The sequence below is a fragment of the Mustela erminea genome, chromosome 1, assembly GCF_009829155.1.
Source record: "Mustela erminea isolate mMusErm1 chromosome 1, mMusErm1.Pri, whole genome shotgun sequence".
NCBI classification, from domain to species: Eukaryota; Metazoa; Chordata; class Mammalia; order Carnivora; family Mustelidae; genus Mustela; species Mustela erminea.
The window spans coordinates 50,826,526-50,887,473 of NC_045614.1; the positions used below are offsets into that span (position 1 = coordinate 50,826,526).

General features: G+C 48.8%; 1 protein-coding gene and 1 pseudogene across 1 annotated transcript; one reads left to right on the forward strand and one right to left on the reverse strand.

Moving 5' to 3' along the window:
- Positions 1-16,160: 16,160 nt before the first annotated feature.
- Positions 16,161-26,781, reverse strand: LOC116600664 (annotated as a pseudogene).
- A 21,791-nt stretch (positions 26,782-48,572) lies between these two features.
- CAV3 (caveolin 3) lies at positions 48,573-60,733 on the forward strand. The gene is made up of 2 exons (XM_032326073.1): positions 48,573-48,832; positions 60,015-60,733. The coding sequence occupies exons 1-2, from the start codon at positions 48,719-48,721 to the stop codon at positions 60,354-60,356; spliced, it is 456 nt and encodes a 151-aa protein (XP_032181964.1). The 5' UTR covers positions 48,573-48,718; the 3' UTR covers positions 60,357-60,733.
- The last annotated feature ends 215 nt before the right edge of the window (positions 60,734-60,948 follow it).

Here is a 60,948-nt window from a genome sequence, read left to right on the forward strand (position 1 = left end):
TGTGTTGTCCCTTGCCACTTTGGTCTGACCTCTCCTTCTCTCTTTCACCGCCTCCAGGCTTCTGCTCCTTTTTTCCTCCCCCTTCCCCCTGCGGATGTTATTGAGGTGGGCCTGTCGGGGACATTGAAGTCTCTAGAACCAGGCAGACTCACTTCACAGAACTCAGCTGGGGAAATATGGAACACAAAAGAAACATAACCTGGATCATGGGCACATCACCGCTCCCAGATTCCACCAGTCTTGACTCCCCAGGGAACCCCAAACTCACCAACTTTCTGAACAGACCCTGGCCTGCTACCATCTTATAAGGGCCTGCACACTTCGTGCAGAGGGTGCTTCAAGGGGCGGGCGCCAGGTTGCACCCCCCAGGGTTCCCCAAGGACCTAGCTCAGATAGCACTGACTACTCAAGGCCTAAAGCTGGGACCTTCTCCAGGTCGCCGCTGAAGGGCCACCTGGCTCCCAAGCTGCTCCTGGCATTGGCTGAGGCCTCTGTTGGGACTGCCCTGCAGCTTGACTTTCCCTCATACAGCTTGATCCCAAGAGCACCCCACTGACCTCCCACATGCAAATCTTCCCCAGAAGCAGCCTAGACAGGCTTCCTCACCATGTCACCCTGTGGGTCCCACAGCCCCTGTGGGTCATGAAGATGGCAGCAATGCTGAATCCCTTCACAGCCCCTGTGGGTCATGAAGATGGCAGCAATGCTGAATCCCTTCACACCACAGCCGTACCTGGGGAGACAACCTCTACAGCATCCTGAACTCCAGACCCTCTGCCCCACGAGGGTGTCTAAACGGATCCACTCGGGTGTCTGACAGACGTCTCAAAGCCCACATGTCCAACACTGAACTCCTAATGCCCATCCCTTGATTCTTCTCTTTTCCTCACCCCCTCCCCCACAACCCTGCTGCATCAACAGGACACATCCGTTGTCTCAGCAACATGACTCTCTGATGGCTCGCTCCCACTGATGCCCGAGCCCCCTCTCCTCTCATCTGGGTCATGGCAGGGGCTTCCTCTGTGGTTCTTCCTGTTGCCCTCTCCTCCCCTAAACCCCAGAGCCCGTGTCAACAGAGCCCTCAGACTGATGCATTAATAACAGCCAGTCACGGAACAGCTCTCCTCTTTCAATACCCTCCCTGGCTGCCATGTCTCGGGTACTGAAAACCAAGCCGTTGCCAGGGTCTGTGAGGGGCAACCTCTCCCTACCACTGTCACTGCCCTGCTCCCTCATCACCCCTACTCCAGCCTCACCAGCCTCCTTTCTGCTGGGAGCACACCAAGCACACTCCCACCTCAGGGCCTTTGCACTGGCTGTTCCCGCTACCTGGAATTCCCTTCCAGATCTCCATACAATTCACTCCCTTGCCTCTCCTGTCCTTTGCTCAAATGTCACCTTCCCAATAAGGCCATCCCTGGCCCTCAATTTAAAATCGAACACCTCTCTCTCTCTCTCTCTCTCTCTCTCTGACACACATACACACACACACACACACACACACACACACATATGCACACACCATCACCACCAGCAAATCTCTACCTTTCCATTCCCAGTTCCTGGTTTGTTTCTCTTCATAGCACTTATGACTATCCAACACATCAACCGTCTTACTATTTACTCTGTTTAACATCTCTCTAATCACCCTAAGATCAGGGTGTAGGCTCCGTGAAGACAGATTTTTGTCCATTTTGTTCCCTGCTGCCTGCTTAGCACCCTGAATGGGCGCTGGCAAATACCAGGTGCTTCAGAAATACGTGATGATCATAATTCACAGTCTACATTCTCACGCAGGGACTTCATCAGCCTGATCCTGGACTTTTACGCAGACTTCTCCAAAGATGAGTTTGTTCCATCTGTGAAGAGAAAGAGGGAGGCAGAGACAGAGAGAAAGACCAACAGTAATTTTTAAAAATCCATTTGTTTCTGTTTCTCGACTTTGACGATTTCAAGAACAGAGGAACCCAGTCTTTACGTGCCTCATTAGAGGGACAGCAGGAGGGAATCCACCATGACCCTGAGGCTCTCATGCTGAGCTAAGGGTGCTTCCTCAGAAGCGGGCAACAAGGGGGAGCTCTGTCCCCAAAGGGTCAGAAAATTGACGGGTAACAGCTGAGGGTCCAGCCCCCGGTCACGACCCTGGAAGGCACACTTCACAGAGTTCCCAAGCAGGTCCAAGGTGATGCCCACCCCCAAGTACATCAGGTTCAACAACAAGGACCATTTCTGTGATCTGGCTGCTGGCCTCTCTGGGCTAAAACCTGGGGGAGGTTTTCTTTCCTGGCTCCTGGAGGGCAAGTAGGACAAAACTGTGTTTCCAGCAACAGTCAGAGATGCTAATCTCCCAAGGAGCAAGGCTGCCCGCCAGCAAGTCCGCGTGTGTCGAGTCATTCCTCCATTTCTTCCTCTCTTCCGGCTAATCCAATCCATTGGTCTCCAAACCCAATTTGGAACTTGAAAAGGCCAGTCTATCTGGCCACTGCAATTTTCAGACATAAATTCGATTTGCTTTGCAAGGCACGGTCAGCCTTCCCAGGCCTCGGGACAGCACTAACCCCTAGCCCTGGGACACAGAGGGGTGCTCGATCATCAGCCTGTGCCCCCCTCCGCCACCCAGCAAGGAAGGCAAGCAGCCAGAAGAGTGTCATCATCTCTGGTGACGAACACGTGCCGGCACCTCAGAAATCCCTTTGTCCTACGGCCACACTGTACACCTGGGGAAACCAAGGCCAAACTAAGGGAAGGGACAAGCCCACAGTCACACGGCAGTGAGTAGCAAGCCCCAGTCTAGGATTTCTTCCACGACAGACATGCTTCACACTTGGCACCGAGGATCCCAGATGTGAAGTAATTAATTGGGCCTTCGTTGAGTCGCACTGGCAAGCTCTGGACCGGGAACGTGCAGGACTTCACCGGCTCTCCATTTCTCCACATAAAACATCCACAAGACTGGCAAACCTTTCTGCCTGCCGCCTCTCACAACATAATCCTGATGATTTACAATGTCTACGAAGACTGTCCTTTATTGCTACTGGTCGGAGGCTCCCTCTCTAGAAGGAAGGTGAGAGAGAGAAAAGAAAAGCTCCCTCCTTCAGTGTGCATAAATCTCCTGCTTCAAATCATCTATGGCTCCTTATTACCATCACAATGAAGTCCAAATCTCCAGTCTGGCTCCAAACAGCTTTTCCGGCCTTAACCGTCACACTTTCCCCTGATCCACCCATGAGTTCTCAGCAATCCTACGCTCCTACATGACCCCAACATCTAAGCCATCATGACTCCAAACCCTTGTGTGCACTTCCCTCCCTTTGGAACATTCCCTTCCTCTGTTCTCTGCCTGTCAAACTTCTACTCGGTCCTCCAAGGACCACCTCAGATGCCCCCTCTTGTGGGAAGTCCTCCCTGATTTCCCTGGGCAGAACCAAATGTTCTCTCCCCCATGTCTCCAAACCACTCTTCTGACAGCCATTATTTATGGATATGAGCATGTGAACAGCATCTCTCTGAGGTAGGAATTGCTCCCTGAAGGGCCATCCCGAGGCATGTCCATTATACCTTGCTTCCAGGTCTCCATCTTGACTTGGCGAAAGCATCCACAACAAACACCTAAAAAAAGAGCCACAGGAATGGACAAAGCTGAATGCCTTTGTGGATCTAAATAAAAAACCACAAATAGAGATTCAGTGCCATACAAGTCAAACCTGGCCATCAATATTGTTGGACCCATGGGCGTTCAATGTTAATCACAGACCCCAGAGCAGGACGAGGGGATCTTAGACATCATCTGCTCCAAACCCTTCGTTTCCTCTCACCCTTTTAATTCTCTCCAATGATCTTTTTTAATATTTAAAAAAGAAATACCTTAATACTATGAAAAAAATCAAACCCACAAAAGATAAAAGTGAAAAATTAATGCCTCCCCACCTAAATGTCCCCAGATTTACATAGAGATATGCGTATTCATGTACAAACACTGAGAATTTTTAAAACCGCATATGAGATCATATAATACCACTATAAATATCACTCAACACCTTTTATTCAGCACAAAACATATCATGGATAACTTTCTGTGTCAGCATATATAGTTTTATTAGGTTCACTTTTATAAATTTTGTAGCAAATTTTACTCTTAGTGTATATGTAAAGGACTTGAGTCCAGGTACTGGTCTGGACACCCATAAGAGAAAAATGACTGAAATATTGTTCATGAGCCTTTGTTTTTTATTGATAATCATTGTTTTTTATTTGAATGGGTTCTTTTCATTTCATAAATTTTCTTGAAGTATAACACATATCATAAAAATGCACCAATCTCAAGCATGAATGATAAGTTTTCACAAAGAAAAGGTACTCCTGTGATAGCGGTAAGATCAAGGATAGAATGTGACTAGACCCTGAAGCCCTCTTGTGCCTCTTTCCAGTACCCACCCACTGCCCCTGCTCCCACCCTAAGAGCAACCACTCCCGTAACTGGTCCAGGGGTCAGTTTTGTTTGTTGATGAACTTGATATACTTGGAAGCTGTTGAACTTCATAGACTAGGTACTTACGTTAGTCAGCTCGGGCTGGCCTAACAAGAAGCTGGTGGCTTAAATAAGAGAAAGTTCCAGAGGCTGGAAGCCCAGGATCAAAGTGCCAGTATAGTGGGCTCTGGTGAGAGGCTCTCCCTGGCATGCAGACAGCCACCTACTTGCTGTGTCTTCACGAGGAGAGGAGAGAAGGCAGGGATTGAGCTCCAGGGAGCTCTCTGGTTTTATAAGGGTACTAATCTAATCGTGGGGGCCCCACCCTCAAGATCTCATTTAGCACAGTCACCTCCTCAAGGTAATACCTCCCAATACCATCACACCATGGTTAGGGCTTCAGGGGATGGATTTGGGGGGCTATAACGTAACGCACAGCTGCCTTTCTTGTGCTTGGCTTCTTTGATTCGATATTACATTTATGGGAATTGTCCCCCATATCCCAGCCCCACCCCTTCCAATATGTCACGGCATCCCATGGTAGGAAGGTGCCGTGACACATTCAACTATGCTCCTTTTGATGGACTCCCAGATTGTTTCCTATTTTTTGTAATTACAAAAAGCATTGTGATTTTAAAAAAGAATTTCCTTGTGCATATGCCTGCAGGTGTGTGCGTGTCTCTCCAGGGTAGATTCAGAAAAACAGGACTGCCATAACTGCCTCATTTTACAGACAGATGCCGGGGCTCAGAGGGAGATGTGAGCACCTCACTGTTTCAGCGCATGACTTGCCCACGTTCACAGAGGCTGACATGAATGAGTTGTCTCCGCAGGTCTCCGACCTTGTCACTCCAAGGTCACACTGAGTGGTCTCTGCAAGTTACAGTGAAGGGTCTGAAGGTCACTGGGTGACGGCTTTATAAGGTCACAGGCACTGAATGGGCTTCCCAAGGTCACATTAACTGAATGCTCTTCCCAAGGTCACACTGAGTGTCCTCCTCAAGGTCACAGTGAGTGGGGAGCAGAAGCAGCACCAGCAACATGCTTTCCTGAGTTGCCCTGCCGGCCGCATGAGTCCACACTCCCTCTATCTACCTTGAAAATAGTCCCTTGGAATTAGTTACGCACACAAACTCCTTGGAATCCCAAACAAGCCTCAGGCCAGTTTCCTGACTGCCCCCTCACGCTGAGTGTGCAGAGAGACAACAGGGCCGGCTGGCCCCTTCTTTGTTGAAAGCAAATCAGGCGGCCTAATGATGCAGCCGCAGCCCCATACAGCGTCTGTCGGAGGTCACACTTGATGGTTTCTGAAGCCCAAAACTTGGATCACTGGCTCATGGTGGGGGCAGCGCAGGCAGACAGACACAGACCAAGATTTTGAAAGCCCTTCTCTGTTCTGTTCCAAGTTCAAGACGCTGGGGAACGTTTCAGATTTTTCCACTTTTTTCCTTCCCCTTGCACCACTGTGGAGCAGGGGAAATCAAATTTCAAAGGAATTTCTTCCTAACTAAATATAAGCTTGTGCTCCTATGAAAGCAAGGTTTTGTTTTTGTTTTTAATAATCCATGTCCCACTTCAACAATGACCAAGGAAATAAGAATTGAAGAGAGAAAAAGACGGGGTTAGTGCAAATCTCAAACAGAGCACACAACTTAAAAGGCTTCATATTTAGGCTCAGAATTGAGAAACGAAAATCTCTTGGCAACACACCCTCCCTCTTCTTTATCTCCTACTAAACAGCTACTTTTCCCACCAGTAAGTCTGCAGGAAAGGGAACAAAAGGTCTGGCACAGGACAGATTGTAGTATTTGTAGTCCCACAACACGTGAGGAATGAGACCTCTTGCAGCGGGGTGTGCAGGCCGGGGGAGGAGGGTCCTTTGGAAAATGGGAAGGTCGGGGATGCAGCCAGGCCCCATGCCATCTTCATCAGGAGAGCCAAAGCAATCAGTTGAACTAAGATTTGGATCCAAACTTGAAACGTGACCTGGCTGGTTCTGTTCCCTTTCTCTGGCCTTCAGTTTCTCTGCTCAAGAGACGAGGCTGGGGGCTGGTCCCAGGAAAGGAGACCCCAAGAAACTGCCTCGAGAAACATATAGAAACTGTATGCCCCCATACAGACCAGAGGTGAGAGAGAAATGGAAAAGGTCAACTGATTGGAAGTTTGATGCAGAGCCCATTTAGGACCAAAGTGGCACAAACCTGATCATTTCAGCTCCCAGGCTCTCCGCTCTCCATGACCAGCAAGAGACACCCAGGGATGCAGAAAGGGTCATTCCAGAGTCATCCGGCCACCGCCGTGTCCCTGCCCGAGTAGGAGAGCTGTGACAGAAAGGGGAAAGTGCCGAGTGCCTGACACACACCATCTCATCTACTGCTCACTACGACCTTGTAGGAGGGATTATGACTGTCTCCGTTTTATAGATGTGGAAGCTGAGGCACACAGGGAGGGAAGTGACTTGACCAAGCTCCCACAGCTGGGAAATGGCAGAGCCATGACTCGAATGTGGGTTTCTTGGCCTCCCCAAACCTTTCTACCTCCTCTTTCCCCGGATGTACCACTCTGTAGGACTATAACTGCTTCCCCCCTAAGCTAAGACACCTCCATATGTGCTGAGTGGGTGGGTGGACGGACCCTGGAGCCCGTGTGCAGGGGAGTGATGCAAAGTGATGTAAAGAAGCACAAGGCTCCACCCCCACCCTCAAGCAGCTTCCGACCCAGTTGGGTAGACTCAGCATGGACACTCGGAATGTCTTCTAACACTGAGGTGCCACTTCTGCTGAGGGGCCCCATATTTACAGACAGAACGAGGGAGACAGGAGGTCAGACGAGAGGCATCCCACGTGCGTGGCTCTGGGCAGCAAAGGAAGTCATGGAAAGCTGCTTGGAGGAGGAGGTTCTGGAGCTGGACACAAGGATGAGGAGAGTTAGGTGGATGGAGAGGAGGAGGGAACAAAGAATGACTCCAAAGACCAAGCTCTTTCTGCTATATCCTACCAAGAGGTGAATACAGAAGGAAGAGAGGGAGAAAGGAAGGAGAGAGACAGAGACGGACAAAAAGAGAGACAGAGGGAGGAGGGTGGGAGAGTGGGAAGGTGGGAACACAAGCTTCCTCTAAGGTGACTTATGGAGGATTCAGCTCTGCACGATCCTGATCCCCAGCCTCCCCCTTGCTCCAGGGAGAACTGGCATGATGACACACTCAGCCTTGAGTATGTGGGCATTACCGGCTGGCATGAACATGCTGTTGGGGCTCTCCAAATCTCTTTCCATCCTCCCTGATCTCACAGGCCTGCATGGCCAAGGGCACAGGCATGATTTCCCCCCCAGGAACTCCAAGGCTTGAAGGAGCCACAGATTTGCTGTCCAAGTCAGAGGGAAGACCAAGACTCCCTGACTCCCCCCGTTCTTGTTCCACTGTGCGGACAGGCAAGGGGCGTGGTGAGCGGTGGATCTACTCTGCAACCAGTAAGCTTGAGATCCAAAGCACTTCCCAGCTGGTTAACCCTGAGCAAGTCACTTAACCTCCCTGAGCCTCAGTTTCCACATCTGGAAAATGGGGCCGTTCCTCATGGAGATACGACAAGAGCTGGTGTATGTAAAGAAATCAACACAGTGCTCAATACCTGATCGAGTCTCAGAAAGCGGAAGTCATTCCTATTAGCCACAGTATTGCTTTCAGTCAGATTATATTAGAGGATAAAACTAAACCCTATAACTTCCTGTCTGACGACCTCAGAAACTCTCTGAGTGAGAATTCTGGTCTCCTACTTCCCAGCTGAGAGAAGAAGGCAGGGGCGGGGCGCTCCAGGACTTTCTGGGACACCTGGCCTGCCTGCCATGGAAGCTGGTCCCCAAGGGGCCCAGCTGTTGGCTTCCCAGTGCCACCTACAGGAGACCGCCCTTTGCCTGCAACTGGCTCCGGCCGCCGCGCCGGGTGGGGCTGCATTCTTGGGCCCCCCAAGGTAAAAATAGTTCTGCTTTGTTAGGCTGGGCGGTGACACACTCCTTGGCCTGGCAGTCTGCCCACTGGAAAGGCAAATGCCAGACTATTTCAGGCTGTAAAAACAAGCCCCGCCAGGCCCCAGAGTCAAGCCCCCAGAGACCGATATTAATATTCCACTATCTCAGGCTTTCGGGCCAGAAAAAAGAGAGAAGAAGAAGAAGAAACAAGAAAAAAAGCTCTGTGGCTGCAAGATTGTCCTTCTGTTACCCACAAACACAGCTGGCAAAACCACCGCAGACAATGTACATGACCCTCAAGGCCAAATTCTCGCAAACAAAACAAAACCCAAAAGGCTGCCATAGGAATACTAATTAATAGTAACAATAGTAATAGAGTGTTTACCACCCACAAAGCAGTGTGATAAGCAGGTTGCTTTCATCTGGTCATTCGCAGCAGCCCTAGGAGCTGCCTATTACAAGCCTCATTTTCTAGAAAAAGAAACTGAGGCTCAGAGAGGTGAAGTACTTTGTCCAAGCTCACACAGCTAGCCATCAGGGAGGTCAGGGTTCAATCCCAGGTCTACCTGACTCTGAAATCTATGCTCTTTCTTCCAGAATCTTCTCCTAATGTGTTACTTAAAAAAAAAAAAAAAAAAAAAAAAAAAGCACGACCTTTCATTGGTTTTCCTTGCTTTGTTTTAAGAAACCCCACTGGGGCCATTTCAATGGTGTTCTGGGGCCTTCAAGATAAATTATGAACTCCTGAGCATGACCTTCAAATTCAAAGCCTCTTGAAGTCTAGATCTCCCTACCTTATTTTCATCCCCCCACAAAATCCCCAGTTCAAAATCCTAACCCCCAACATGATGGTGTTAGATGATGGGGCCTTTGGGAGGTGATTAGGTCATGGGATTCATGCCTTTATAAGAGACAACACAACTTCCTCTCTCTGCCATATGAGGACACAGGCAGGAGGAAGGCCTCACAAGACACCAGGTCTGCCAGTGCCTTGAACTTGGACTTCCCACCTTCCAGAACTGTGAGAAATAAATATTGTTTAAGCCACCCAGTCTATGTTATTGGTTTAGCAGCCTGAGCAAACTGAGGCACCATTTTTTGGTGCCCAGCTCTACCTTGCCTCTTCCAGGCAGCCTTCCGTGATCTCCCTGTCCAAAGCAGAATGAGCTCCTTCCTGCTGCATATCACACCCACTGTCTTGGGCCCGGGGTACCTCTGCAGAAGTGGCCTTTTGGGATTGGAGATGTCCCCTGTCCATGTTGTATTTTCCCACGTGGGTTAGAAGCTGCTGGAAGGCAGGGTCTCCATCTGTGCTTCTGCCTGTTCTCATCAGTCCCTAGTCCCCAAATCTTCAATGGCATGGGATCACCTTCATCCCTCTATCCAGGCATCACCCATCCCTATTTTGATCCACTCATCCAATGTTACTGTGTGCAACATAAGAGATACAGAAGTCAGTTAGAGACCCCCAGTCAGAGGGGTGCGACACAGGGAAGGAGACACGTGAAATAAGGCACTCAGTGCTGTGGAAGGGAAGGCTCAGAGGTCCCGGGAGTCTTGCCAGGTAAGGGGACACCTGAGTTGGACCTCAAAGGAAGAACGGAGGCTCAGTGGATACACTCAACCAGTCTCACAGGCTTTAGGCACTCCCTCCACGGGCTGACCTGACATCTCGGCCCCCATCGACCACTGTATCATTTGGGTCCCCAGAGGGAAGGCTGGCTCACTCAAGTCAGGATCTCACACAAGAAGCGTTTCTTTTCATGGGAACAGTTACACAGAAAGGGACCACATGGGTCAGTGTGGTCACCTGGCTAGTGGTATCGGAGCTGTCACCACCCCCTAGGCCTGAGAGGGTGAGGAAGGGAGAGTCCAGAAAAGATCTGGAAGCAGAGACTTGGGTCAAGGCCCGGAAGAGGAAGAGTGACTTTGCTGAGCAGTGACAGGCAGCCCAAGGTCACTGCACAGGCAGGGAGCCAAGAGGAGCTGCCCCTGACCTCACTCTCCTCCCACTCACTGATCTCCTGCTGTACCTCCTGCTGTACCTCCCGCTGGCCAACCCAGCCAGAACAAACAGCAGGGTGGGGAAGGGTTCAGGGGATTCCAGCGGGGCAGACAAAGTGCCCAGCCCAGCCAGCCTGCATCTCTGGCTCCAGCCATGCAACCCTCGCTCCAGCACACTTGGAATGATTGCTATCCCCGGAACCACCCTTGACCTTCACACCTCTGTGCCTTTGCTCATTCTGTTCCCTCTGCCTGGAACTCCTAGCTCAGCTTCTGACCTCATTAAAATCCAATGCCGCCTTCAAGCCACACTCACAGGCTGCGTCCCAGACAGTGTTTTCCTTATCTACTCAGAAACGGTTTGCCTTTTAGCACCTGCGTCATTCTCCCATGTGTCTTTTCCCTCTACCCCTTAAAGGGCAGGGCTTGTGGCTGATTCATTTTTAAAACCCTATATCTTTGCCTCCTCTGCATCATGAACCTGAAATCTTGCAAGAACTGTGAAGGGTACCCTAGCTACAAGTTCATGAGGTAGCCCTCCAGTTTCATGGATGCTGGCAGAAGACACAAGATTCCTAGATCAGAGACAAAAGACTCTGTTACTCACAGGAATAGTGGTAACCAGACAATCAGCATTTTTGCCCCAGTTCCCAGAACCCCAATTCCCACAGGACCACATAAAGAGAACCAAGTAAACCCTATTCATGCACTGGGTTGCATTACTGGAGAGCAATGCTGAGCTTAGGAAACCCAAACGTTGTATAGTGGGCAGTAAGCTCTTTGTTCCCGAGAAAGACACCATCTCTGCCTCCCAAGGAAGTCCACTGCACCAGCATCCTGGGAAAGACAATCCAGAATAAAGCACAGACAGGGCCTCTGCTGGCAAAGCATGAGGAAACACTGGAGGCCCAAGGAGAATCTCCCCACAGTGGAACCTGGGGGGTGCCCACTGAATGTGACACAAGCATCACTCTGCCCTCCTGCTAAAAAACATCAGGGTTGAGTATCCAGTCGGAGTCCTGACCCAGTCCTTCCTGGGGGCTCCCTTCCAGTGGGTGCTCGGACTCACAGTCATACTTTGATACTGGGTGGGGGGGGGTTGGGGAGTTGATGGGTAATAAAGAATCTGACTGGTTCCCCCAAATCCAGGGGGCTCTCAGCCATGCATGGGGGGTAGAGACAGAATCAAACAAAGGCAGTAGACCGTGGAGGACCCAGAGAAGCCTGCCCTGGTCCAATCTTACCTCTTACCAGCTGGCTGCCTACGGCAAGTCATGGAATTCACTTCTGAGCCTCACTTTCCCCATCTTAAAAGGGGCACAGTAACAGTAACTAGCTCATGGGACAGTTGGGAGAGTGAAATGAATTCATTCATGTGAGCTACTTGGGCTGACACACCGTCAGCACTCTCTTTGTTAGCGAAAAAGAAGGAAGGAAAGAGGAACAGATGTGCAGAAGAAGGGCAAGGCTGAGCGGGTGGGTTGGAATGGTCTGCCCTGCTCCTGAATAGGGAGCAGAACCTTGGCGGTGAAAGGAGACAACATCATTACCCACCGCCCTTCCTATCCCCCCCGCCTCCGCCCGGCTCTGACTGCGCACTCAGGCGATGTGATTTCCTACACCATTGACTCTGGTCTCCGGCCGGCCTCTTCATCCACAGATGGGACTTGATGATATCCACATGGCGGAGGGTGGCCCCAGGCTCTGGAGAGAGCTGGTTTGGGACCGATTATTACCCACTAAAAAATAGATATAAACAAATCATTTTCGAATCTTTCCAAATGCAAAATAAGTACTGGGACAACATTCACGCTCTTATATTAGCAGCTCTCACTTAGAAACTGATTGGCTCCTTTCAGCAGCCATCCCATGGACCAAACCTTGGGAAGATCACAATGGTATTAATGAAGATAGCCACTGAGAGTGCAAGTTAAGTGCCAGGCCCTGAGCCAGGCCTCTGCAAAGATGCTCCTATTTGAAAATGAAACAAGATGGGATCAGGAAGGAGACAAACCATAAGAGACTCTTAATGTCACAAAACAAACTGAGGGTGTCTGGGGGGAGGGGGGAGGGAGAGGGTGGTGGGGTTATGGACATTGGGGAGGGTATGTGCTATGATGAGTGCTGTGAAGTGTGTAAACCTGGCGATTCACAGACCTGTACCCTTGGGGCTAACAACACATTACATGTTTATTAAAAAATTTTTTTTAATTATTTAAAAAAAAAGATGCTCCTATTTGAAAGTCACCTGAACTCCAGGGACTGCCATTATCATCAGCCCCAATTAACAGATCAGAAGCTAAAGGTCATGGAGCCAAAGGAACTTGCCTCAAGTGTCAAGCTCTGCTGCAAACCCAGACCAGCCAGACCATGAAGCCCAAGCTTCAGCACAGGCACCACACTGCTACAAGGAGCCTTGGAAATCACCTTCCCCCTCACGTTTGGCAGACGGAAGAACGGAGGCCCTCAGAATAGCAATGGCACATGCAGAGTCCTAGAAAGTGCCTTCACTGAGCACTAATTCCAGGTCCAGACCTCTGTACTCCGATCCTTTGTTCTCTGCTAGCATCACCGTGACTTTGTGAGAAACACACACAGAAAAGAACATAAAGTCAAGAGAAAATTAAGAAAATTAAGCAGAGGGTTGCCTGGGAGGCTCAGTGGTTTAAAGCCTCTGCCTTCGGCTCAGGTCATGATCTCAGGGTCCTGGGATCAAGCCCCGCATCGAGCTCTCTGCTCAGCAGGGAGTCTGCTTTCTCCTCTCTCTCAGCCTGCCTCTCTGCCTACTTGTGATCTCTTCTCTCTCTCTGTCAAATAAATAAATAAAAATTTTAAAAAATTAAAAAAAAAAAAGAAAGAAAATTAAGCAGAGAAAATGAAGACGGTGGTTGTGGAGCGAGAACCATGGCCATGTGGCAGGGAAGGCTACAACTCCAATTCAGCTGAATCCAAGATATTCCTGTCAACTAGAGAAGCAACTTCCACGAGGGGGCGCTACGAATTTGTTAACCGGTCACCTAATCCTTGATCCAAAATTCCCCAGGAAGCCCTTACTCTAGGAGGGTTTCCCAGACAGTGGCTCCCATGGGTACCCCTGGGGACGCGTGAGGTAATCTATACAAGACACACAGATGAACTTATAGGAAATTTAATAATTGTGTATCTTCTGAGAAAATTTAGCTTTCTTGTAAATGTATTTGGCCAAAAAAAGGGGGGAGGATTTGCTTTCTGACTAAGCTGTCACTATTTTCCTTGGTTGGAAAGTAAGGGAGGGACTCTTTAACTTCTAAAATGTAGCTTCTAACAGAAGGAACTGAGGAGTCAGATTATTTCATAAGCTCTTCTGGCCCGTATCAATGCAAAGTTTGTGTTCATCGAGCTGTCCTGTCACGGAGCCCCATGGCTGCTGCTAAACGAGAAAGCATTCATGAGCCTGTTTCTGTAAGGTGAGAGAGATGAAGAGCTCAGGTGGGTGGTTCTGTAGCACCTAGAAAAGGAAACTAGTCAGAGGGGCATAAAGGGTGTTATATTTTCTACGAGTCTCACCTTCCTGACAACTTCAGGTCACCGAAATCTCGTCCACTGGGAGCAGGCCATCATGTTGCCCAACTACAGGGACCCGATTCCCGTCGTAGTCTTCACGAGCAGTGGCCCTCTTCCCTTGGAGTTGCGTATAGTACAGCCACACTTGGGGTCCCTGAGTGTGAGCATTCATTCATTCAGCAATATTTTCAAGCAATTCCTTTTTTTCAGATCCAATGGTAGGCCCTGCTTTTGAAAAACACAAGCCAAGAGCACTAGTGATGGAGAGACAGTTTTCAATTGAGAAAATGCATCCCATTTTGAGAAACCCAACCTTCCCATTTCACAGATCAGGAAACTGAGAGCTTCAGAAGCTATTTACACACTGATGATGACAAACTAAGAAAATAGCAGAGCTGGGACTAAGGCCCAAGTGTTCTGGCTCCTGGCACAGTCTTCACCATGTTGCCCTCCAAAGGGCAACATGGTGAAGACCCTCATAATATCTCTGACCTGAGGAAAGGAGCCAAGACCACTGTTCCCATTTCACAGAACAGCAAATTACGGCCTCCAGAAGAAAACCTAGACAAGTTGTCAGATGACCACTCATTTGACTTTTTAACATTTCTCAAGAAAGACATATCTTCTGATTCCTGCAAGTCCTCTCTAGATGCCAATCACAAAAACACTGAGCTTGTACTCTCTGTAGCATCTAGCACCTATGACCCCACCCTTACAAGCGCCTTCCTTAGGAGCAGCCCTCACACATTGTCCCTGCCTCTACAGCCACCCCACTCCCCACCACTCACCCATGGATATTCTGATTCACATCCAACTGAGGGCTGAGGGGGTGGGGGCGGTGTTTTAAGTCAATGCTCTGGAACATTTCTTGTCAAAAAGGGAAGAAGCTGGCTGCAATGTCTTCAGCTTGGGTGCGTTTCAGTTGCCACAACAGAAAGGGGGGGAAATGAGTAAGAAAGAAAAATAAATCATAAAGGAAAAGCCACTGAAAGAGAGGGAAGAGGAAGAGAAGAAATGGGGAGAAGGAAAAGGGAGAGAAGGGAGGATCGAGGGCAGAGCAGGGAGGAAAAGGAGGCAGGGAGAATGGGTTGCTAACAAGGACCACACTCATCTACTTAGTTTCCCATCCGAGGGATCCAGAAGAGCCAACGAGGACAGTGTTTGTTGGTAACGTCTGCTGAGACAGGAGGGTTTTCACTCTGTAGTCTCTTACCCTCCATGTTGGGGACTGAAACCAAACTCTAATGGAACTTCCACAACATCCCTTAACTGGGGAAAAGGGGATTCTGCTTCAGAGACAAATCTTAGCTAAAAGAAAAGAAAATCTTATGATCAAAGGACACCAGAGATGGGCAAGACCACAGAGATGCCTACAAGAGCTCTCACAACCTTCAGTGCTCATCTTCAAGCCATTAACCAAAACGAAACAAACCAAAAACACCAGCTTCCTCTAATGTCACCTGGAATATATAAACAGATTATACATCAGCAAAAACAAAGCAAGACTATGGCCTTGTAGATGAAAATAATTTGGTTTTCCCCTTGCAAGGGAAATTGAATCTTCATTTTATTCACATGGTATCAATCCACTTGCCTACCCCAGTTTTTCCCTCTTGGGTCAAGAATGACATCAAAACAAATCCAAGATCACTTGCAACATCAAGGCTGTCTTTTTTTTTTTTTTTTTTAATGAAAATGGAAAATAATTTACCAAAAATGCTTACTTGCTTTTAGTAAATGAGAGAGATAATTTGTTCCCACAAATCTTTAAAGTCCATTTGATGTAACTGATGGACTTGGCCACAAAGTCAAACTTGACTTCCAAAAACACCTTTGGAGATCTGGCAAATACTGAGCACTAGGGAGGAAAGTTTCAAGTGTGCTTTTTAACCACAATATCAGGAAAAAAAAATTGTGTATATCCTGAGTTTACCAGCAAACACATTAGATGCAATATTGTTTTTCTTCCAAAGCAAGAATATTACCTCAAACACTAAATAATAATTCAGACACTGAAAACGGAAATTTTAACACCAATATAATGTATCTATAGATAAATTTTGGCTCTATCTTTTTTAAGGGATGGGGAGGGGCAGAGGGAGAGGGACAGAGAGTATCTTTTTTTTTTCCCCCCTAGGCAAAGAACTTTATTAACCTGTTTCAAACTTTATTCCCAGGTTTCTTGAGCTTAATTAGCTGTAAAGAATGAATTGTGTATAAGCAAAAACTGAAAAGAGCTGCAGTGTCCAAAGGGCTTGGGCTTAAAAATATTAGAGATCTAGATTTTATTAGATCCATGAACAAAATTTTAAAAAGCAATCATAATATAGAATAGCAGCTCCCAGTAACTTCTTCAAGTTTTATCTTCTTCAGAAGTTGACTCAATTCAGTTTGCTTCATTCTTGGAAGCTTCATCAAAATTCTCCACAAGACCTAGAACTTCATCCTCCTCCTCCTCCTACTCTCTGGTAGCAAGTGGTGCTTTTCCATACGCAGATTGTGTGGGCAGAGCTTCAACCAGTCTTCTTCAACTAGTCAGACTGTCTGCACCAAGTTGGTTTAAGATACTGGGTAGCATTTCAGTCAGCTGCTTTGTCTCAGCATGGCCTGTAATGGTGAAAGTGTTTGCTGCCAGCAATGCCTGAACTTCAGGGTTGTTGAAGTAGATCACTGTTCCTTGGTTTGTGAACATATTCACTTCTTCAAAACCAGAGATACTGTTTACACCTGACTTCTTTAAGGAGAACTGAAGTGTTTTATCATCTGCTGTAGCAGTTCTGTGAACCACCTTCATCTTCAGGCGAGCAGCTCCTTTCCCACCAATGCACACCTGTGCTTGCAGTTTGGCGAATTTCTCCTGGTTCGTGATAGTTTCTTTCATCTTGTTGGGGAGGAAAAGGGACCGTGTGGGGGACTAGGCTTGACATTCAGGGGGTCTCAGGTGGACCAGCTGAGATTAGGTGCAAGATGGCAGCTCAGACAGAGAGAATCTTTTCTTTTAAAAAAAAAAAAAAAGATTTTATTTATTTATTCGACAGACAAAGATCACAAGCAGACAGAGAGAGAGGAAGGGAAGCAGGCTCCCCGCTGAGCAGAGAGCCAGACAGGGCCGGATCCCAGGACTCTGAGATCATGACCCGAGCCAAAGGCAGAGGCTTTAATCCACTGAGCCACCCAGGTGCCCTGGAAAGAGAGAATCTTAAGCGGGCTCCACTCCAACACAGAGCCAGATGCAGGGCTCAATCTCAGGACCCTTGAGATCGTGACCTGAGTGGAATTCAAGAGTTAAACACTTAAGAGAATGAATCACCCAGGTGCTCCTTGGCTTATAATTTCTTGACATACAAAATACTGACAAATGAGGTAGGTGCTTATTTCTTTGAGTTGCATGATCAATGTAGTCAACGCTTCAAATGTCTCTGCCAAGTATGCCAGGCATCTTAGGTCAGGGTCCCAAGAAGACCCTAGGAGAGGACGTGTGTTCAAGGGAGTTATTAAGGAGAAACCTGTAATGCAATGAGGCAAGCAGGAGAGGCAAAGGGGCCTTTCAAGCAGTTTCCAACCATGGCCTTGTCTTCTGGGGACCTCTGAAGAAAGAATCACACACCAGAATCGGCCCCCACACCAACACAAGGGAGAAAGACTTTTACACCCAGCCCTACAGTCACTGGCTACTACCACCCAAGTACTACAAACTCCCAGAGATACCTACGCTCTCTGCTCCTGTAGGCAGAAGGCCACAGTGACTCAAGGGTGGTCCTGGAAGAAAGGAACAGGTACAAAGAACAAAGAAGTCATGGCATGAGTGTTTCAAACCTAGAACAGATACCCAAGCACTCCAGGAGGCACTGAGAGTGTCTGCTATAACCAAAGTATGTGGAAAGTTAACATTTTTGAAACTGAAAAGGGTTTTCTCCAGGTATTCCAAAAACACAGCAACTGAGCCCTTCATTGATCCTGGCCAGGTTAATTTCCCTACAAAGCTCAATATTCTAGGATCGGCTCTCAAATCTTCACACAAAAAAGAGAAATGACCTGATGCTTTAACATACTATTTTCCACAACTTGGCTATCCTGATATCTAGACCGAGTTGCCCTCACAGAATTGTCCAATCCAATGGTTGGCAGTGATAAGACATCCTTGAAATGTTCATCTTCTCTTGGATTTTCACCCCAAATGTTGATCCTAAACCAGACATTGCTGAAATATCATCAGTAGGCACCCAATATATTTTTTTCCTAAGTAAGCTCATTAGCTCGAAGAATTTTGACAATGCTTCAAAGACATCATCAGCCTAAAAGTGTCCTTTTCCGGGCTCTTCAATGCAGCATGGGTAAAGAAATAATGAACACAGTTTCCCTTTACTGATGAAGAATTAACCTTGAAATTGATTTTCCCAGCTCAGTCATCTTTTTGGCCTTTGACTATAAGAATCAGACAAAAAATAGCCTGCAATTTATTTGTAATTTTCTAAGTGAAGTTTTGGCAACACTCAGAACTCTTCAACATGAAATTCCTGTCATTTCTTTGTGATTTTTTTTTTAAATCCTCTTTCAGATGTTTATAACCTAGATAGATTCCTGATTTTCTATTCTAGGACCATCTAGCCTCATATGCCAAAGAGAATGTCACCTTATGATCCAAAAGGAAGAAAAACTCCACCATCTGTTAAAGGTCTGTGTGTGTAACTCCAGGAAAGTCAAGCTGCCTCATGGCTAGTCTTTGCATCCTCTCCCATTCGAATAAATATCAGTTCAAGAGAAGAAAAAGCAGGGGAAATCAACATTAATTATTTGTACTTCCTTGTACTGTTTAAATGATAAAAGTCACACATCATGTCAAAAGGACACAAGCGCCACCCTGAAAGAGCTCCCACTAGCCAAAGCTGGGACAATTTGGGCAATAAAATCAGTAGCTGTAATATTTTACTACAACTCCCCAAAATAAAGAAATTAAATTAAGTAAACATGAATTAACTATTTAAAGAAATATCCATAAACCCATACTGATTTTTTTTTAAAGATTAAGTACATAAATAGGGTGAAGTGAGAACCTTTCCCTACAGGAGAATTCCTAGCAAACAGAAAAAGAAGGAGGGGAAAGAGAACACCATCATCCAAGCCCTTGTATGATGATAACTGCTGTCAGATCCACCAGGGAATACTCAGATTCATGGGTGATAGTATTCAAGGAGAAACAAGATATTAGATAACTTCAAAGAATCCCCTCTCCCAAATATTTATTAATTGCAAAAGGGGAACTGACAGCTTTCTGGTGGAAAAAGCCAGCAGACTGACACGACGAAGGTTAACATCAGCAGTAAGAGACTCAGTCCACAGAATTGTGAGAAAACATCATACAAAACCAAGTTGGGGGAAATTCTACAAAATACCTGACCGGTACTCTTCAAAACCATCAAGGTCATAAAAGACAAGTAAGACTGGGAAACTGTCCCACACTGGACAAGACAGAGGAGACAGGATGGCTGAATGTAATGTGGGGCCCTGGAACCAATAAGGGCATTAGTGGGGAAATCCAAATAAAGTCTGAGTCTGGAGTCTACTTAATCATCTTGTGCCAGTATCCATTCTTATTTAGGAAGAAACGCACCATGTTAACATTATGGGAAGCTGAGTGAAGGGTATCCAGGAATTCTCCTTGCAACTCTCTTGTAAGTCTACAATTATTAGAGAAAAAAAAATTTTAAGTAGTATGTGTTTATTGTAACAAGCCAAAGAGAAAAGGAGATAAAAAGAAAAACTTTAAGGGCTCTTGGATGGCTTTGTCAGTTAAGTGTCTGACTTTTGGTCTCGGCTCAGGTCATGATCTCAGGGTCATGAGATCGAGCCCTGCTTCAGGCTCCACGCTCAGCACAGAAGATGTTTAAGGTTCTCTCTCTCCTTCCCTCTGTCCCTCCCCTCCACCTCTTCCTCACTCGGGGGCTCTCCTTCTCCCTCAGAAAGAAAGAAAGAAAGAGAGAGAGAAAAACAGACAGACAGACTTCCCCCTCTCCCCTCCCTATCCATCTCACTCCTTGAACTGACCAGTTTAGTGTTAACTTTATGGCTCTTTTTGCTCAAAAAAATTCATATGAAAAATATAAAATATATGTATTGAGGTTTTCCCTTTGTTTTTTTATACAACTGTTTTTAAAAAATGGGTTGTTGTGAGGAACAAGGTAAATATTTACTGATTTAACCTTTACAGAAATCTCTTTAAAAGGCTCCAAAAGGACACTCTGTTGTAGGATGTCCAACAAAACATATGGGGATGTTTCTTCACCCCTGATTTATTTCTGGGGCTCTCCCTGCCTAAAAACCTTTCCCCTGTCTTTCCACTGTATTCCAGCCTCTAAATCAACTCACTTTTCTCCCTCCCATGTGGCTACTTTCCTCCCTTTCCAATGGAAACCAATTCAACCTTGCTGGCTCCTGCTAATGCCCCAGTCCATTTGGTAGCCTGAGCTCCATCGCCAGAGCCCAAAGCGAGTAACAGGGGATCCTTCGAGACGGCGGGGAAGAAGCAGATCTATCAGTATCCTTGTTCCTGACACACTATATCTGGCTCAATGGTTTTTCAAGCCGAGAGGGCTATATGGTGGCATTACTCAGTGTTTTTAGACATAACCCATCCCGAAGAAATTTTATCCAATTCTTTGCAATGAACATGCATCTGTACTTCAGAAGAGCCATAGGCATTTAGAGGAAAGGGGTGTCTGCAGCCATAGTCAGCAAGCAGCACCCCAAGAAAAGAGGGGAGGGACCTAACAATGAGAAGAACTGGTTGCACTTTGAGGGTGACAAATGGTGTTGGTGATGATCCGTGGGGGGCAGAGCAGTCCCAGGAGCTCAGCTATCCTTAGGACCAGTTCTTGTTTGTCTCCTTACACAAGGACAGTGGCAGCCTGTGATTCCATCTCACCTTTCGATAGAGCTTAAGGGCAGATCTGTGTGCCCTTACCCTGACTTCTTCTGGACAAAGGTAGAGCATATTCTAACTTAGTGTATGATGTCATCCAAATAATTGTTTTTGCTACTTTATTGTGGCAAATAGACAAAATCTACATTTGTCTGGCACCAGTTGGTTACTGACACATCTCGGTCTTCCCACTTAGCTGCTGTGTGACACAGAGAAAATTACCTCCACTCTCTGAGCCTAGCTTCCTCCTGTGTAAAAGGTAATAATATTACCCATCTTACATGGTTCTTGTGAGGGTTACAGAGCTAATATATATGAAGTGCCTACAGCAGACCTTAACATTTAAAAATCCTCTATCTTAAAAAATGAATTACACAAACCATTTGTTGACAAATAGAGATACAGACATAGACATCGATACATTTGGTTATCTGACCAGATCATTTATATGGGAGTGCTAACCTGCCCAATTATGCTAGAAAAACAAGTAGAAACTACATGTGTTAAAAAGAAGAACCTCTCAAAGTTTCTCAGGGGCCAAGCAGTGGCTGCAGAAAGCAGCAGGTGGGACTAGATTGTTCTCAGGGTTCACCTGGAGCAATTTTCCAAAGCAGCATATGGGCTGGATTTTACTTCCCATTTGCAAACCATCTCAGGAGAATGAGCTTCCTCTCCTTAAGAAACCAAGAAAGGAAAAAATTACCTATTTCGAATAGTAAAAAGGGGGAAATTAGATATTTTGATTAAGTAATTTATTCTGTTCATGCCATCCATTCAGTCTCCTTGAATTACTGGGAACAGGTTCAAATTAAACCTGAAACTCACCCCAGAACTGAATGCGAAGTGCTGTTTATCTGATTCTGTTCTCCAGGTTACTTAGATTACCTGAATTAATCCTCACAAGGACATTTTGAGAAAAGGAATATCATTCTCCCCTTTGTGAATGAGGAATTCGGCTCAAGAAGGTATAATGCCTACGAAGTGCTTCATAGAGCATTAGTGCACGGCAAGCGTGCCCTGTGTCACAGTTAGAGATACAATCAGGCTGTCACTGCTAGTTCATGGCCGGGCCAGGCCATTTTAAATACATTTGACTCCTAGAGCCGCGTGCTTCCCATACTTTGCAGAGACTTCCCACCTCTTCTCCTTCCTCTTTGCCTACATTGATATGAGCACCTACTTCATCTTATCCCCAGCAGCATCTAACTAGCCTCAAGCTTGGGAAGGTTCTGGGAGTTGCCCAGAATTCTTAGACACCTTTCCCTCAACACTCACCTGCTTGCATGCACAATCACACATGGTTAGGTTCAGCACTTTTTGTCTTGAATTATTGAAATACCATGTGCTGATTTATAAAACTGGAAAACTACTAAAGCTGTGACAAAGAAAAATGAAAATGTCCAGGAAGCATCCTCCTCAGAGACAGTTCGAGTCAACATCTTGGCATACTTTGAAGGTGATGGATGGTTGGACCAAAGCCAAGGCCAAATCACCAAAATTTGTATTTGGCCCAGACAGTGTTTTATTTATTTATTTTTGAAGATTTATCTATTTATTTTAGAGAGGAGGGGGGAGGGGGAGAGGGAGAGAGAGAATCTGGAGCAGACCCCCACCATGCCGCTGAGCATGGAGTCAACATGGGGCTCCAATCCGAGACCCCAAGATCGTGACCTGAGTTAAAACCAAGAGTCAGACACTTTACTGAATCACCCAGATGCCCCTAAAACAGTGCTTTTAAAGTATAAGTTAGTTGTTAACATTTAAAATTTGGGAGACTCGCATATAAATACCATGATTTCCAGCTTTCCTTTCAAAATTTAAGGCACTGGGGCACCTTTGCTACTTTATTGTGGCAAATTCACAAGGTTAGGTGGCTCAGTGGGTTGAGCCTCTGCCTTCAGCTCAGGTTATGATCTGAAGGTCCTGGGATCAAGCTCCACATGAGGCTCCCTGCTCAGCACGAAGCCTGCTTCCCCCTCCTCCTCTGCCTGCCTCTCTGCCTACTTGTGATCTCTGTCTGTTAAATAAATAAATAAAATATATATTTTTTAAATTTAAAGTGCTAGCAATACATAGCAAAAGTTGGCCAAAAGCCCCTTTTTCCTCAAAGGAAATGCTCTCTCCAATTTGCCTCAGGCTTCACCACTCCCTACTGTCTTACACCTGGTCTGAACCACTAGTTTCTGTCAACCACAGGTTCCAGCAGTCACCAGATTTACAATCAGGGAGCATATGTTTCCTGTCCTTTGCACAAATAATTTTTTACTTTGAGATTATCTTATACTAACAATTTATTCATGTGTTTTTCAGTTGCCTCTGTATCACTGGCAGTTTCCCATATTATTAGAAATTCTTTAAATATTAACACTGTTGTATGGCATTCTATTGCAAATATTTGTGTAATTTCATTTATTTCTGACTTTTGTCATTACAAATCATTGTGACAATCTTTTAAAAAATATTGAAGTGTAGATTAAAAAATGTGTGTGAACCCTGGGTGATTGGAATACTCCCTTTTAGAGTTTCTAGTTCTGGGATTAATCCTGTTAATCCTTCACTGCTGTCCATGACCAATGACCTTGGCTACAACGGCTACTGCTTCTCAGTAGCTCACCACCAAGTGTCAGGACTCTGAGTTCGGGGCCTGAAGCAGTTGTCCACAGAGATAAGGGAAATACTCTTCTGTGGATGTGAAAGGAAGAATTACCTGGGCCTGGAGCTGAACACAGGGGGCCCAACATTAGCCTCCAGCTTCCACCCGCCATGTGTACTCAGGGCAACCCCACAGACCCATCTCTTCTGCGCTGGGAGCCACACTTTCACCCTTACCCACTGCAGTGAAATGTCACTTAATCTGCAAATTTCACCTTTCAGAACATGACTCAGACTATAGAAAAAAGCCAAAAGGACCTTAGCAAAGGTCCTTAGAAAGTCGAAGCTTTCTAATCATCAAGTGCACGCACCAAAGCCCTCGCCTGTAGCCAGGATTCATATTAGAGACAGAATTTTGACCGCGTTGTCTATCTCATATTCCAGATCACAGAGGATTAGAAATAATGAATTAAGAGGGGACAGAAATGGAAGAGGTAGCTGACAGTAACAAGAAGTGGCAGTTGGTTATGCTAAGCAAATAAGTCAATCAGAGAAAGACGGTTATCATATGATCTCTCTGATATGAGGAATTTGAGAGGTAGGGCAGGAGGTTCATGGGGGGTGGGGGAGGGAAAAAAATGAAACACGATGAAACCAAAGAGGGAGACAAACCATAGGAGACTCTTAATCCCAGGAAACAAACTGAGGGTTGCTGGGGGGTTTGGGGGGTAGTGATAGGGTGGCTGGGTTATGGACACTGGGGAGGGTATATGCTATGATGAGTGCTGTGAAGTGTGTAAGCCAGATGATTCACAGACCCCTGGAGCAAATAATACATTATATGTTAATTTTAAAAAGTAGAAGTGGCAGTTGGCAGTGAGAAAAGAAAGGGAATAGCAAAAGACTCATAAAACAAGGCAATCTGGGGTCCAAGATAATAGAGGCATCATTCAATGCCTCGAGGAGAGGGGGCAGGGCAGAAAGCAATGCCAAAGTGGGTGAAGGACACGAATGATCCAGAGCACAATTTCATGTAGCACAAGACTGAGCCAGCTCTCCATTGCCCAAGGTGATGAGGGGCAAAATGACCTGTCTGCAGATACTCAGCAGGTAACACTGAGCTGGGGCTACGGATGGATTCATAAGTCTCCCTCTGATCCTTCCCCAATACTCAGGGTGATGTTTAGAGGTGCAAATGGGCTGGGGCAGCCCCAGAGAGAGGAGCATGGGGGAGCAGGAGCTGACATTCCAACCAGAGAGCCCTGGGACCTAGGGGTCAGGGAACTTAGGCAGAGGCAGAACATGACCCAGCCAGGATCCACAGCTCTCCATCCAGTCTCGGGACCCACCCACAGCGTGACTGGGGTGGGGGTGGGGGTGGAATTTCTTAACCCTTTAAACCCACCACTTAGCTGTTAGGTAAAGATTTTAGTCCCTGTCTTCTTACCTGCCTCGTGGGCAATCTCAATGATTAGGTTTGTTAACACATAGGAGAGCTTTAGAAACTTGGGGCTGTGTGGGAAGACAGCCCAACAGCAGGAAGGGCTGGACCTGCAGACTAACATAAGCAAGATAACGTTCCACACTGCACTTAGCCCCCCAGCCATCCTGCGGGATTATCCACAGAGTTTACTCGGTGACAAATGCATGTTACAGAAATTTCGTTCTACAACAGCAAAAAGAAAACCACAAAAATGATACTAGCTGGTTACTCTATCAAATAGGAAACCTGGAGTTATAATTCGGGGGCAAGGGATGGTAGAGATGAGCTCCAACTTAATATCATCTCCATGACAAGGGACAGGGGACCCCACCTGAAATCTGGGCACAAGGCACTCTGCAAAGGATTACCAACTCTTGGATGATTTCGACGTGGAGTGGAGAAATCAAACACATAAACCATCACATCAGATCCCGAAGCATCCTTAACCTTCACCAGCCTCCCCGCTCAATGTAATGTCTATTCAGTTCAGCACATTGTCCTCAGAAGGAGTCCCCTACCCTTGATTCCAGCACAGCCCTTGGGACAGGATGGTTAGACACGTATCTCAGGAACCTCTTTCAAGGCTAATTTGCATAAACATTACGTCTGCGGGAGGAACGGGAATTTAAGAGCAGTACCTCTGAACATCGAGCATTATCTGCCGGGTGCTTTGCTGAGCGATGGGATGGTGTCTTTGAAGAAGAGACATGGAAGCAGGACTTCAGAAATCAGAGAGTGATTTAGGTGAAATCGGCATGTGCCAGGGAAAGCACCAGGCCCAGCATCAGCAGCCTGTTCTCTCACTCCTCCTCTGCCTCACCCTTGCTGAGTGACCTTGGGAAAGTCACTTTCGGCCTCAGTTTCCTCTTCCGTAAAACAGATATGATGACTTACACTCCCCTTCTTTCAAAGCAAATTCAAATGTGAAAGTCAAGGTGTGGTGTGGTAGTGTTTTGTTTTGTTTTGTTTTGTTTAACAGATTTTATTTATTTCTTTGAGAGAGAGAACAAGCAGAGGGCAGTACAAGAAGGAGAAGCAGGCTCCCCACTGAGCAGGGACCCCCCCCATGGGGGGCTCAAGCCCAGGACCTGAGCCGAAGGCAGATTTAACTTACTGAGCCACCCAGGCACCCCGAGAATGATGATATTTGAAGTAGTAACAAGCGGGCACACTTGAAAGATGTGGCCATCCTACTCACCTCCAACTCAGCAGCTAGAATGGAGGAAAGAGTTGGGGAAACTCTGGGCCTTTGTTGTAAATGTCCCCCATGTGCCAAAGACAGACAGAAAGCATGAAGCAGAATGGCCATACTCAAGGCTGAGTGTGGAACCTTTCAAGAATGACAGCCGGGGTGATGGCACTAGTGAGAACAGCAGGTGACACGCTCGGGCACCACTCATTGTTGGATCCCGTTGCACAAACTGTCTCATTTAAGCCTCTGGAGGATCATAAGACGTTGGTACTGTGATTACTAGTCCCATTTTCCAGTTGAGGAAACTGAGGAACTTGCTCAAAGTCATGAAGCTAGTGTCAGAGTCAAGATCAGAGTCCAGAAGTTTGCCTCCAGAACGCACATTCTTAGCCATGATGCTATACTAATTATTATAAGTAATAATATCACTATTATAGCTATTGATATGATTATACTATCTTAATAAAACTACAATAATTATTATGATCATCTGTTGCCTTTGGTTCCCCTCAGCCCAATGAGGAAGGCATTTCATCTCCATTTTATCAATGGGGAAACTCAAGCTCAGGGAATCCCTCAGAGTCCAAGGGGCAAAGACCAGATGTGACCTGAATGGACACACTTCGGGTGGTGTGATCAGGAGACACAAGCTCACAGAAGATTTTAAAATAATAACGGAAATTCCCAGCCTTAAGATGCCACTTGGCTCAGAGGGACGCACCCTCAGCTTGGATGTGTCTTACAGACTTGAAATCCAAATGCTGGAAGTCAGGTTACTTCAGCTCTCGTGGCGGATTTCTCGGTGACGGGAGGCACGAAGTAAGATTCTCTGACCCCCTGAATCCTGATGCAGGCGAAAGGGGAGGGATGCAACTTATGAAGCAAAGCGACTGGTGAGAATCAAAAGTTTGAGTCCAACGAGGACAACTTAATATGATCTGAAGGGTGAGAAGGAAAGGAGGAGGAAAATCTTCAGCTGTAAACACCATTTCTAATCTGTTTTTTTCAATGGAAAAGGTGCTGGCTGATCATTTTCTCCAGGTACCCAGAGAGGTGAACAAATGGAAAAGATTACAACTGGAAAAGGGGAAGTACTTCTTCCACGGGAGCTGATAAAACACTAAGAAAGCCCCAAACTAACAGCTTTTGACAGAGAACGGATACGTTGCATGCTATTTGGTGGCTCCCAGAATCTCCAGAAGGGTCCGAAAGCTGGGAGTGCCCGGCCAGGATTAGTGTTTGAAATCATGTCACAGAACTGGGCCAAAGAAGGTGCTACCGCAGCCACCAGCAGGCACAGAAAACCCACATTCCCAACACAGGGATGAGGGATATTGTCAGGGAGAATCACTGCCCGTGGAAACTGGGTGTGGCTGCGGCTGCCCCCACCCACCCCACTCCTCCAATCACCAGCCTCCAAATCAAAGACATGGCTGCAGCTGATTGGCTGATTCCAGGTCACAGGCCCACCGCTTAGCTGCAAGGGCAGCTGGGAAAGGAGTAGCTGACATTTTTAGGACAGGGTGACTGACTCATCCTTGATTTGCAGGGGACAGTTCCAGGTTTTAAACTGCAGGTATCACGTTCTGAGACTCCTTCGGCCCCAGGCAAACCAGGACAATGTATATCACCCACTGAGGGGGAAGGTGACTCTGGCCCATGAAGTAGGGAGGGCATGATGCTCCAAAATACAGGATCTTCGGATTCTGAATGTCCAAAAAGAGTAAGAAATGCCCAACACGTTCTCTAAAAGAGGCCAGAAAGATTCCAGTCCCGATGGATTTCGGGAAGAAAGGAGATCTGCCTTCTGAAGACAGGGAACTAGGCTAAGTGAACTCTTGTGCTTTCTCTTAGCTACAGAACTCCAAAATTCTGGAGCACCGGGATCCTGTAATACTGGAAGGCCATGATTCTTTCCCATGATCTATCAGTTTCTGCAAGTGCTACGAAGCATTACATAGAACTGTGACACGTGAACTCCACTGCTGCCAGGGATGAGCCAAAATGAGTTTAATAAGAACGCAAAACTCAACACTATTTTTCATTCCACTGAGATAAAGATATGATTCTGATTCAAAAGGGTAAAAACTACTTCTCAGAAGTAAGCCTCATTCTGCAAGTCTTCGGAGAATCCACAGTTTGCACTTCAAGAGGACAGGACACAGGCACAAGGGGCTGGATTGAGTGTGTATTGATTGCTTATCTCCCCAGTGAGTGTTCTTCATCCTTTACCCCTCCTGAGGGAGTTATGGAGTCCCACCCCACACCCGACCTCATGGCAAGGAATAAGCACCCACCAGGCCCTCTCCTGGGGTTTCCCAATTTGGAGCCAGGACAGAAGGAGCCCTGCCTCTGGGCTCTTGGTGCCAGATGAACTTGAAACTAAGGCCCAGCAGCCATCTTTCCTGTTCCATGGAGAAAGCCTATTAGCAGGAAAATAGGGAGCAGTGGGAAAATAGGCAGAGACCTGAGAGAGATAGGAGTGAGAAAGAGAGAGTATCCTTGTGATATCTAAACCCTGCACTGGTCCCTGAGGCCCTGGTTCCTACAGGCTACCCTGTATCCCTTCCCAGCATGTGAGCCCATGATGTCCCCTTGCTTCTGATAAAGTCCTCAACTAACATGCAAATTAAAGATGTGGTGGTTATCAAATTGCCCATAATTAATGATTAGGATGGTTACACTCTATGAATTGCTCTGGGAATGTTGGTGTAAAAAGTAGTCACGTGCAAGGTACGTTGGAGCCAATGTTCAGCCAGTTTGTACAAACACCTCTGTTCAGATTGCTTTTCTTCATCTCCCTGAAACTGAGTCACCTCCACTTAAAAATCGGTAATGAATAAAACCAACTTCACAGGGTTGTTTTGTGACTTCAGTGAAATAATGCACACAAAATCCTTCAGCCTGAACATTTGATGACTTGGTTATTATCCAAACGCTTGAGATGAGATGCTAAGGAAGTCTTCAGTGACCTTCTCAAGTTACACTGCTAATAGGGACAGATAGGTCTCACGGCCAGGCTATGGACTCAAAGTCCAGTGCTACTTCTACTCCAGCAGAACCTCAAAGAAGGAAAGAGGTGCCCAGGTGACCACTCACTAGTAGAAGAGGAAATCAACAAGCTGACAAGAGGCACAAGTCAGAGAGTGATTACTGTGAAAGCTACCCACTATGGGTTGTTGTTTGCCTGACTCAATAGGCTCCTTGGCCAAACTGACAACTGAATAGGCAGAGGCAGCCTTACCTGGAGCCCAGGGAACCTGGGAGGAACACCTTGGGGAATGGTGAGAATGTCCCAGTAGGTTGCAAAGGGAATCAGATCCCCAAGGTCATTTCTTTTGCAATGACTTTTGGCCACAACAAAGCTGAGTGTCCACTTGAGGGATGCCTAGTTGGGTTCCCCTTCAGCTAAAGAGTTAGAGCTAAAGAACTGACAGGAAAGGGGGTAAGTGGGGTAAGAGAGGGAGAATGCCAAACCGAGCACTTGGCACCAGACTACAGACATTAGACACTCAGAAATCCACTCCTGCCTAGACCGCAGATGGAACCTTAAGCCAATTCATTTTATTGCAAATTAAACTTGCAGTATTCCAAGGACTCAGCCTCTGGCAATATTCTGAATTTATCAAGCACTGTAAGTTAGAGGTGCTAGAGTTATATGATTACAGGTTGAGCTGGGGAAAAGAGATTAACCACCAACAAACAAACAAACATATCTGAGAGTTCATATCTACGTAAAGAGCTGCTACAAATCATTAACATGTGAAGATGAATATGGAAAAGGCATAAGGAGCAAAATTCTCCAAGAGAGAACAGAAATAATAAAATAGCATTAAAAAAAAAAAGTCTGGTATCACCAATTACCAAAGAAGTGTAAGCAGACACCGTGATGTGCCACACGATACCTATTCCATTAGCACAAATAATAAATAATAATGATGCTCAATGATAGCAAGGTTGTAGGAAAACTAGTACATTCAAATATTGCTAGTGGCAGAGTATTTGGGGAAGCAATTTGGAAATGTTTCTTGAGCCATGAAATTAATGATGGTCTATGACCCAATGATCACACTCCATAGAAATGCTTCTAAAAGAATCCAGAAGCCCAATGTCCACAGGTGGCACCACAGCATAATTTAATGGTGCACCACAAAAAAAAAAAAAAAAAACAGTTTTAAAAACAATCTAAATGTCCACAGTATGGAATTGGTCCAACAAATTATAATACATCCAGCTAATGGAGTATTTGGGAGCCATCTGAGATGACAATGATGAGGATTACGTAAGAACTTAGAAATGTTTTTAATACATCTAGTGCAAAAAGAAAAATGTATAGAGTTACAATTGTAGGAAATTTCTGTTTGCAGGGCAAGAATAAAAACAATTCAGAATGATGAAAAGTAGAAGAGTGGGGAATGGGTGATTTTCAGCCTCAGCTTCCCAGGTAAGGACTTGGGGCCGTGCTCTCATTCCCTCTCCCTCCCTCCCTCTCTCTCTCTTCCTCTTCCTCCCTCCTTCCCACTTTGTAAAACTGAGGGGTATCAGATCATACACGGAAAGATTCGTGCATCCCTCTTCTTCTCCCAGCAGCCTGGGGTTCTAGGAAGGTGTGAGTGGGGGTGGGTTGCTGCCTAAGGAGCCAGAGATGAGAGCAGAAAATGCCTTATCGGAAGTCAAATATACAGGGTACTGGCTGGCCAGGACTTCTTACTCCCCATGTGCTTCTGTCTTCAAACCCAGTTTCCCAATAGGTCCTGCATCCCTCTCCCCATACCATTCTGGCCAATAGGAGACCCGAGTTTTCAACACACCGAGATTTGGGGCTGAGGGAAGAAGAGAGGCCACTGGTGCCCCCACCGGGGAGGGAACCTGAAAATCACGAGATAACCCCACACTCCCCCAGGGTTTACAGTAGATAAAGGATGTCTGAGTTTTAGATCTCCTCTGAGATTCCCAAGAACCCCAGGAGGAGATAGAACAGGGAATATCATTTAAGGAAGAAACTGAAGCTCAGAGAGGTGAACCATCCTTCCCAGAGTTGCACAGCCTGTAAATGGCAGGTGGCAGAACCCAGCCTGATGACTCTAGAGCCCATGTTCTGTTGACTAGACTGGGAGGTTACAGGCAGAAGCCAAGCTGCCTCCTTAAAAGCCCAGCTCCCCCTTGAAAGCTTCATAACAGAGAGACGAAATCCCCTCCCAAGGGAAAGAACACTGGTTTTCTTGACCAGAGGTTCCCAAGCTTGAGCATGCATCAGAACGGGGGTGGGGCATTAAAACATGGATTGCTGAGCCCCACCCCAGAGTTTGCTGGGAAGGGGTCTGGGTGGGGCCCAAGACCTTGCAGGGGAGCAAGTAGGGGGGGACACAAGTCCTCCAGGTGAGGCCAGTCTCTAGATCACACCTTAGGAACCACTAGTCTGGAAATCTTGGTAATTGCTGCATCTTAAAGATGTGCTCAGGGCAGAACAGGAGAGAGTCTGTGTGAAAACCAGGAAGCAAATGCATCCTTTTGCTCCCTGAAGGGAAGTGAAATGAGCAAAGAATGGAACAGATGGGAGGAAGGCGTGGGCTTCGAGAAGTAGCCTTTCTTGCAATTGCACCAACAACTTGATTGTAGTCATTAGAATCATGAGTGAGCAGTGTTAGGGCTTGGAGGGTGTGGACACTGAGGGGGCGAGTGATTGAGTGTCATGAGGGAGCAGGGGCGGGACATGTAGCCAACAAGAGCCAGACGGACAAGCTGGTGCTCTGGACACCGGCCACCTGAAAGTTCACCGGGAGAGCTCTGGACAGCCAAGGCTGTGTTACAGGAGGGCGGAGGATATGTCACAAAGCTCCCATGGGCAGAGCCGGCTGACATAAATTGGACGAGCTGATGATGAGGGCAGCCTTTTGTGGCTCTGTCGCGCACTGGCAGATTCTTGTCACACATTTATGAATACAATCTGAATAAAATGATCTCACACAGTGGCTGCAGTGCCCTCTGGGGTGGGTGAGGTGTCTGGGCCCACACCCTGAGCCCCAGTGGCCAGCATGAAGCCTGGGATCCAGTGCCGGAAGTTAGTTCCTTGAGGGAGGCTTTAGCATCTTCTGGAATCCTCTGTTACTCTGTCCTTGGATAGCTGATTCGCCCCTTAGCTCAACAAATATTTACAGAGCATCTAGCAGGTGTCAAAGACATAAAACCTTTAGCAGCCTCAGGCTAATGCTTCAGTGGGTTTTATCAACCAGCCTGTCTCATTGTCGTTTAAAATGGTCAACAGAGCTGAATTAACCACCAGCTGGACTGAGGCTTTAATTTGAGTTGTTAGCAGGCTGGTGCAGTTGCTATGAATGGGGCAGCTGTCAGAGAGGACAGCATGGCCCACAGGTGTTTGTGGCTCTGAGACTCTCAGAAGCTCGAGTCCTCAGAACAAGTGTCAAGCCTGAGGATGGGGCATGTGTGTCTCAGGCTATAGGGTTGGGGGGGCAGGTAGCAAGGGGCACAGGAAAGATGGCAACTAAGGTGTCCTGGGAGCTCCAGGCTTCTAAAAACACACACCTTGACAAAAGCCCTGGAGAAGTACATGTGGGACAAAGCCCTCCCTGGCTGTCTGTGTACCAGGCCCCAATAGAGCGGTGGGGAATTGGGGTTGGTTCTTTGAGAAGCCCACCCAAGACATCCCGGAAGCCTCCATTGTCAAGGACAGCACGTTTGCAGTCATCTTGAGAGTGGTTAATTCTGTTCTGTCTTGCTGAGCTTGGAAGTTTCTGACATCTCAAGTGGCAGAAGAAGGACATAAGCGATCTCCCCACCAGAAGAGCACCAGACTTGGGAATCATGAACCTCGAGGTAGAATCTGGGCTGTGAGAACTCAGTGAAGTCATTTCTTCTCTTGAGCCTCATTTCCTCACTTGTGAGAGAGATGTGGACACCTCCTTCTTAGCTACTGGGAGGCAGGAGGAGTAGTGGTTACAGAGACTCTGGCTCTGAGCCTACTGATGGGATTCAGCTCCTAGCTCTGCCATATATGAGCTGTGTGACTTTCAACAGGTTAACTAACCTCTCTGTGCCTTGATCACCTCATCTGTAAAATAAGGCTAATAATCATTTCTATCTGTCAGGATTCTTATAAGAATTCAATACGGTACTATGAGTCAAATTCCTAGAAAAACTTCTGCTTTACCAGGTACTGTGCAAGGGCTTATTTATTAAAAGGTACACCAATAATATATTTTTCAAACTTATCACCCACCACTACTTATCTAAGGGAAGGGTGAAATTTTTAGGGGGGAATTTGCTGCAGTAGCCTGTACCAAGGCATTTCTCCATGGATAAGGAAATATGGAGTTCTTCCTGGGCCTCTCAATCCAAGTGTGGGGAAGTCCAGGAGAGCATTTTCGGTGGAATGGGGAAGGCTTGCAGGATGAAGACATAGGCATCCCCAACTTGGCTGGATCTCTGCTGAGCTGCAGAATCTCAAATGCCACCATAAGCATTCATGGAGTTCCTAGGAGCAACAGACAAGATGCCCAGGAGGTCCCAAGAATTGGAGGGGTATGCAAACATAGGCCTCGCGTTAGCCCCCCCAAGAAGCCTATGGTGGGCAGCTCTCAGGAGCAGCCTGGAGTAGCAGAGTGAGAAGTGCATGCAGAGTCAAAGTGCATGGAGGGTAGGCCCAGGGCTTTGGACAGAGTTGCTCCTACCCAGCCCCGCATTCAGATGCCGAAGCCCTCACCCCTGTGTGTGATAATGTGGGCCAAGGAAGTAGTAAAGGTTAAATGAAGTCATAAGGCATGACTCCAGGCAGCTCACTCTCTGCCTCGTGAGGACACAGCACAAAGGCTTCCATCCGCAAGCCAGGAAGGCAGCCCTCACCTGACACCATATCCACCTGCACCTTGATCTTGGACTTCCAGCCTCCAAGACTGTGAAAGATAAATGTCTGCTGTTGAAGCTACTCAGTATTTGGAGTTTTGTTACGGCCGCCAACAGTAAGACGCTCACTTGGGATGACTGGACAATCCCCAGCACCAAGGAAACTCTGGAGGACTGCGTGCTGGAGAGCCCCGGGGGTGTGTGCCAGGGGCAGGACCCAAGATCAGGCAGAGGGGAGAGCTGGGGGGGCAAGAGCAGAGGCCCCTTCAAAGCATTCTCCAGAGAGAGAATGGGCAGCTGTGTCTGCCATCTGTCCGCCCAGAGGGGTCAGCTACAGACAGCTCTAGCTTTGTACAAAGGCCTTTGGAGCTTTGCCCCAACAGCCCGTCCTCACTTCCGCGGAGCTGGTGGTGGGGTGAAAGGGGAGCAGTGCACTGAAAAGCCAGACCACATCCCCTTCCCCACTCTGGTTCCCAGCCAGGGCCAACCTCGACGGAGCAGAGGAGACAAGCTTCGCATTAGAAATAAAATTAAAATGGCATTTATACTGGACTTTCTTTTAGTTTTTGTTTTTTTAATTGAAGCATGACATGTTGCTGCCCACAGTGGGGTCCCCAGATGGGACATGGCATCACCTGGAAGCCTGTCAGAAATAGTCTCATCTCCCACCCCAGACCTGCAGAGTCCGCAGGTTAACAAGAGCTGACGTCTGCTGAGGTTCATGCCCACAGAAGTTCGAGAAGCACTGGTGTCACATACATTCTGCGTGAGGAATGTCTACACGGGGACACACCTAAGGACCCACCACTCACCTATGCGTCCTCTCCCCAGCACCCCAGTAGGCAAATTCCCCTAAGAGAACCTGAAGCAGGAGTCTCTGCCCCGGATGTCAACAAGAGAGGCAGGATGCCCAGGCAAGCCTTCTGAAGGTAGCGGTGGGAGAGAAAACAAAGCAACCCCAGAAGGCCCCCTGCTCATCCAGCTCTTGCAGAAACCAGCCCCCTGCAGGCGCTCTCCCATCCTCTCTAGCTCTGCCCCATCCCTGCACACCTGGTTTGGTGTCCCGGTTGACCTTCAGGAACCCTGGACTCCAGATTCATAGAAACACAAATGGTGGACTCCTGGACTGGGAGAGTCTTGGGCTGGTGGGGGTTTTACCACTGCAGCTACTTGCTTTTACCATTGCAGACAAGAACACACTGTTTCCTTTCCATAACACGTCATTTCTCCAGTTTGCCATTCTCACCTGCGCAGTGAGGCTCCCAAGACTCGGCTGGTACTGACGCTGCTTCTCTGAGGTTCCTTCAGGCTAATTCATTGGTGCCTTGAAGATGCCGCCACATTGCTCCCAGTGGTCTTCCTGTGTGCTTGGGGTGGGTCTCCAGGGCTGCACCTGCTCCAGAGGGTTCGTCCTGGGGGACGGAACTCTGTCCTGCCAAAGAATTGTGCCCAGGGTGACAGATGGCCATCATCAGAAACAAGGTTTGTGAACTTTAGCAATACTGACTTTCTGGCCAGATGTTCATTCCACTCCCCACACTCCAGGAGGAAGAGCAGAAGATGCCCAGCCCGGAGGGCTGAGTCTCAGCTTCCAGGCCACTGCCGAAGCCCCACCCCCACTTCCTGAAGAAGCAATGCACCTGATCCCCACGCCCCAGACTGTGACCCTGCCTCGGCGCTCGCCCCTGCCCTGTGTGGATCCACACTTCCCTCTGAGTTCACAGACCTGCCGAATGGACTTACTGTCAGCTGGAGAGGGAGAGAGAACTGTGGGCTGGATTTAAATAAAGCGGGCTTTTCCACTTTCTACCAGGTTGACCTTGGGCAGGTCACTTTCTCAGAGGCTTAATTTCCTAATCTGGGAAAGAAGACAATAATATCTTCCAAGTTCCCCTGATACTGCCTGGGCTTACAGATGCCAGCACTGCCCCCTTCCATCCCCACATTTCCGGCACCCCCCAGAGGAAATCTCACCTGTGTCCAAAAAAATGTTACCATCAACATATGGGCTCCACAGGATCTGATTGTTGTTATGGTTGTTTAAAGTTCTGGACGCCTACTGGCCCCTGCTGCTACTTTGCTCATGGGCCCTCCCTGGCCTCAGGCTCGCACAAGCCATGTGCGCCACTCATGCCTCTCGGACACAGCTTCCTGCCTCTGTGCTGCTGACCACGTGGGCATCAGCTGCATCCAGGAGGACCTCACCCCGGCACCTCTCCTCCCAGCTGCAGCTCCAGGAGGGACTGACTCCCAGGTGAAAGTCCAGAGAGTGCTCACACAAGAAGACCCAGGATCTCTGATCTCACTCCAAAAGGATTCTCTAGCCCCCTTGCAAAAGCAGCAGCCAGAATCATATGCAACCTTTCTGCAAAGTCTGGTCCCCACTCTCTCACCAAAAGATCATCTTTCCTTTTTTTAATAGGTTTTGTTTCTTTATTTGAGAGAGAGAGGGGATGGGGGTGGAGCAGAGGGAGAAGGAGGAGAGAGAATATCAATGCGGGGCTTGATCTCACAACCCCAAGATCATGACCCAAGCCGAAATCAAGAGCCGGATACTTAACCGACTGAGCCACCCAGGCACCCCAACAAGAGACCATTTTGGTTGCAAACCACAGGTCTTCTCTTTCTCTTTCAGAACCATCCTGTGGCCCAAGGGAAATCTTTGGCATCTCTGAGATCCAATCTCAGCACCACTGCTTAGCAGCTATGTGACCCTGGGCGTGGTGTTGCACCTCTCTGAACCTCAGCATCTCCCACCATTTTCTGAGAGTTATGCGGGAGATCCAATGAGAATGGATCTGATGTGCCTAGCACAGTTCCTGGTGTATAATCCTCAGAATCCACAGGTTCAACCCAAGAAACTAACACATGTTATCCCTCCCTCCATTTGAATAAACATTACCACCACTGATTACCAACAACAACTCAAATACCAAGCCTTCACCACGGGCCGAGGGCTGTTGTACCTCCCTTGCATTAATTCCTGTGTTTACTCACTTAATCTCAGAAGTAAGGAAACATAATTACCCCATTTTCCAGAGGAGGAAACTGAGACATGGTGAGATTAATTCATTTGCTCAAGGTCACACTGGGTATACAGCAGATGAATCTGAATTTATACAGCCCAATTTACATCTCGTCTTCTCAAAAACATGCATCTCAAGATTTTCTGTGTTAAATAGAAGTATAATGGCCTTGAATGTCAATTCAAAAGTACAGTAGTCACCCCTTATCCCAGGTGGATACATTCCAAGACCCCCAGGGGATGCCTGAGACCTCAGATAGTAGTATGCCAGATAGAGATAGATAGAGATACATAGATATGAGAGAGTTTAATTTATAAGTTAGGCACTGTAAGGGATTAAAAATAGTAATAAAATAGAGCAATTTTAACAATATGCTGTAATAAAGGTTGTATGATTGTGGTCTCTCAGAACATCTTATTACACTATATTCACCCTTCTGGTGGTGATGGGAGGTAAGATGCTGACATGATAAGGCTCAGTGAGATGGGTGATGTAGGTGTAGGTACCACTGTTCTGACCATGCCTCAAAAGGAGGACCCTCTGTGTCCCACCCTGGCTGACTGCCAGTAGCCAAAACTACAGAAGGCAGACCTGTGGATAAAGGGGGACCTCCGCACTCAGAATCCAGCTGAAAGCCATGTGTATTTCTTGACTTGGCTTTGACTTGACTCAGGATATGTGCATAACAATAGCCACCCCTGAGAGCTTCCAGACAGCTCAAGGCAAGCAAAGCCTTGATTATCTGTCAGCCACTTCCCTCCTGCTAGAGCAGACATTCAACCTGATTGGAATTGGACCCACTCTCACAATCGTGAAGCAAGCCCACAGACGCCCGGTCCTAAGCCTGTAGAGTTCACATGAACATATGTAACAAAGCACAAACTCTTTCCATCATCCTCCGCTCATAGAATTTACTGGCTTAGCATCTCTGCTCCTATGTTCTTTCCAGACATGAATCAGTGTGGAATTACCTCCATTTATTCACTCTACAAATACCTATAGAGCCCCTACTGGGGGCCACGCACTCTTACCAAAAAGTTTAACTCATGGAACAACTTATTCCCAGTTCTTATTCATTTCTCATGAATCAATTTCTTCTAAAACTCCCTTTCGGTCTCTGGAGGAGCTGTTACAGTTAATTTTTCAGAACATATGCTCAGAAACCTTGGTCTTGTAGGCTCAGTAACTCCTCAGGTAACCTGATTTTATTAAAGGAAAAGATTGTCCTCTTCCAACCCCTTTAGATAAGCCCACCCCACTCTACCAAGCTGGCCGTGGGGCAGCCTGGGAGGCTCCTGCTTTTCCCTCTGCATTCTCTCCTTTTCTGGTTCCATCCTCCTCTCTCACTTTGAAAGCTTTCTCCCTCCCATCCTTTGGTCCCCTTGCCCCTACTCCAAAGCCACTTTCTCCTCAGCACCTCTCCAGGGCAAATGCCCCATACCTGCCTCCAGGTTGTGCACTTTCCCCAGACCAAGCAATTCTCCGACACCCACTGGTGGGGTACAGTTCAACCCACTTCTGACACTCTCTACCTGGGGTCCCGTGAGACCGCTTCCACCCCCCCCCACTCCCCACCCCCCGCATACACACACTTCAGAGGCCAATCACACATCCAGGCTGTCACCAACCAGCGATAGATCAGAGGTCCCCAGGATCCCCTTCTTGGGTTGCATTAATTTGCTAGAACAGTTCACAGAACTCAGAGGAACATGACCAGACCATCGGTTTATTATCAAAGGATATAACTCAGGATCAGCCAGATAGAAGAGATGCATGGTGCATGGGCGTGGGGAAAGGACGTGGAACTTCCAAGCCCCCTTCTAGCACGTCTGCGTGTTCACCAGCCCAGAAGCTCTCCAAATCCCAGCCTTTGGGAGTTTTATGGAGGCTTCATTACATAGGCGTGAATGATTAAATCATTGGCCATTGGTGACTGAATCCTGTGTTGGGACACAGTACTGAAAATTTCAGCCCTCTAATGGCATGGCTGTGCCTCCTGCAAGCAGTCCTCATCCTTGGTATACCTAGGGGCTTTCCAAAAGTCACTTCATTGACACAACCAAGGATACCTTCATCACTTAGGAAATGCCAAGGGTTTTAGGAGCTCTGTACCAGACACAAGAAAAAAGACCAAATATTTATTGATTATTATAAATCACACCCCACTGCCCCTTTCCTGCATTCCAGCCACTTCCTTCTTCCGCAATTTCCTTGCCTCCAGTAAACCAACCCACCAGACCACTCTTTGCCTGGTTCACTAAATGGGGATAAGATAAAGGTCTGCCAAAAGGGCATCCTATTCCCCCCTCCCCCGTGAGATTAATTCCTCCTACAGGAAGGCCCACAAAGAAACCGTGGACAGGAATATGCATGTCAGCTACAATGGAAACTTCTCTCTACAACTCCTCGCCAGCTCTCCAGCATATAAGAATGAAGTAGTACACTGATATCCTCACATAGCTGAGCAAAACAAAGACCTCGGGTATCTGAGCAAAATAAAGACCAATCACAGACCACAAAAGTTCTATTTCAATAAGAATGGCTTTTATTCACCTGGCTGTGGCTCCGGCCCAGCAGATAAAGGCAACCACAGAATCCTGGCTCTTGCTCCGGCTTGGTGATCTCAGTGAAGCTCCCACAACGGTTTTCCTGGGATGATGGAGGAATTTCTTTCTTTCTTTCTTTCTTTCTTCCTTCCTTCCTTCCTTCCTTCCTTCCTTCCTTCCTTCCTTTCTTTCTTTTTAACACCATTTAACTCCTGATAATCATTTCCTACACATTCCAGTGTCTTTGTCTCCTTTAAGTTGGGGTTGAATTGTAAGCTAGAGTTTACCAAACTGACAGTGGTTGGGACTTCGTGTTCCATTTTGGATCCTCAGCAGCTAACCCTCACCTCTAACCTGACACCAGTCACTTAACCCGTGACCCCCAAAGGCTGTCTTCCCAATCCCCAGTCTGAAAAGCTCCTTTCTCTTTGTAAGTGGACCTTCTGTAATTCTTTTTACCTGAGTTCTGAAAAAGGAGGTTGTGCTGTTTCCCATAAAAGACTGACTACAACTAAGTAACGGCTCAAGAATATTGGCCTCTGGTCCTCAGTACATTAGCTGTGCTTCTTAGCCACAGCAGTCATTTTAGGCCATGTCAAGCTGCTCCTGAACTCAGCCCCTTCCTCCAAAGCCCCTGACAACAGGCACATTGGGGCATGAGAAGCATCATGAAGGGGAAGGGTCACACTGCCCCAGCAGATGGCACTCACCCCCCAGGCCCCAACACCTATCCCTTCTCTTCCTCAGTCTCTCTCCCAGGCCCCAATCTCCAGGGGACTCCCTGGCCCTCACCTCCTCCCCACTGCCTCTCCTTTCACTGAGAGTAGAGGAGGAGTTTTAAAATGATCAACAACAGGTTTGAACCCAGAGGTACTGCCATGATGAGTCTGGGGTACGGCCTGGGCATTGGGGTTTTTCAGAGCCCATGAGGACTGGACCCCAGATTAGGCCCACTCGGTCCCTCCACACGCAGGCTGGGCCACTGGGCACTATCCCCAAGCTTGCATGCACCAGTCCTCTCCAGTCCTCCCTGGTCCCGGACACCAGTCCTGCTGGCGCCCCCAGCAGGGAGCACCATCCCAGCTCCCAAGGTCCCTAACACTCTGCGCTGTCTCCCCACTGAGGCCAATCACCCCTTGTGTCATCATTTGTGTTTGCCCTGCTGGGGTCCTACAGTGAAAAGGAAAGGGGTATGTTTCTTGTCAAAAGACAGACAATCACCCAGGCCCTGTGCTTCTTTCAGCTGGCCTGCTCTGTCCGCTCACCTGGAGGACATGTCAGTTTGTGACCCTGGCCTTGTCCTCATTCCAGAGTATGATTATCATCATTCCTAACTCCCAAGGGAGAAAATTAAGGATCGGGGTCATGCAACTTGTAGCTGATAGATCTTCTTGGGTCATCTAGACTCACAAACCCAAGCTTGTGATTTTAAGATCTACAGGATTCTGCTTTCTGCGGGTGAGCCAACTCAGTAGCCTACCCTACTCAATTGCCAGAACATTCTGGCTGTTGGAAAGTCCTGCCTTCTGTGGAGTCCCAAAGTGCTCTTCATCAGCAAGCATAACAGGCATATAAAAAGAGAAGAAAGGAAGGAGTGTCTCGGCTAAAGGGGGTTGGGCTGACCAGAAGGTTCTGCTCAATGAGCATCTGCTGTCTGGAAAGACTGCCCTGGCGTGTGGGGGTCCCAGAATTCCCACAGAGCCCAATGCTGTGGGCTCGAAAGGAATCTGGGAGCTCACATGCCGGCAGGAGAGAAGGAAATGATCCCTGGAGATCAGAAGTGTGGGACTGGGGGTGGCCACGGAGGGCAGGGGGAAGGCTAGAGCTGGAACACAGCCCCTGGTTTGGAACAGAGGTTGAAGGGATGCACTTTGAAGATGGAGACAGGGGCCACAAACCAAAGAATACGTGTGACCTTCAGGAGCTAAGAAAAGGAAGGAACTAAATTCTGCACTAGAGCCTCCTTTAAAAAAAAAAAAAATGCTGGCCTGCTGACCCCTGATTTTAGGACCTCTGTACTCCAGAACCATAAAAGGGAAATTTTTGCCAGATTCCACAATAGGCTGTGGTTCTTTGTTACAGAGGCACAAGGAAAGGACTGTTGGTTAGAAGTCGAGGTCCTTCCCACATGGGTCAGTTTGCTAGGCTTCTGTATGGACGTACCACACACCGAGTGGCTTACAGAACAGACATTTATCACCTCCCCGTCCTGGAGGCTACAAGTCTGAGCTCAAGCTGTGCGGAGACCCACACTCCCTCCCAAGGCTGTAGGGAGGGAGTGATGATCCAGGTGGTTCTCGTAGCAGCTGGGGTTGCCTTGGCTGGCGGCAGTGTGCCTCCAGCCCTCACATCACGTTCTCCCTGTGTGTGCGTCTGTGTCTGGGTCCAAATTCTCCCCTTTGATGAAGACACAGTCATACGGAATGAGTGCCTAGCCTAATAAGCTCATCTTTATTGGATCGCCCACAAAGACCCTCTTTCTAAATAAGGCTAGGGGTTAGTACCTCATCTGATCTTTTAGGGGGACACAGTTCAACCTGTACACAATGTTATTCCTAAATGTGGCCTTCCTTTATGAAGCCCGGGGAGGAAAGAAAGCATTCCTTCCCTGCAAAAACAAGTCATCTGAATGTGCTCCAGCTGCCCTGCCCTAGCTCCCTGCAGTTGTCAGAAGCGATGCCCAACACCCACGGCCAGGACCCACCCCACCCGTGCCCCACTCCACCCCCTCCCTGTAATTCACCACACCGTGCTGGACCTGCTGGAGCTGGAGTGCCTCTGTCCAGACAGGACAGGGACATCCTCCCCCCGGGGAGCCTCTTCGGTTCCTCCTTGGCCACCCTGGCCTCCCAGCTCCAGCACCCTCAGCGTGCCACACGCCAGTTAAGTGTGGGTTGGAAGAGTGCACTGCTCATCTCTGCTTCCCATCCGCTGAACCCAAGAACAACACCGGCACTGAGTCGGTGTGTGTGAAATGAAAGCGTGGCCCTGGAAAACCTTCCGTGGACACAGAGGAGCTGAAGTCCACCTGTTTTCAATCAAGGCACTGCTGGCGCCGTGGGGACCTTCTCTGAGTCACCAGGACACTGCGAGCAGTTCACCTCTGCAGCTCAGGCAGAAGTAAATTGGAGCCCATCCTTTTGAAGCAGAGACCAGACCGAGAACCTCTGGGAGATTAAGGAGACACACAGGGAGGAACGGAGCCTGCACGCACGGTACCCCCACCCCCACCCCATGAGCACAGCAGAGGGCTTCAGACAGAAACATCACCTGCAGGGCTCCTGATCTCAAGAATATCGACGGGGTGCCTGCCAGGTCAGCTTAAAGAGAGGCCAAGATGCCAGCCTGCTGCCTGCAGAACCCCTTCCAGGCATCAGGTCTCTGCATTAACGAAGTCGTGCCAAACACAGAGCTCATGCTGTTCTTGGATAGCAAGGCCTCCTCTGGGTCTGGAAAAAAACCAGCAAACACTGGTCTCATCCACAGGTACACACACAGCCCCTGCGCCGGAGCCTGCTCCAGTGTGGTTTCTGAACAGTGTTGCTGTGGGTCCTTGAAGCTGGCGAACATTCCAATCCTTTTCTCTCTCCTGGGAGGCAAAGCAGACACGGCCTGAGCAACGCTCGCCAGGGGCCAGTCTCCCCAGTTTGGGCAATGAGCCTAGTAGGGACTATGGAGACTTGGGCCCATTTCCTTATTCTCATTCCCTGACAGAAAGGGAGAGCAGGCCTCAAGGAATCCCAGTGAAGTGTAGGACTCGAGGCAGAGGTACAGTCTTCCTGGGGTGGAAGAAGAAGGCAGGAGAGCAACTCTGTGGGGGGTCAGAGGTGGGCAGAGGCTCGGGCGTGGCACCTTCCTTCTGTGGCTCTTGCAAGCCCCTCAGCGCCCTATGGCACAGTCAGTAAACTACAGCCCGTGGACCCAAATCTGGTTGCCACTTGTTTTTATAAATAAAGTCTTACCAACACACAGCCATGCCCCTTGATTTGCATATGGTCTGTGACTGCTTTTGTGCTACAAACATAGACCTGAATCACTGTGACAGAGACGATATGGCCCGCAGGGCCCCAAACCAGGGGCAATTTCATGGGCATGCAACCCTTGAGGCCCGGTCTTAGAAGATGCCACAAGCTTAGTTTAATTCTCTGCCGCCACCATCTTGGAAGTCGTCATTATTTTCAGCAACGGGTCCCGCATTTTTGTTTTTCACTGGCTCCTGGAAATTATGTAGCTGGTCCTGCCCAGAATATTTATTATCTGGCCCCAAAGTCTGCCTACTTTTCCCTGTACTTTTCCAACCCTGGACTCCCTTTCACCCTCTGTCTGAACAATTCCAGCCTTGGGAAGTTCACTCCTTTCTGAAGCAGCCTAGTAGACTTGTGGACAAATGAGAGTCCGTTCTTTCCCGTACTCTTGACAGGAATCCCATCAGTGCCCATCATCAACAGGCCTACAGTGAGCCGGGCGCTGGGTTGAATGAAGTCTGCTGCTTACTCACAGGTCCTCGGGACCACTCAGAATAAATCTCATCCCTTAAGCTTTCATGAATTTGCGTAAGATTCTTCTGTTCTTCCCCTTCAGTCTTCTCTCCTTCAACTTGACATTATTTTATTTTCATGAGACATGCTTCCAGCTCTTGTACCATCTTTTACCCTATTTAGACAGGATCTAGTTTCCCAAAACCTCTCTTGGAGCCTAGACCCCTGGTGTACCAGGTTCCCACTGTAGTCTGACCAGCACAGAGCTGAGTAGGTAAGTCACCTCCATCGTTCTGGATGGTATAACTTTATTAATATATCCTGAGACCACATCACCTTTTTTGGAAAACATTCTAAAAATCTCCAAAATCTCTGGTAGGAATCAGGTACCAAAATTTGGTAAGAGGGGATGGTGTCCTTATCTTCGTTATATAGAGGAGTTTCTTCTTCTCTCTCCAAATCCTTAGTTCTCCCCTCCAGGAACCAATACTCTTCATCTGTAAAATGCAGAAACTGGGTCTCTTCCAGCTCTGGAATGCTATTACGTGTCTTCTACATGCAGGCTCCAAAAGCCAAGTAGGAAACAGAAAATAAAGGCCCTCTGCCTAGATCTAAAACTCTGACAAAAAGCAGAAAGGTTTCTTTCTCTACGCATCCTCGCCTTACCTCTCTTGGAGACTTCTGCATAAGCGATAAATCCTGCTGGTTAACGCAGCCTTCAGTCTGACAGTTAATTGAGTCTTCAGACTGTAGTGCTATGACTCTCCCAGTGAGTCGGTCTCTATCATCTTTCCTATTACTTCCCCTTTTCTCACTCCACAGATTTATGTCTTCCTGCACGTCCCATTTTCAAAGATTTTTCCCTCTCTCCCTGAACAAGCCCAACAGCAACAACAAAATGCCTTTAAAATAAGAACGCAGAGTCCTCCACAAACCCCCAGGCACAAGATGGGCTTCGGAAAGCCACTCTGCCTCCTTTACTGTGCTCCCATGTCAGGAGCTCTGCCCCAGGGCTGCCTCGAAAGCTGCATCTTCCAGCATGTTCTTCGTAATGTCTCCTCCATGGGTTCATGGGCCCGAAGGTGCCCTGTTAGGGCTGTTCCTGTGTGTGAGCCGTGGAGTCCAGGTGAGGATGGCCACCTACAGCAGACAGGTGGGAAGGTCAATCGCTGACTCGAAGTCACGATACTGGCTAGTGATGGGGCCAGGGGAAAACCTCAGGCCCAAGTTCCTAACAGTTCCTGAGTTAAAGGCTCTTCCCACTACATCGCCTTTGGAAACAGGATAGTCAGAATGAAATAAGAGACCGCTCTTTCTCCACCACTGGCAAGTGGCTCTTCCCACTCTGCCTAATTCCACTCTTCCCTCTGGTCCCGCTGCAACACCACCTTCAGAAATTATTCCCTCATCACCTCGGACCACAGCATCTCCTTCCTCCAACACCCAAAATGTGTATTAGCTGCCCTACAGCCTCCTCAACATCGACCACCATCTCGAGGCGGTCACCCTTTCACAGGACCAGTGGGACAGCTCAGGGACACCGAGGGTCCCTTTGCAAAGCACCAGTGTATAGGGAACCTCGACAAACAAAACCAGCTGTTCCTGCTGCTCGCACTCACTGGGACTGTAAGCTAGCTACCCTCAGGTCCAGGGCCATCAAAAAGGTATGTTTGAGGTCTCTGTGGTTTCAATATTGAGATAGGACGCAGAGCAGCATGTCTGCCCCACGACATCTGGGGGAAGCTGTGGAGGTTTAGGGGTGACTTGAAGCCCAGGGATTGGCCTCGTCCACTGCCATCAGATAACTAGTGTCCACTGCTAGCTGGGGGCCTTAGACCCTTTGCACATGGTTCTCCACATGGACTTCTATGGGCTTTCTCAGCTTCCAGCTGATTTCCCAGAGCAGGAGTCCCGAAGGTGGAGAGCTGGCAAGCGGTATCCTTCCTATGGCCTGGCCTGAAAGTCCCAGAACATCAGTTCTGCTGTGTTCTCTAGATCAGAATAGTCTAAGCCCCCACCCAGATGAAAAGGGAAGAGCACAGACCCCACTGAGTGGAAGAAAGTCAGTCCTCCTATAAGAGCATAGATGTGGCCATCTTTGAAAAAACACAATCGCCCATAGTCATCACTATCTGTTACCATGACTTCTCCTTTACCATGAGCTTCTTCCAGGCAGCTCTTCCTCCGTCCTTTGTGAATTACTACCACCCCAACTTCCCCGGCTCTTTACCAGACACATCTGGTCCCATGGTGGACAAGACTGAAGCTCAGACTCAGACCCCTGCCATATCCCACGTGAACACAGACAAAAACGCTTTCTTCATCTCGACTCTTCATAGGAGAAGGTCAAGAGTCCCAAGACCTGGGGACCCAGGCAGGGGGTGAAGGAAAAAATCATGGGGTAAGTCCTAAGAGGGTTAGGAATGGAGTTTGCTAGTTGCCTACCATTTATCCCTAATGACACTGTGGGGCTACCAATGTGCTCTGCGACAAATCTGCATTTCCTAGCCTCGTTGGCCAAGAGGGATGGCCAATGACAAAAAAAAGTTGTCAAAAGGGACTCGGGGAAAGCTCTCTGATGGAGCTGACTAAGCTGGCAGATACCTTTTCCTGGTGCACCCTTGCCCCCTTTCCCTCTTTCATCTGATCACTGGAAGAGCGGCAGCCCCCTTGTGCCTAGGGGGTGGCTATAATAGCAGAACAGAAAGATGGCGGTCTGGGAGACTGATGGCATAATGGAGCTCCCACAGTAGTTCTGAACTGTCTATTTGTATTATGTGAGACAAGGGGGAAAGCCCCTACCTTGTACAAGCCACAAGTATTTTGCATTTATTAGATAGTAGCCAAGCAAAATTACTAACAGAGCCCAGCTTTTTGCCTTGAGCTTTTTGACTGTCTTCCTGCCTCAAATTCACTCAAGCGCTAACCACCAGTGATCTTCCCGATAGATCTTCTGCAGTGCTGAAGTCTCCAATGGCTTCCTAATACCTCTGTAAAATCCATACTCTTTAGGGGGTTCCTGGGGGGCTCAGTCAGTTAAGCAGATGGTTAAGCATCTGCCTTCGGCTCTGGTCTTGGTCTCAGGGTCCTGGGATCGAGTCCCTTTCCCTGTGCCCCTCTACCCCCACTCTTCCTGTGCTTCTCCTCCCTGTGCCCCTTCTCCCTCTCTCCCTGTGTACCTCCTCCACCGACCACAGCTCATGCTCTCTTGAATAAATAAAATCTTAAAAAAAAACAACAACCCATACTCTTTAATATGATATTTGGGATCCTTCCCACCCAGGCCCAAGCTGAGCCTTATGTCCTGCCTCACTCACATCAGACAACCACGCCCTGAACACTGCACACTTCTCAGCATCCTAGTTCACACCAGTCCTCTGACACCTATGGTCTTTACACCTGAAATGTTCTAGGTAGTGACCTCCTGCTTGCCCTTCAACACCTAACTCTAAAGACACCTCCCCTAGGAAGTCTTCCCTGATGGCCTCCGAGGAAGCTATTTCTTCCTGTGGACGTCTTAAGGCAAGGTCTTTGTAAAATATCTCTGAGCTGTAACACTTGCCACACCCTATCATAATTACTTATTTTTTAATGGGTCTGTCCCCACAGACTAGGAGCTCCTCTGGGCAGGAACAGAGCCTGATCGGTCTATTTGTCACCAGCTGTTAGCAAATCTTGAATGAATGAGTGGGAGGCTGGGTGAATGGGTGCACAGACCCTGGCACCTAGGGACCCAGAGTCTTGTTCGGGGACCTTGCCATGATGCCCAAGGACCCAGGGAAACCGAGCAGACACCTTGGAGAGGAACATCCCACCGACAGCCTTGCAGTGTCTGGGGCCCATGGGCACCCCATGCTCACTTGGGGCAGAGCAAAGGGCAGCATAAACATGGATTTCATGTGCCCTCCACGTGGCACCAAGAAGGCAGGGGAGGGTGGGCGGCCCCGTCAGTAGTCTGCTTCTCTGTCTCCTCCCACGGTCCATCAACTCTCCTCCCAGGGAAACCCTGGAAGTGGCAAAGACTCAGCCCTGCTCCCGGCTCCCAAAAGGCAGGACCAGGTACTAACTGCTCCAGTGAGAACCTCTACCATACAGCATTTCAGTTCCTCAAGCCCCTTCCCACACATGAGCTCATCTCCTCCTCTCCAGGAGGGCAGGCAGAGCCCCTGACTCTTATTAGCGAGGCCCCATTCTCCAGGTGGGAGCGTGGTGGGCCAGAGAGGCGAGGTGTGCCGAAGCTCCCAGCCCACAAGGGGCCGAGCTGGGGACCAACCCCTCCACCCTGCCCAGAGCAGGCAAATTCCAGGGCCTGCACCAACAGCCCAGCCATCCTGTGGCCCACAGACGCCAAAGCCTCTGCTCTCCCTCGGGTGAGGCCCGGTGCCCTCAGCAGCCCCTGTAAGGAGTGCTGGGCCTTCCAGCAGAGCTCCAGTCTTAATTTTAGCTTGGAGGCCTGCCACAGAGGCTTTAGCGAGAGGGAGGCTGAAGTTATGTGGGACAGCTGTCAGCTGGCATGCTGGGTGGGGCCTGGTTAGCCTGCAGGGACACAAGTCTGGGGACACTGAACTGTGTCCCTGCCCCAAGTCTTTTCAGCCCCACTGGCCACACGGCTCGGATCTCCCCCTGCAGTCCCCCAGCTCCAAGATGATGGCCGAAGAGCACACAGACCTGGAGGCCCAGATTGTCAAGGACATCCACTGCAAGGAGATCGACCTGGTGAACCGAGACCCTAAGAACATTAACGAGGACATCGTGAAGGTAGGCTCGGCGGGCCTGCCTGGACACCGCTGCCCGGAGGATGTCGGGTCTGCAGAGTGTCCGGGCACGATGGGGGAGGGCTCTGCTCCATGCACAACCACGACCGGCTTCCCCGACGAGAGGCCCTGTTCCTCGGTCTTCTCCAAATCCTCCCTCAAAAGCCAGCTTGTACACCCCCAAAGAAAGTTTAGTGTAAACAAGAGCAAAACCTCAGCCGCACATACATGACACAGGTGTTGCCTGGGGCGCGGAGGCAAGTCAGAGGCAAGTGCCTCCCTACTACTCCGAAGCTCTTCCCATTAGCTTCTGGCCCTCGTCCCAGGATGAAGACAAACGGGTGGCCAACTTGGGCTCTTTTCTGCGCCAGGGGTTATTTCTGCGGTCTCCGCAGTGGGTGCGGGGTTAATCCCCAGAGGATGGCTTCCAGTCGGCATTAATTCCCCCAGAGCACTGCCCCGTGTCTACTGCCCATGGTGTGGGGGGCCGTGCCCGGCATTCATGCCAGCTCCCCGCCTGACCCCAGGTCCTGCAGCCAGACCAGGGCAGAGGCCTCTGGGAAGGCTCCTGAAAGGAAGCTCTCAGCAGACAGTTACCTAGATTTTAGGGCGTCTTCCCCACCACTACTGCCTGAGTCAGCCTCTTTCTGCATCTGGATGCGACTAGCAGCCTGGCTGCCTCCAGGCCTACACCCCTCACTCCAACCTCCTCCCAGCAGCTGGTAGCCACAGGGATCTTTCAGCAGAATTCCTGGAAGCAGGGTGCCCCACCCCCAGCATGGGAGTCTCTGGAAGGGCTGTTAAGAGGGCAGGTGCCTGGGGCCCCTGGGTCCTACTAAACGCATCAGAAGCACAGATCAGCCCTGACCAGTAGAAATACAATGCGACATAATATACAATCACCCAAAGTCATTTCACATTTTCTAGCAGCTACAATTTCAAAAAAGAAAAACAGGTAAAATTAATTTTTGTAATATCTTTGATTTAACCCAATATTTCCAAAATAGTATCATTTCAGCTTGTAACTGATCTAAAAGAATTATCATTGCACGGGTAGAGTCTGTTTCCACCTCTGAGGTTCAGCACGTAGCTCCCATGTAGGCTGTCCATCCCTCCAGCCTCCATGTGGATCAGAAATCCTTGTCCGGTCTTAAGATCTCATAAATGTACAGCTGAAATCGAGTCACAGGCCCAAATTTTTCCAGTATTTTTAAAAAATTTTCCCATCTCAGAATGAAGTATTGCTTTTTACATTTGAATTAAAGTTAAACAAGATTGAGAATTCTTCTGTTGCCCTATTCATAAATCAAGTGCTCAAAGCTCATGGCCACGGGATTAGAGAGTGTGGCTCTGCGCTTGCTCAGAAGCACAGCCCTTGTATCCCACAGCTCGGTGGGATACCTCCCACATCCCAGAAACTCTAACTCCTTGCCATGGCTTTCAAGCCCCACCCTTCTTCCACGCTCCAGTTCCAACGCCAGTAGCCAGCCACACCTATTCAAATATACTCCTGTGTCTATACCAGGAGCCCCCGCCCCCTCTCCCTCGCCTCCCTGCGGTAAATGCCCTGCTTAGATTTCAAGACCCAACTCAAAGATCACCTCCTCCAGGAACCTTCCTCAGCTCCTCCAGGCAGTCAGCCACACCCTCCTCCATGTCCCAGGTTCCCTCAGGGCATTTCCCCATCACAGCTCATACTATGTTATTATTGTATTTATCTGTATCATTAGTGGGGCAATAGGGTACTTATGGCCCAGTGTGAGAAGTGCCACAAGGAGGAAATGACTAAATGTAAAATAGCATTCATCTGTGGTTTGTGCAGCATGGTCTGGAGGAAAGAGTCCTGAACTTGGCTTTAAAAGGCCTGGTTTCCAAAATAAAATAAAATAAAATAAAAGGCCTGGTTTCAAATTACTCTCTTCTGCATCAAAGTGATGACCCTGGGCGAGCCACCCAGTTTTTCAGGACCGAGTTTCCAGGAGAATGTACAAGGAGCATTCCCTCATTTACCTCCACCAGGTACAGGACTCCCAGAGCAGCGCTGTGAAAACAAAAGTATAATGTGAGAAATAAAAGAGAAAAGGGATTGGAAAGTGCCTAATGCAGTCGCTGGCTCGCAGCAAGGGTGTGGCCCGTGTGAGCAGAGCTGGAGCTCTGAGGAGTGTGCAGGACGGGGCCAAGCAGCCACGGGCCAGCTCTTACAGCCAGGTGCCCCTCGGGAGATCCTGGCCGGCTGCTAGGGGTGGAGAAGAGGACCCTAAGGGAGAAAGTGGCTTCTAAAGAGATCCACAACAGGTAACCAGTGTAGAGAAGCCCTTGGGCCCCACCAAGCCCAGAGGGAGCCGGCCCCAGGCCGAGGGAGGCCCTCTAATCCAAGGGAGGGCTGGGAGCTGCCTCACAGGGGCAGTGGCATAGGCAGCCTCCCGGGGTGCTGAGAGCAGTCTCTCCTGAACCCCAGAAACATTCCTCAATGGCTAAGCAAAACCCTTGCAGATAATCTTGTCGGGAAGAGATGACTGTTTGGTGTATTTACTGGACGTTCCCTGGTTTGGGGGGTTATTTGACTTTCTTTTGTTTTTAGTAACTGAGAAATGAAAAAGTTTTAAAATTCAGAACAAGGATCATAGAACGGAGTCGGATAAACAGCACAAACAGGTCGAAGTAGACTTGGGGTTTGTGTATGGTTTTATGAAAGGATATAGAAAAGGAAGAAAGAGACAGGAGAGCTGGCTGGGCAGGCAGCTTGTGAACGGGAGCCTGAGCCACCTCCGCTTTTTCAGTCAGCTGGGGCAAAACAAGACGGAGGCAGGCAGCAGGAAAAGGAAGCGAGGGGTGACAGAGACAGAAAGAGGAACAAGGCAGAGGCCAAGAAGAAGGCTCAGGAGGTGTTATGCCCGAGTTTTCGCATCTGAGAGACCACCAAGGAGCCAAGCACCGATGCAATCACATGAGGGTTTATTTGACAAGCTTAAGCTTGGGCCCAAGTATACCTGACAAGGCGGAGTAGGGACTTGGACCCCCAACCAGATTACAGTTAGAGTTTTTAAAGGCAGAGTAGGGGTGGACTCGGCGGTGGGTGAGGACAAAGGGGATTAGGGATGGTGTAAGTCTCTAAGGAATTTTGGGGACTCGATCCCAGGACCCCGAGATCATGACCTGAGCCGAAGGCAGAGGCTTAACCCACTGAGCGACGCAGGCACCCCTCTAAGGAATTTTGGAAGCAAGGTCTCCAGGACCTTGAGGGGCTAGCTATTGTTGGGAGAAAGGTTATTTATTACCAATAATAAAAATCTTCTCGTGAGACCCTTTAGATGTATATCAGTGGGCCATATACTTGGGAATGATTCTTGACACTATCTTGGAGGTTTAGAGATAAAGTTTCCTAAAGGAATTGTTAAAGTAGACTTACAGGATTCTGATCGGACCTGTCGGGGTAGGGGGTCAGTCAGGCTAGGATTGTCCTTAGCAAAATCTCAAGGTGAGGGCAGTTAAGTCCCCAGGGGAGAGTCACTCTGTCTGTTTCAAGGGCTTGTCAGTAGGTGAGGAATTTTAATGATTTTCTTCTGCCTCTGTTTCCCACATCAGCTAAACTTGAGGTGGGATGGCCTTAATTTTCTTGGCCTCCACAGAGGGACCTGTTAGGGTGGTTTCACCAGTGCTAGCCCTGTGGGCTAGAATGCAAGACACAGGAAGAGGCCAGAATAAGACCGAGCTACAGAGACCCAGGTTCTGGTCCCAGCCCTGACACAGGCTCACTGTGTGACTCCAGGAAAATCCCTTTCCCTCTCTGGCCTGAGTCCTGGCAGCAACAGAGGCTGGGTGGCAAAGAGAGAGACCCATTCCCTCTGCCAGCGACCGCTGAGCTTTCACACAGAAAAGCCAAGGACGCAGAGCAGGAGAGAGACCCATGTTGTCTGTGGATTTGACTCCCAGAAGACCAGAGGTGCTCCCTTTTGACTTTCTAGCCAAAACTTCCCTAAACTTCCCCAAAGAAGGCATGGTATGGCCCTTGAACCAGGGCTGGAAAATGAGTGCCAAAGGCAGAGCAAGAGCCCCGTGCAGCCCACCAGATTTGAACTGCGGTCCCCAAGGTTCAGGGCTGGGTCTCGGGCAAAAGGGAGGCTCCTGGGCATTAGAACTGAGCACAGCCCGTTCCCCCCACCCCCGACCATCACCACTACTCCCAGAGTACGGATCCCACGAATCGTTTCTGAGTGCCTACTATGTGCCAGGTTCTGTGCTGTCTCAGAGGAGATGGTGATGAGCACAACAGGCCCACTGCACACGAGGCCCTGTGCCGGGCTCTGAGGGACACGAAGCTACAGCCGTCCCCAGGGCCCTCCAGCCTTCCCTTCAGACCCACCTGGGAAACCTCCCAGCCCTCTTCCGTGGCATTCCTCCAGGACCACAGCCTCAGCTCAAAGGCCTCTGAGTTCTTTCTGAGAGGGCTCAGGACTGTCTCCCTAACCCACACCTAGGCACCCAGATCCTCGAACAAGAATGCATGAGCCCAAAGTGTCACATAGGTTCCTCACCTTCAGGCTCCAACCTCCTTTCCTGTAGCCACTCAAGGTCAAACAGAGCAGGAGCCCAGACATGACTCCTACCCATCCTAGGTTTTCATCACACCTCCAACCTACATTTGCCACTAAACACCCTCCTCCCTCAGAAAAACACACAAATTGCACCCTTTGCCTATCAGTTCAGGCTAAGGAACAGCCAAAGGACCCGGTAGTCACCAGTTCAGCAGACTCTGCCCCCGGTTTGGGCCCACCTGGATACCCCATTGTGGAAAGATGAAACTGACCTTTACTTCCTCTGGAGGGGGAATCCAACCCAACAGAGAGGATGAGACTCAGATAATGAGAATATCTGGGAAAAGGTGCTAAACACCATAAATGACGGCCTGGTGCAGTGTCCTGGGGTTTAAGGGAGAAAGACCTTACTCTAATCTTGGAAAACCAGGAACCAGATCCATGGGGAGACAAGCGCCCGGGTGCATAAAAAAATGGGGAGGGTACCTGGGTGGCTCAGTGGGTTAAAGCCTCTGTCTTCGGCTCAGGTCATGATCCCAAGGTTCTGGGATCGAGCCCCATGTCGAGCTCTCTGCTCATCAGGGAGCCTGTTCTCTCTCTTTCTGCCTGCCTCTCTGCCTACTTGTGATCTCTGTCAAATAAATAAATAAAAATCTTTTTTAAAAAGGGGGGGGAGAAAATTAAAATGTGAATAAGGCTTTTGAAGAAGAGGGAACGAAATAAGCAAAAGCCATAATATTGAGAAGGACGTTGAGCAGCATTGACAAGCTTGAGAGACGGGTACGGCCACCACCACCACCTGCACCGACCTATGTCCATGGCAGACATTACCAGTGGAGCCCAGCACTCCTTCAAGCCATGAACCATGGGCAAGAGTTGGCTCACAGAGGAAACCTCTTTGCTACTCTGCCTGCCAAAGAATGATAAGACTAAGGGCATCCAAAAGAGAATTTGTGGGAGAAAGAAGAAGGGGCAGGCAGGCTGAGACTGGTTTATGGAAGGTCATCCAACCTGCCGTTCATGCCATGTTGGTGGTTTCTTCCATTTGGACATGTCTGGTCCCCTGTCAGGTACTCTTGGAAGGGTTACACTGAACTAACTCACACTGAGGTACTTAGAATCCAGTGATATGGGGACTCCTAGTTCCCAGGTCATCTAGCTTTTCTTTTTTTTTTTAAGATTTCAATTTATTTATTTGACACAGAGAGAGAGATGACAAGTAGGCAGAGAGGCAGGCAGAGAGACAAGGGGAAGCAGGCTCCCCGCTGAGCAGAGAGCATTGATTTGGTTCCCCCAGATCATATAGGATTCTATTATCGTGATTACCAATCATAAAACAAGAAGCAAAGCTTTTTCATTTTTCAGCTGTTTCAGAGCTATCATGTCATGTTAGCTTCCTACTACATCGACCAGCATTTCTCAAATTATCTGGGTGAAGGGCCAGTTTTATTATTATAATTTCAATTTGTTGAACACAGAGACTTTGGTAAAATTCAATAGAGATGAATTACTAGGGAAACAAAATGAAGAATAAACATCTACAATGTAAACCCCAATTTTTATTATTAGGAGAGTTACCAGACATACAATGACTGGCTCAAATTTCTGTGATAATTTCTAAATGCTTACTCTCAACTACTGTCCATACCTTGTTGGGAAGAGGGGCACCTGCTCTGAACCAACCTGTAAGTAGCAAAGTACTAAGCAAGAAAACTAAGACCAGTAAAACTAAGCCTCCCCCTTGGGTGTTCTGACTTCAAATCGAACTCCGAGTCACTAGATATCTTGGTCCAATCTTCTTGGGGTAGTTTAAAAACAAACAAACAAACAAACAAAAAACCCCAGAGACCCAGGAAGGAAAAGCGCCATGACCCAAATCACACAGCAACTCAGTGGTCAAGAGCAGACTGGCCCCCAGATGTCTATCCCCCTGCCTAGAGCTGCTTCCCACCCACAGATACTCTATCTGAATTGTCCAGGGCCCAGGATGCCCAAGGACTGAGTCATATTGGAATCGTGGGAGGTATTTTTGACAGAGGGTGGCTGCTGGCCTTCCCCGAATCCCCGGCAAAGCCCGCCCCTGTTGTCCTGCACCCTTCCCCACCCTCTTGGAGCCTGTGGGGGCTGCGCTGGCTCGTTCCAAGTAATCAGCTGGCTCTCTCGCTGTTCCAAAAATAAATATGCCGGAGAAGGGGACACCGACTCAATGGGCAGCCACGTTCACCCTTCCCATCCTCTACCTTCCTCTGATTGCACACCAAGCCCTGAGGCTCTGCTGATAGGTCCAGCACCCCCCCCCACCACCCTCCCCTCCACCACCCTCCCAGAAAAAGCCTTCTCTCCTCCACTTTAGAGACCAATTCGGAAATGAAGTCACTCTGTGCTTCTGATACACTGGCATGACTGGCTAATATCTCCCTGAGCCGGGTCTTATAAATACCTTCCCAGAGCTGTCCCAATGCTCACCCTGAGTGAGGGAAACAGCTGGGCCCGCCCACACAGCCCACCCCCCAGAGAGCACATTTTCTGATTCCCAGAAAACGAGCAGTCACCCCCATGCACAGTGCCCAAAGGCAATTGCGGGAAATAATTCAAACGTCAGCACTGATGTCTTCTGCAAAGAAATAATCATTAAAAGACTCAACAGAGAGGTCTCAGGGAGTGAGATTATTACCATAAACAGAAAATGAGGGAAAAGAGGACAGCACCCATCTTATCCGCGAAGGCAGAGGCATGCGAGCACACGCACACAATCACAACCAGGGAAGTCACAGAATTACTGTATTTAGGATCTGGGGTGTCAACAGATTTTCTGACATATATTTTTGTAGGAACTTGAGAACAAGGGAACACATACTTACTGTCACTAAGCACCTAGCACGTGCCGGGTACATTGTCTATGGCCAAGCACAGAGTGGGTGCTGAATAAATCTGTGTTTGAAGGGAGGGATGGACGGACGCGTGGATGTCTGTGGATGGAGGGACGGACGTGTGGATCAATGCATGGAAGGGTGGATCGGTGGATGGATGGATGGTTGGATGGATGAGAGATGGATGGGTGGATGAATAGGTGGTCAGGGGGACCAACGGATGATTAATTATTTCTATTCCTCATAACAAGGTAGTAAGAAATAGCAAGCCCGTTTTACAGATGAGCAAGTGAAGCGCAGAGCTGTAAGACACCTGCCAAAGTCACTCATCAGAGCAGCGCGTGCACTGGTGCGCCAACCCACCTTTGGGACTCTACCGTCCTCCTGAAGAGAACACTCTATAACAACCCACAACAGCAGCTAGCAGTGATGAGTCCGGTATTCTGTGCAGGGCGGTGTTCTGAGTATTTAGATGTCTTACTTTATTGAATCCTCCTTCAGACTTTTTGAGATGAATCCTGGAAGATGAGGCACAGAAAAGCTCAGCCCGCTAGCTGACGGTTATGGAGCCAGTGCGCAGCCGACCTGGACTCCAGCCTCTGCAGTGGGACTTCAGACGGGGCTCTTTTCCACCCGGCCGTCTCTCAGAGGCCAGACACAAATAATCACATGTGTTGAAAGGCAGAATACATGGGACTAAGTGAACAGAGCAGGCTGGGCTACTAAGGAGCAGGGTGGGTGGCTGGAAAGAAGGGGCCAGGAGCCCTGCCTTGGGGTACATCTTTATGGCCGACGAGGACCAGACCTCAGACACTGCATAGCCAGCAACCACCTCAGCGTCTGATGCTGGCCAGGCAGTATGGACAGCTTAGATTAGAATCAGGAGGCCTAGATTCGCTCGCACCTCTGGGTGGTCTGCCTCCTGTGAGGTGAGGAGGCAGGGCTGGGTCACCTGTGAGTAGGGGAGGCACCATCCTAAGGAACAGCCCCAAGAAGGGCAGGGAGGCTACACGCACTGAGTGGGAAGACAAAGGAAGGAGGAAGTGCCTGCTGGGACAAAAACAGGGAGGCATGTCTCTGCCCTAATATCTCTTTCTGCTGGCAAAGCTCCTGGGGCTCCACCCCACTCCAGAAGCCAGCCTGGGTGCTCAGAGGCATCAGGCTGGGGCACGGCCATGACAGAGGACGGACAGACTGCAGAGGTCAGAACTCCTCAGTGGACAGGACCCAGGCCCTAGGGACCTAACTGAACTTCAATAACCATGATGGGTGAACCCAGATCAGGGCTGGAACGACCGTCCCAGGCCTCTCCTCCCCAGCTTCTTAGATTTGAAAGCTCCCCCAAGAAACAACAACTGAACTTTTGCCCCGTAAAAACCAAATAGAGAAGATACCAGCCCTTTCCAAGCACTGTCCAAAGCCACGAAATGCTCCACAGCCATCTTGGGTCTTCTTTTCCAAATATGCAGCACACCAGTTTTCCATCTCTGCCTCCAAACCTCACAGCCCACCAAATTCACAGCCCGCCACCACCTCCCAGAAGCCCTCCAGGAATAAGTATCATCTTTCTGAGATGAGGACCATATTTATATTCTTCCCTCCAGCCTTGCCCTTCCATCCAGCCTCCCCCCCTTTAAGAGGTTAAATGACCCCTGCTGAACCCCAGCAGAGACAACTGGAGGCTGAGATTTACAGGGGGTCCTGGAAGGTCCCACTGACAACCTGAGCCAGCTTTTCACATCACCTGCAGCCTGAAATCCCAGTCTGTCCGTCAACTTTGCTCTCCATGAACATAGCAGCCCCTGGGGGAGAATTCATCCTCTGCTGTCTCCAGGGAGATGTGGGGACCTGAGGCATGGCACAGGAGCTCAGAATATACTCGTGTGCCAAAAACAGGACTTGTCATTGGATGCACAACAGGATTATGTCCACTCTCTCCCTGCAAAAAAGTCACCCTGGAAAGAAAAGTACCAAAGCCATGACATTGTTAGTACTAGAGAAATACAAGTTGGAGATGCTTTCGTTTTCTTTTTACTATTTCCCGAATTTTCTGCAATGTGGCTCTGTCATTTTATAATGAAAAGTAATTTGAATAGTAATTCTGGGCCCAGATGAGAGGATCCCCTGGAAGACTGATGGTTGAGCTCTGGCCCACCTAGGCCTCACAGGCGACCCCTCCACCCTGGGTCTGATGAGTCTGAGCCTTCCTTCAACCAGCTTCTATTCAAATGGCCCAGGAGAACGGAATATGGTCATGTCCCCATTTCACAGACAGGAGGGCTAAGGCTTAGGGATGCTAACAGACATTGCATATAAGAAAGCAGCTATGATGGTGTTTAACGCATAACAGCGACTCAAGAAAGATGAGTTAAATGACTCGGCTGAAAGTAATCTTTTTTTTTTTTTTCAAGTTTACTGATTATTTTTCCCCACCTCCCCTATGGGGCCTCAGCCACCATTTTAGTGGAATGTGTGAACCGGATTCTCTGAGCACCGGTGCTCCTTCCAGCTGCAAGGCAGGCTGGGGTGGGCAGCAGGGAGAGGACAGTCTGAGGTCGCCGCGGGACCAGGGTGAGGTGCTGCGGCCCTGCTCGGCCTGACTCGGCACCACATGCCAGACCCTGAAATAGCCCTCCGAACCGTGCACCCCTCTCTAACCCATCACCATCACCCCAAACCAGCCGGCAGCAAGTCCCATCCGGAATACTGCCATGGGTCCCCACTGGACCCCTCCCTGTGTCCTCTCTCCCAACCCCCACAGGCTCAGCCAGCTGCTCAAAATTCAGATCAGAGCGCAGAGAACAGACAGGTGGTTGCCGGAGGTAGGGGTGGGTGGTGAGCAAAGGGGGGGTCAAAAGGAACAACCTCCATTCATAAGATAAATAATTCATGAGGACCTAAGTTCCGACACAGTGACTGCAGTTCACAGACCGGGCAGCAGCTATGAAAGATGCTAAGAGAGAAGATCCTGAAAGTTCTCATCACGCACACAAATGTGTCTCGATCTGTGGGGACAGACGTTAACTACACTTAGTGTGGTGATCATTTCCCAAATATACACATACTAAATCATTATGTTGAAACTAATATAATGTTATAAGTCCATTACACCGCAATAAAAAATAATAATAAACTCCGATCAAGTCAAGCCAGTCCCTATGCAACAGCCTTTGGAGACGGCTCATCACTGTGACTGTCCGGCCGGGCCCCTTCCGCCTCACTCTGGCCACACTGGGCTTGGACTTGGCCTTCCGGAAGCACCTGCATCATCCCCGAGGGCACACACTGTCCATCCCAGGAGTCTTAGCTGTGCCCAATATGCTTCTCCAGTCCTCGCCCCGTCTTCCACCTGGCCACCTTCGCGGACCAGCCTAGCTAGATAGCTCCGCCTTACCCCTAGGACGACGAGGACCGTCCAACTCTCCAGGATCACAAAATCACAGAAATTTAGAACCAGGCCTCTAAGCCTGCCTCTAACTTGCTTGTGGCTTTAAGCAAGTCATGCAACCCCCCAGGACCTGTTAGCCCCCCATAACTTGGGGGGGGGCAATTCTGTGCCTCACTGCTCCGGAACATCACCGGCATCACCTGGGAGCTTGTCAGAAATGCAGTGTCAGGTGCCCCCCAGCTGTGCTGGTTCAGCATCCCCCGGGGCGGGGGGGACCCCACGAGCAGGTGCAATCAGCCTTCCAGAGCATTCTGATGCTGTCACACAGAAGGGTAGGAAGTGGGGAAGTGGGTGGATGCTGCGACTGAAAGATTGCCCTTCCTGCCCCTGCAGGTGGATTTTGAAGACGTGATTGCAGAACCCGTGGGCACCTACAGTTTTGACGGCGTGTGGAAGGTGAGCTACACCACCTTCACGGTCTCCAAGTACTGGTGCTACCGCCTGCTGTCCACGCTGCTGGGGGTCCCGCTGGCCCTGCTCTGGGGCTTCCTGTTCGCCTGCATCTCCTTCTGCCACATCTGGGCGGTGGTGCCGTGCATTAAGAGTTACCTGATCGAGATCCAGTGCATCAGTCACATCTACTCCCTCTGCATCCGTACCTTCTGCAACCCTCTCTTTGCTGCCCTGGGCCAGATCTGCAGCAACATCAAGGTCATGCTGCGGAAGGAAGTGTAAAGCCAGGTGGGGGCGGTGGGGGTGACAGGGCAGGGGGAGTTAGTCCAGGCTGGCCCCCTGGCTCTGCTCCATGGGCCTGCCGATGAGCGCTTTCTCTTTACGGACTGCTATTTCCCCCCAAGATGGAAAGAAAAGACAGCCCAGCCACGCAAGCAGTCTGCCCCTGACCTCACCTCGATGCCCCTGTGACCAGGCAGGAGGAAAGAGAATTTGCTAAGAGGCAGCTACCGCAAATCTTTGCATTCACCTGTACTGTAACAGCACAAACCAGCACTCAGTTCCCACCCGCGGTCAACCTGTCCGTGCATGCCGCCCGGGAAAGCTACCAGTGACTCTTGGCATTAGGAGGGTGGCTCCAATAAAGGGGTTCGGCTGCATTTAGAGAATGCTGTTTTGTGTGCATCAATAAGGTCCATGCATGTCCCCATGAGCTCCAAAAATACAGTTTGCTGCCCTGAGAAACAAGCGGGGCAAGTTGGTTGGCCCTTCTCTTGGCCAAATTCAAGAACTAGAACGGAATCTGGTTCCTCTTGGACTTCTTATTTGCTGGGTATCTGCTCCCCCATGCTCCTTAAGAGATTACTTCCCACTG

Coding starts and splice junctions, on each gene's coding strand:
- CAV3 (XM_032326073.1), top strand. CDS start 48,719: ATGATGGCCGAAGAGCACACAGACCTGGAGGCCCAGATTGTCAAGGAC. Junction 48,833..60,014: donor TTAACGAGGACATCGTGAAG/GTAGGCTCGGCG, acceptor CTGCCCCTGCAG/GTGGATTTTGAAGACGTGAT.